The sequence below is a fragment of the Ursus arctos genome, unplaced genomic scaffold (genome assembly GCF_023065955.2).
Source record: "Ursus arctos isolate Adak ecotype North America unplaced genomic scaffold, UrsArc2.0 scaffold_14, whole genome shotgun sequence".
In the NCBI taxonomy this organism is placed as follows: Eukaryota; Metazoa; Chordata; class Mammalia; order Carnivora; family Ursidae; genus Ursus; species Ursus arctos.
In genome coordinates, this window is record NW_026622808.1 from 22001485 (window position 1) to 22073573 (window position 72089).

Consider the following 72089-nt stretch of genomic DNA (forward strand, 5'->3'; position numbering starts at 1 on the left):
CTGGCACAAAAACAGACACATAAATCAATGGAATGGAATAGAGAGCCCAGAAATGGACCCTCAACTCTGTGGTCAACTAATCTTCGACAAAGCAAGAAAGAATATCCAATAGAAAATAGTCTCTTCAATAAATGGTGCTGGGAAAATTGGACAGCCACATGCAGAAGAATGAAACTGGACCATTCTCTTATACCATGCACAATGATAAACTCAAAATGGGTAATTTCTATCCTGAATTCCATCTCTGACATCTTACTTATATCCATATCGATTAGCTCTGTGGCAGAGAGCATTGCCTCTGGTTCTTTCTTTTGTTGTGAATTCTTCCTTCTAGTCATTTTGCCCAGAGAAGGATGGGTGAGCGAATGAACAGAGTCTAAAATATCAACCATGACCCAAGCAAAATGCACCCTAGAAAAAATCCAAAGTAGTCTGCAGCTGCCACAGAAAAGCAAACAAAGCCAAAATGAACAAAACAATAAAAATGGTGGGGGTGGGGGGAAGAGAGTATAATCTCACAGGGTGGACAAAGGAAGGTGATCTGCTGGTTCCTTACTGAATATATCTATATATCTATATATCTATATCTATATCTATATCTATCTATCTATCTATCATCTATCTATCTATCTATCTATCTATCTATCTTGTTTTCTTTGCATTTTTAGACAAAATTGAGTACAGTGATAAAAGGACTAGAATGAGGTATAAACATGAATTGGTAAAATAAGCATCTAGTTGCAATGAGAAAAAAGTTTAAAAAAAAGAAATGCAAAATTTTAGACTGCAGGAAAAACGAATCGTGAGGAATCACCTGGAGCTCAATATTATTATTTTCCCCTGGAGCTGGAGCTGGAGTTTTACGGTCCTGTGGGATCTATAAGGTTCTCATTCACCTGTTCTTCCAGTCTGTCTTCTGGGGGAGGGGCCTGCTGTTCTGCTTCTCAGGTTCTTTGCTTGGGTGGAGTTGCAACACCCCTTGTTAGGGGAATGGGCTCAGGATGACCTGGTCCTCTGTGTGGCTTTTGTTTCCTGGTGGCTTTCCGTGCCTCTTCAGAGGGTCAGAGCTGGTTTGCCCCCACTGCAATTCTCCTGGGGGAGAGGAGGGGTCCCCGGGACCTGTGAGTGACACTTCACCTTGTGTCTTTTTCACTGGAAGTGGTTGTGGTCTCCCGCATGCACCCGGCTCTGCTACTACTCCCAGATCATGGCTGTGTGCTATCCCACTGTCCTTTCTGAGGCCATTGTCACTCTGAGAGCTGTTGCCCAGTCATGGGGGCAGCCGTTTTGTCTCTCCCAGGGTATGTTAAATGGCCCACATGTTCCAGTCCTCTTTAGGGTGCTCAAACAAAGACCAGTCTCCCTACTGGCCCAGCTGGCGGTTTATGGTGACTGGAGCTGAGAGTCCCTTCTGGGCTCACTGACCATAACCAGTCTCCCCACTCCACCGCTTGGGCCCTCTATCAGTTCAGGAGCCCCCGTTCTTTCTGTGTGTCCTGGGATCCTGAGACCACAATGACCCACTTAGAATTCTACTCTATTCCTACCCTGTGCCCCTTTCAGAAAGGCATGTCTCTCACTGGAGCACATTTCTTTTTTTTTTCTTTTTCTTTTTTTATTATGTAATGTTAGTCACCATACACTATATCATTAGTTTTAAGTTAAGCAGAGAAAGACAATTATCATATGGTTGCACTTACTTGTGGAACATAAGGAATAGCAGGGAGGACGTTTGGAGCAGGTTTCTAGGGGCTCTGATTTTGCACTGCGATGTTATATCATGTTCTGGGAGCCACCTTACGGAGACTCCCTCCTCTCTCAATTTACCTTCTGATATTTCCCCACAGTTTTATGATTCAGCACCTCCTACCTTGCAAAAAGCATTGTTTTTCTGCATGTAGAGTTCCAGATATATTTTCTTACATGTAGGGCTGAATTCGTGTGTGTTCAGAATGGTTTCACAGATATTCAGCTAAATTCAAGGGACCGGATAAAACAAGGTCTCCTATTCTGCTGCCATCTTGCCTCCCACTTGCCGTTAAAATGCTTTATTATGGAATTGTTGAATCACTCTATTGTACACCTGAAACTAATATTACTTTGTACCTTAACTAACTGGAATTTAAATAAAAGCATTGTGTTTTAAAAATTGAGTTGTTTTGTTTTTTTGCTGTTGAATTTTTGTGCATTTTTAAGATATTAATCTATTATTGGGTATGTGGTTTGCCAATCTTTTCTCCACTTGTGAGTTGTCTTTCACTTGAGTAATTTTGCCCTTCAATGCACAAATATTTTTAATTTCGCTGAAGTAATTTTTTTCTCTAGTTGCCTGTGTCTTTGGCATCATATCCAGAAAATCTTGGTCAAATCCATTGTTAAGGCAATGTACCTCTGTGTTTTCCTCTAAGTGCTTACTGTTTTATTTTTATTTATTTATTTATTTATTTATTTATTTATTTATTTATTTAAAATCCTTTGAGACTTTATTGAACTGCTACAGTACATCGTTAGTTTTCGATGTAGTGCTCCATGATTCACTGTTTGCATATAACACCCAGTGCTCCATGCAATACGTGCCCTCAATACCCATCCCCGGGCTAATCCATTCCACCACAACCCTCCTCTCTAAAACCCTCATTTTGTCTTCAGATCATATAAATCTTTCCCCTTTTACAGTTTTATTTCTTGTGGTTAGATCTGTGATCCATTTGGAATCATGTTTGTAGACAGTGGATGGAAGGCTTGCCTTCATGTTTTTGCAGATGGATATCTGGTTTCCCCATCACCACTTCTTGAAAAGACTGTCCGTTTACCTTTGAACTGTCCTGCACTGTTGTCAAATATAATTCAATTTATAAAGTGAGTTTATTTCTGGGCTTCCTCCTATTCCAACGATTTATCTTTCTGCTTATGTTGTTGTTGAAAACAGATCATTTAACAATGATAATGCGGTAACTCTGAAAATCATATTTCTCCCCTCCCTAGGAATTTTTTTATTGAATATAATTTACATATAATTTTATTTTAGCTGCAGGTGAACAATGTAATGACTCACCGATTCTATATGTTGTACAGCGCTCATCAAGGTAAGTGTAGTCCTAATCCCTTTTATCTATTTCACCCATCACCCATTCAACTGTGAGCTCCTCAAGAGAAGGAACCATGTCTTATACTTCTCTTCATTCCTGGATGTTGCTTAGTGCCTACCGTATCATAACTGCTGTGTAAGTGTTTGTAAGATACCCAAAGAAGCAAATGGTTGGGTGACATTAAACCATGAAGGAAAAAGGAGAAGCAAGAGAACAGGAGAAGCATTGTGGTGGCTGGGGGATCCATGATCATGAGCCACCAGAAGAGGGCCCAGATGGGAGAAAGAAAATGTTGAAGGCACAAAGAATGTCTCCTTCAAATCAGAATTACGGGGTACTCTGCCTTATTAGTGAGACCCTCTATAGAGAGGGGACCTCCTTGTGGGATCAAAGAGTTTAATGAGGTGAGAGACAATCCTGGAATGCCCAGGCTGTGTCCCAGTGCCAACACTGGCACTAGTTTGCATTCTGTGTTTCTCTCCTAGCTCCAGAGCACCAAGTCTCTCAAGGGGAAGTGAGACAAAGGAATATTTCCTTAATGAGACTCATGGGAATTCACCCCTCCAGCCAGAGAATTGAAAATGTCTCTGCTGCACCCACTGCCTTCATCTCTTCTAATCTCAGGTGATAGGAACTCATAACTGTGTCTTCCAGAGCCTTCATGAATGGGGTCATGTCTTTTCCTTTCCTGGGGGCATAACTTCCAACCTCATCAATCATTCATGGGAGAAACTGGGTCAGTGATCTCACACTGTTCTGTGATAACATCTGGGTGAGCCTCATGTTTTATATTGGGAGGGACTCCTTCAATCCGTAGTTATGTTTTGGTCATTAACAGGGACAATAACTAAAGGAGGGTTTAATGATGCTAGATGTTGCCTATTAAGACTTTAATTCTAGAGGGAAACTCTGGATATACTAAACCATCTGACTCCTCCAGTGTAGTGCTTAATGACAGGGATATATTCCACAATAGTCTTTCCTCTTTTTTCATTGCTTGTTCTTTCATTGTTGAGAGTGTCTGTTTATTGTTATTTCACCATATGTATTGCAGTCATTCAAGAAACATTTTTTTTCAGCAATTAATGTATGGTAGACACTACTGTTTACTCTGGGAATAAATAAATGACTAAGACATTGTCTCTTCTCTCAAGGTACTCACTGTGTAAATGCCAGGAGAGATGTAAAAATAAGTAAATGTGATATCATGAGGTTGCATTGAAATTTGTGGAAGTTTGCAAAAAAGTTGACTCTTTAATTCATTTTTAACTGTTTTCAAAAAGTTGAGTCTTTCACAGAAATTCGTGAAGGCTTCACAGACAAGCTTATAATGGAACCGAGCCTGGAAGGAGGTGTTGCCGTTCTTCCAGGGGGACAATGGGTGTGATCAGTCCAGGAAGAAACAGCAGAGGAGGAAATTTAGAGATTAATTAAACTAGAGGTTGTGCTTCAGAGATTAGAAACACTTCTTACTGATGTGACCAACCATCAGTAGCAGGGTATGCAAAATGGGTGGATAGGAGACAGGTCTGGTAGGAAATAGTATGTTAAGAATGAATCAAGCATAGATAAATCATGGAAGGAACCGAGATGCCCTTCAACAGATGACTGAATTAAGACGCTATGGTCCATATATACAATGGAATATTACTCAGCTATCAGAAAGAATGAGTTCTCAACATTTGCTGCAACATGGACGGCACTGGAGGAGATAATGCTAAGTGAAATAAGTCAAGCAGAGAAAGACAAATATCATATGATTTCTCGCATCTATGGAAGATAAGAACTAGGAAGATCGGTAGGAGAAGAAAGGGATAAAGAAAGGGGGTAATCAGAAGGGGGAGTAAATCATGGGAGACTATGGACTCTGAGAAACAAACTGAGGGCTTCAGAGGGGAGGGGTGTGGGGGAATGGGATAGATTGGTGATGGGTAGTAAGGAGGGCATGTATTGCATGGTGCACTGGGTATTATACGCAACTAATGAATCATGGAACTTTACATCAAAAACCAGGGATGTACTGTATGGTGACTAACATAATATAATAAAAAAAATATTGAAATAAAAAAGGAATGAATCAAGCATTTTGGCTACAGGTTTGAAATTTAATTCTGAAATTAGTGAAGCATAAATGTAGGTTTTAATGGTCAGGGGATAGCTGTGCACAGGTCTGCTCTATGGAAAAGTGTCCCAGGTTAATGTGAGGAACAAACTATTGTTGTGTTCAGAGTGTGAGAGAGACAGTGAGGAATAGAAGTAGTGCCATGAGCGTGAGATGGGAGGCAAGTGATGGGTCTCTGAGGGGTGGACATCGTGGACACAAAAATTCAGATGATTGCTTTCATTCATTATTCCATTTTTTCTAGCAACTTTGGCAGACATCTTCTCTTCATCATTTTTATGAGTTAATACTACACACAATGCCAGACATATTGTAGTCATCATTTTATTGAAATCTTTCAAAAACTATGAATTTTGTATCACTCTTTTATTTTGTGGATGGCAAGTGTCACTGACAGCAGTGATACCGCTTACACAGAGCATATAATGGAGGTTAAGATTTGCTCAGAGTTCAGCGTTTCCAAAAGTTTTACATTTCATTAATAATTTTAAGGTTTATTTTTTTAATTTTTTATGGCTATAATTTATTTTTTTCTTATAATAATATTTTTTTATTATATTATGTTAGTCACCATACAGTACATCCCTGGTTTTTGATGTAAAGTTCCATGATTCATTAGTTGCGTATAACACCCAGTGCACCATGCAATACGTGCCCTCCTTACTACCCATCACCAGCCTATCCCATTCCCCCACCCCTCTCCCCTCTGAAGTCCTCAGTTTGTTTCCCAGAGTCCATAGTCTCTCATGGCTCATTCCCCCTTCTGTTTACCCCCCCCCTTTCTTCTTCCCCTTCTTCTCCTACCAGTCTTCCTACTTCTTATGTTCCATAAATGAGTGAAACCATATGATAATTGTCTTTCTCTGCTTGACTTATTTTGCTTAGCATTATCTCCTCCAGTCCTGTCCATGTTGCAGCAAATGTTGAGGAAACAACAGATGTTGGAGAGGATGTGGAGAAAGGGGATCCCTCATACATTGTTGGTGGGAATGCAAGTTGGTACAGCCACTCTGGAAAACAGTGTGGAGGTCCCTTAAAAAGTTAAAAATTGAGCTACCTTATGATCCAGCCATTGCTCTACTGGGTATTTACCCCAAAGATACAGACGTAGTGAAGAGAAGGGCCATATGCACCCCAATGTTCATAGGAGCATTGTCCACAATAGCTAAATCGTGGAAGGAGCCGAGATGCCCTTCAACAGATGACTGGATTAAGAAGATGTGGTCCGCATAGAGACTTTTCTAAGTGTAGCCCCATTCCTAAGTAGTGGGAGTTATCCTCCACTCCTTGAGTGTAGAATATCTATGTACATCATCGGTACTCTTCTGCTTCTAGTGTGTGTCTTCTCTATTTTTTTCACTTATTTACATTGGTGTACTCTCCTTGATATTGATTATATAGTCTGTGTCATAACCCAATACTACTTCATGTTGTTACTCAAATTGTCCCATATTTGGCAATCAGTGATTCCTGCAAGGAGTCCTGTTTCATTTTATTGGATCATGGGATCAGCACCAAGATCTCGGTGCCAGGTGCACTTGCTGCTACCAGGGTCTCTAGATCCCCTCAACTGACCTGACAAGGAAACATATGAGTGTATGCTATGTGTATATGCAGACACTTACACATCTATCTATATGTAACTCTCTGTATCTGTGTTAGGCTAAAGCAAGTTCATACTGATGGCTCCAGCTCTCATTTACTGCCAAATGGATCATTCTAGCCTCTCCACCTTGCTTACATGTAAACTCCCACACCAAATGACCCACCATTTACTCTCCATTTCCTTATATGGTCAATTTCAGTTCACACGTGTAGAGCATCAGCATTGTTAACAGTGCTCTCTGGGGTACACCTGTATCAACGACAGTAGAGTCCTGTGCACTTTCATCTCCACTTTTACAGACTCCACTCAGTTCCCAGATCACATGTTTCTGCCTTTTTTGCCCACCTGCTTCATTGATATTTTTTCACACAACTGTAATATAGTTAGCTATTTTTTTCCCCCCACAGGGAGCATTCCGTTCTGGGATTCCCTCAGTCCTCTGAGTGTTTTGTGTGTGTTGATTGGTATTTGTAACGTTGTTGAATCCGTTTATTAGTCTAACAGTTTTTCGTGTTTTTAATGGTGTGTTAGTTTTTAAATAAGATCGCCTTTTTTGTGAAGAGAAATCATATTACCTTTTCCTTTCTACTTTGGATGGCTTTCCTTTCCTTTCCTTTCCTTTCCTTTCCTTTCCTTTCCTTTCCTTTCCTTTCCTTTCCTCTCCCTCCTCCCTCCTCCCTCCTCCCTCCTCCTCCTCCTCCTCCTCCTCCTCCTCCTCCTCCTCCTCCTCCTCATCCTTCTTCTCCTTCTCCTTCTTTCCCTTCACCGGCTAATTGCTCTATCTGGAACTTGAATGCTGTGTGTAAAGAAGTTATAAAAGCAGGCATTCTTGTCTTGTTCTTATCTTAGGGTTGCTTTCAGCCTTTCCCTATTAAGAATAATGTTAAAGGTTTTCATATATCACCTATATCATGTTGAGGAAGTTTCCTTCTGTTCTTAGTTTTTTTTGATGCCGCTATTATGAAAGAATGCAGAATTTTGTCAATTTTTTTTTCTGCATCAGTTGAGATAATCCTGCCTTTTATCCTTCATTCTGTTAATGTGGTGTATTACAGGGAGGGGTTTTCATAAGTTAAACAAACCATCCTTGCCTTCCAGGAATGAATCCCACTGTCATGATGCATAATTCTTTTATACTGCATAAACAAAAGGCTGCTATATTCAGTTGTAATATTTAGTGAAAGATGCCCATGGAATGTTGATCTGTACTTTTCTTTTCTTGCGATGTCTTTATTTGGCTTTGGTGTAAGTGCAAAGCTGCCGTCTTGGAATAAAGTAGGAAGTGTTTGCCTTTGAAATTTTTGGGAAGTTTGAGAAGGATTGATGTTCATTCTTCTAATTCTGTGTGGATCTTATGATCTTTAGTCATGATTACTTCAGTGGAATGCCTACATTAGAAAATGCAATTCTCCTAGTAGAAAGAACTCTGTGACTCACAGTATCACCTGTGCTCTTCTTTTCTTTTCTTTTCTTTTCTTTTCTTTTCTTTTCTTTTCTTTTCTTTTCCTCCATTTTCTAATACGGTTGTACTTGAGCTACAAGAGTACACAGTGCTACAATAATGGACACTACCTTTCTCCCTCTCTGCATTCTGTGTGTGTGTGTGTGTGTGTGTGTGTGTGTGTGTGTGTGTAGGGAATAGAGAAGTTATCATTACAGTGCACTCAAGTTAAGCCTTATAGCAAGATGAAGCTGTTTTAGGCAATACAAAATGCAGAATGTAGACCAGCTAGAGACTGAGAGTAAAGAAAGAGAAAAAGAGAAAGAATTATAGAGGAATGAATTTTGTTCCATTTGTATATATTACATAATATTTGTGCCATTGTAGACATCATATATAATATATACATATAAAAATGACAATGAATGACAGTGTCCGTTGCCTTAGAATGTTTCCAAAGAAGCAGGAGGCTTTGATCTCCTCTCTTCTTCTCCTACATCCAACACCTGTTCCTGTTGTGTTACCCACTCTGCTCACAGCTTTCTCTTTGATGTTGCCCTGTGGTTTCGGGTGAGCTTTTGTCTAAGGCTGTTTGCACAGGCTCTTTCTCTGCCTTAACTTTTTCCCTCAAAATTAACTGCGTGGTTCATGAATGCACTGCCCTCAGCTTTCCTGCTCAAAATCCCCTTATCAGAGAGGATACAATGGAAGTTTTCTCTTCACTTTAGGACTATCTTGTCTTGCATTATTTTACTTATTAGTGATAATCACCATTTGTTACATAATTCGCTCATCTGTTAATACTAGATTCCTCCCTCTAACACACATATCTTAGACTCAATCTTGTTAAGGACAAATGCATATCACTACTTTACAGTCCTTTCAACAATGCTTTCCACAAGATAATTGATTAAAATATTTGTTAAGTGAACAAAAATCATCTCAGGAAATTTATAGAGGACAACATTGCTTTGGGTAAATGTTGTGATTCAGGACTAGTACTGCAATTATTTTCAGCATCATGGAAAACATGGAGCTTTTGAGATTCTTGAAATTCTCAGGTAGTTATTCTAGATTGATAGGTAATGTGTGAGAATTAATGAATGAAGAAATTTGAAAACACAAATTTCACCACATAAATCTCAGCATTTCTTTTTATCTCTTCCTCTCTCTCTCATCTATTTATTTGAGAGAGAGAGAGAGAGAGAGAGAGAGAGAGAGAAAGAGAGAGTGCACAAGCAGGGGGAGGAGCAGAGGGGGAGGAAGAGATTATGAAGTAGACTCTGCCCCAAGCGTAGAGTCCAATGTGGGGCTTGAACTCACCTCCAGGAGATCATGACCTGAGCTGAAACCAAGAGTTGGTTGTTCAACTAACTGAGCCACCCAGGCACCCCAATCACAGCGTTTCTTTTAATTCTGGGCTCACTGCTTGTGACTTTCCTATGCTCTTGTCTCTGTTCCAGCTGTTTTCAGCAGTTACATGGAACAAAGAAATCAAACTCCTGTTTCAGAATTTATCCTCCGGGGACTTTTGGAGGAGGGAGAACTGCAGCCACTGCTCCTTTGGCTGTTCCTGTCCATGTACCTGGTCGCCTTCAGTGGGAACCTGCTCATCGTCCTAGCCATTGTCACGGACTCCCGCCTCCACATGCCCATGTACTTCTTCCTTGCCAACCTGTCCTTCTCTGACATCTGTTTCACCTCCACCACCGTCCCCAAGATGCTGTGGAACATCCAGACTCAGAGCAAAGTGATCACCTATGCAGGCTGCCTCAGCCAGATGTATTTTTTCATGCTTTTGGCAGGATTAGACAACTTTCTCTTGACAGTGATGGCCTATGACCGGTTTGTGGCCATCTGTCACCCCCTGCACTACACGGACATCATGAACCCCAAGTTCTGCTGCATCCTGCTTCTGGTGTGCTGGGTTTTGAGTGTTCTGGACTCTCTATTACATGACTTAATGGTTTTGCAATTGTCTTTTTGCACACAGATAGAAATCCCTCACTTTTTCTGTGAACTTAATCAGGTGATCCAACTTGCTTGTTCTGACACCTTCTCCAATATCCTGGCGATTTATCTTGCGAGTGGATTTCTGGAGGTTCTTCCACTCATTGGCATCCTTTTCTCTTATTCTAGAATTGTAACCTCCATTTTGAAAATTTCATCTTCTGGGGGCAAGTATAAAGCATTTTCCACGTGTGGGTCTCACCTCTTGGTTGTCTCCTTATTCTATGGTACAGGCTTTGGTGTGTATCTTAGTTCTGCTGCTTCACAAAACTCCAGGACAACTGCCATAGCTTCAGTGATTTACACAGTGGTCACCCCCATGCTGAACCCCTTCATCTATGGTCTAAGGAATAGAGACATAAAATTGGCCCTAAGAAAGCTCTTTGGCCGAGAGGCATTCTCTGCATATAAGGATCCTTTGTTTCAAGATGAAGACATGTGTAGTAGGGCTCAAAACCCTGGAAGACCTAGATCATGATTTTTGTATCAATTCACAGAAATACAATCTGCAGTTATCTTCCTAAAGTATTCAGTGTTTTTAACTTTTTCATACATAACAATCAACTATGTCTTTTTTTTTAGTTTGAAGTTTTTATTTAAATTCCAGTTAGTTAACAGATGGTGTAATATTAGGTTCAGGAATAGAATTCAGTGATTCATCACTTACATACGACACCAAGTGCTCTTCACAGCAAGAGCCCTCCTTAATCAGAATCACCCATTTAGCCCATCCACCCCCCAGCTCCTCATTCCCCATCATCCATTTAGCCCATCCATCCACCTACCTCCCCTCCAGCAACCCTGTTTGTTCTCCATTTTTAAGAGTCTGTTTTCTATGTGTATGGTGTGAGAGAGTGGTCAAGTTTTATTCTTTTGCATGTGGCTGTCCAGTTTTCCCAACACCATTTATTGAAAAGACTGTCTTTTTTCCACTGGATGTTTTTTCCTGCTTTATCAAAGATTAGTTGCCCAAAGAGCCGAGGGTCCATTTCTGGGTTCTCTATTCTGTTCCGTTGGTCTATGTGTCTGTTTTTGTGCCAGTACCATGCTGTCTTTGCCATCACAGCTTTGTAGTACAGCTCGAAATCTGGCATTGTGATGCCCCCAGCTTTGTTTTTCCTTTTCAACAGTTCCTTGGCCATTCGGGGCCTTTTCTGGTTCCATACAAATTTAAGAACTATTTGTTTCAGTTCCTTGAAAAATGTCATCGGTATTTTGATCCATGAGCATGGAAAATTTTTCCATCTTTTTGTGTCTTCTTCAATGTCTTTCAAGAGTGATTTATAGTTTATAGAATATAGGTCCTTTATGTCTCTGGTTAAGTTCATTCCAAGGTAACATATGGTTTTTGGTGCTATTGTAAATGGGATGGATTCCCTAATTTCTCTTTCTTTAGTGTCATTATTTGTGTATAGAAATGCAACTGATTTCTGAGCATTAATTATGTATCCCGCCACATTACCGAATTGCTCTATAACTTCTAATAGTTTGGGAGTGGCTTCTTTTGGGTTTTCCATATAGAGTATCATATAATCTGCGAAGAGAGACAGTTTGACTTCTTATTTGCCGATTTGGATACATTTTATTCCTTTTTGTTGTCTGACTGCTGTTGCAAGGACTTCTAGTCCTATGTTGAATAATAGTGGCGAGAGTGGGCATCCTTGTCGTGTTCCTGATCTTAAGGGAAAGGCTTCTAGCTTTTCCCCATTGAGAATGATATTTGCTGTAGGCTTTTCATAGATGGTTTTTATGAGATTGAGGAATGTACCCTCTATCCCTACACTCTGAAGTGCTTTGATCAGGAAAGGATGCTGTATTTTGTCAAATGCTTTTTCTGCATCTATTGAGAGAATCATATGATTTCTGAATTTTTCTTTCTGGATAAACTCTAAGACACTGATAGATTTGCGAATGTTGACCCACCTTTGCATCCCAGGGATGAATCCAACTTGGTCATGATGGATAATCCTTTTAATGTACTGTTGGATTCTATCAGCCAGGATCTTGAAAGACCTCAATGTGAGACAGGAATCCATCAAAATCCTAGAGGAGAACATAGGCAGCAACCTCTACGACATCAGCCAAAGCAACCTTTTTCATGATACATCTCCAAAGGCAAGAGAAACAAAAGACAAAATGAACTTGTGGGACTTCATCAAGATAAAAAGCTTCTGCACAGCCAAGGAAACAGTAAAAAAAAAAAATAAGAGGCAGCCCACGGAATGGGAGAAGATATTTCAAATGATGCTACAGATAAAAGACTGGTATCCAAGATCTACAAAGAACTTCTCAAACTCAGTACGTGAGAAACAAATAAACAAATCATAAAATGGGCAGAAGATATGAACAGACACTTTTCCAATGAGGACATACAAATGGCTAACAGACACATGAAAAAATGTTCAAAATCATTAGCCATCAGGGAAATTAAAATCAAAACCACGCTAAGATACCACCTTACGTAAGTTAGAATGGCAAAAATCAACAAGGTAAGAAACAACAATTGCTGGAGAGGATGTGGAGAAAGGGGATCCCTCCTATATTGTTGGTGGGAATGCAGGTTGGTGCAGCCACTCTGGAAAACAGTGTGGAGGTCCCTTAAAAAGTTAAAAATTAAGCTACCCTATGACCCAGCCATTGCACCATGGGTATCTACCCCAAAGATACAGACGTAGTGAAGAGAAGGGCCATATGCACCCCAATGTTCATAACAGCATTGTCCACAATAGCTAAATTGTGGAAGGAACAGAGATGCCCTTCAACAGATGACTGGATTAAGAAGCTGAGGTCCATATATACAATGGATAATTACTCAGCTATCAGAAAGAACGAATTCTCAACATTAGCTGCAACATGGACGGCACTGGAGGAGATAATGCTAAGTGAAATAAGTCAAGCAGAGAAAGACAAATATCATATGATTTCTCTCATCTATGGAACATAAGAACTAGGAAGATTGGTAGGGGAAGAAACGGATAAAGAAAGGGGGGTAATCAGAAGGGGCAATGAAGCATGAGAGACTATGGACTCTGAGAACCAAACTGAGGGCTTCAGAGGGGAGGGGGTGGGGGAATGGGATAGACTTGTAATGGGTAGTAAAGAGGGCACGTATTGCATGGTGCACTGGGTGTTATATGGAACTAATGAATCATTGAACTTTACATCAAAAACCAGTGATGTACTCTGTGGTGACTAACATAATAAAAAAACATTAAAATAAAAAAAAGAGTCTGTTTTCTAGTCTATTTCTTAAAAAATTTTAAAAATATTTATTTATTTATATCAGAAAGAGATAGAGATAGCATGAACTAGTATGGCAGAGGGAGAGGAAGAGAGAATCTCAAGCAAACTCTGGGCTGAGCACGGAGCCCAATGCAAGGCTCAATATCATTACCCTGAGATCACAACCTGAGCTGTAACCAAGAACTGGACACTTAACTGACTGTGCCATCCAGGAAGCTGCCTTTTTAAAAAAAATTTTTGATATTGTATAAATTTCCAGTGGTAGATAAGTAATACAGGAAGTTGGATACTTATAATGTTTGGAACAGCCAGAGGAATATGTGGGATGCTTCCTCCATCAGATGAAAGTAGCTATCCCTTAGAGTATCTGCTTTGGGAGAAAATCCATTTAACATAGCAGAGGTTACATAGCAATTTCTAGGGGTGTCTGTCAATCTACCGCAGAAAGAGATCAGATGTGCAACAGCAGAGGCAACTGGAACCCTGTGTGATGAAGTTTATGATAATCCACATTCATTATGAAATACCTAGTTTTCAATTGCACAGTTCAAAAAATAAATTAAGTGTGTAGGTAATAGAAATTACAACTCCTGATTTTTCAGGCACTGATGGCATCCTTCTCAGTGATTACTCCAGGGAAGCTTTATTACTTTTTTTTCTTCCCTTTTTTTTCATAATAATATGTTTATTATATTATGTTAGTCACCATACAGTACATCCCTGGTTTCTGATGCAACGTTCGAAGATTCATTAGTTGCGTATAACACCCAGTGCACCATGCAATACGTGCCCTCCTTACTACCCATCACTAACCTATCCCATTTCCCCGCCCCCCCCCGAAGCCCTCAGTTTGTTTTACAGAGTCCATATTACTTTTCTTTTAGTGTTTAGGTAGGCAGCAGCACTGCCTGGGGATTTTTCTCAGCATTTCTTTTCATAACAGTCCTTTCATGGTCACAAAAGCAATATGGACATTGTACCCGTTTCCTGCTAAGTCTTTGTAATGATGCATCTCACAAATTAGGCAGTAATAGAAGAATAAGTGTATGGACCTCACCTGTGCTTTATGAGACAGAGTAAGTTGAATGTCTCCTCATCAACCTGACCCCAGAAGACTCCACTTGGATTTGCAGGCCATAATGGTAACTTCCCATTACCAGGTTCACACTTTTCTGGGTAAAAGTCCACAGATCATTTGAACACTAGTGTTCAGATAACTGTTTTTAGGATTGCTCTCAAAAGGAAACACAAAGAAGGAAAGGAAAGCAAGAATGTAGGAAGAAAATAAAGGGAATAAAGCAGAGCACATGCAGCATTTGCAGGTTTCTATAGTATAGTTACTTTCATCTTGCCCAGTTTCTTTTTTTAAAGTTTTATTTATGAGAGAAAGAGAGAGAAATGGGGGGAGGGTCAGAGGTAGAGGGAGAAAGAATCTTAAGCAGGCTCCGTTCTGATCTCACAATCCTGAGATCATGATGGGAGCTGAAATCAAGAGTTGGCTGCTTAACCGACTGCCCCACCCAGGTGCCCCTTATCTTGCCCAATTTCAAGCAACCAATTTCAGTTCAGATCTCAGTCCTCACACATCATCATAAGCTGCCTAGCACCATCACCTCAGAGTCTTTGCGTTGGGTTTGGAGGAAAATGTAATGCATTTGCCACTTTTTTAGAGTCTTCACTCAAGAGTAGCTGGTTCCATCAATCTAAGATTTGGGGCTGTGAGATTATGAGCCTTCATTGTGGTGACTCAGGTCAGGCTTTTCTTCATGAGAATTACAAGGCTTTTAATTTTTTTTATTGTTTTGGTTACTGAGATTGAATGGGTCCTTAGTCAGCTGCCCACCATTTTTGTTTCATGGAGACACCATGAGGAATTTGCCATTTTGAGAAATCCCTGAGGCTCTCACAATTTAGATGAGAATGATGAACTCTTACATGAACTATGAACACCATATCTCAGATGGTTGTGGACTGCTGACATGGCCTCTGACAGTTCAGGATGGGTGACCTCAGGACAAATCGATTTCAATTTGAGCATGTCCATGGAAACCATGTCCTTACAGGGTTGTATGACTCTGTAGAGCTTGTCGAGGAAGACACTACAGGCTCACCAGGTTATTTCTCAAAGACCATACGTTAAATTTTATGTCCTCTGAACCCTTATTTTGGGTATACTTTGGGGTTGAGGTATTGAATCACACAAGATAAACCATTACAATGCCCTTGTCTCCTGAACTGTGGATTTCTTCTTCTGTATCATATGAGGCAATTTATGGCACTGAAATTCTCTTAGCATATGTCAACCTTTTTTCATCCTTTTTTTTTCATGGTAAGATATATATTCAATATATTATTTTATGTCTTCATTGGAAAAGTGTCTATTTATATCTTCTGCCCGTTTTATGATTTATTTGTTTCTTGTGTATTGAGTTTGAAAAGTTCTTTGTAGATCTTGGATACCAGTCTTTTATCTGCAGTGTCATTTACAAATATCTTTTCCCATTCCGTGGGCTGCCTCTTAGTTTTTTTGACTGTTTCCTTGGCTGTGCAGAAGCTTTTTATCTTGATGAAGCCCCACAAGTTCATTTTATCTTTTGTTTCTCTTCCCTTTGGAGATGTGTCATGAAAACATTTGCTGTGGCCGATGTCGTAGAGGTTGCTGCCTATGCTCTCCTATAGAATTTTGATGGATTCCGGTCTCACATCGAGGTCTTTCATCCGTTTGGAGTTTATCTTTGCGTATGGTGTGAGAGTGGTCAAGTTTCATTCTTTTGCATGTAGCTGTCCAATTTTCCCAGCACCATTTATTGAAGAGATTGTCTTTTTTCCACCAGATGTTTTGTTCCTGCTTTGTCAAAGATTAGTTGCCCAGAGAGCCGAGGGTCCATTTCTGGGCTCTCTATTCTGTCCCCTTGGTCAATGTGTCTGTTTTTGTGCCAGTACCATGCTGTCTTTGTGATCACAGCTTTGTACTACAATTGAAATCTGGCATTGTGATGCCCCCAGCTTTGTTTTTCCTTTTTAACAGTTCCTTGGAGATTCGGGGCCTTTTCTGGTTCCACACAACTCTAAGGGCTGTTTGTTCCAATTCTTTGAAAAATGTCATTGGTATTTTGATTGAGATAGCATTGAAAGTGTAGATTGCTCTGGGTAGCATGGACATTTTAACTATGTTAATTCTTCTGATCCATGAGCATGGAATATTTTTCTATCTTTTTGTGTCTTCTTCAATGTCTTTCAAGAGTGATTTGTAGTTTCTAAAGTATAGATCCGTTATGTCTCTGGTTAAGTTAATTTCAAGATAACGTATGATTTTTGGTGCTATTGTAAATGGGATGGATTCCCTAATTTCTCTTTCTTCAGTCTCATTGTTTGTGTATAGAAATGCAACTTATTTCTGAGCATTGATTTTGTATCCCGCCACGTTACTGAATTGCTCTATAACTTCTAGTAGTTTGGGGGTGGCTTCTTTTGGGTTTTCCATATAGAGTATCATGTCATCTGTGAAGAGAGACAGTTTGACTTCTTATTTGCCGATTTGGATACATTTTATCCCTTTTTGTTGTCTGATTGCTATTGCAAGGACTTCTAGTCCTATGTTGAATAATAGTGGCGAGAGTGGGCATCCTTGTCGTGTTCCTGATCTTAAGGGAAAGGCTTCCAGCTTTTCCCCATTGAGAATGATATTTGCTGTAGGCTTTTCTTAGATGGTTTTTATGAGATTGAGGAATGTACCCTCTATCCCTACACTCTGAAGTGCTTTGATCAGGAAAGAATGCTGTATTTTGTCAAATGCTTTTTCTGCATCTATTGAGGATCATATGATTCTTTACTTTTTTTGTTGATATAATCTATGACACTGATAGATTTGCGAATGTTGACCCACCTTTGCATCCCAGGGATGAATCCCACTTGGTCATGATGGATAATCCTTTTAATGTACTGTTGGATCCTATTAGCTAGGATCTTGTTGAGAATTTTGGCATCCATATTCATCAGGGATATCAGTCTGTAATTCTCCTTTTTGATGGGGTCTTTGCCTAGTTTGGGGATCAAGGTAATATGGGCCTCATAGAATGAGTTTGGTAGTTTTCCTTCTGTTTCTATTTTTTGAAACAGCTTCAGGAGAAAGGTATTATTTCTTCTTTGAATGTTTTGTAGAATTCCCCAGGAAATCCATTAGGCCCTGGCGTTTTGTTTTTTGGAAGGTTTTTAATCACTGCTTCAATCTCTTCATAATTAATTGGTCTGTTTAAAAAATCAATTTCTTCCTGTTTCAGTCTTGGTAGTTTATAGGTTTCCAGGAAGGCCTCCATCTCTTCCAGATTGATTAATTTATTGTGATAAAGCTGTTGATAAAAGTTTCTAATGATCCTTCCTATTTCATTGGTGTTGGTTGTGACCTCTCCCTTTTCATTCGTAATTTTATTAATTTAGGTCCTTTCTCTATTCTTTTGGATAAGTCTGGCCAGTGGCTTTTTTATTTTATTTATTCTTTCAATGAACCAGCTTCTAGTTCTGTTGATGTGTTCTCCTGTGATCCTGGCTTCTAATTCATTGATCTCTGCTCTAATCTTCATCAACTGGTTTCTCGTGTGTGGATTAGGCCTGTTCTTCTGTTGCTGTTCCAGCTTCTTGAGGTGAGAATATAAAAGCTGTATTTTAGATTTTTCTATTCTTTTGAGTGAGGCTTGGATGGCTATGTATTTTCCCCTTAGGACTGCCTTTGCAGTGCCCCATAGTCTTTGGACCATTGTGTTTTCATTCTCATTGGTCTCCATAAATTGTTTAAATTGATTTTTGATTTCCTGGTTTATTGAATCATTCTTGAGCAGGATGGTTCTTAGTTTCCAAGTGTTTGAGTTTCATCCAAATTTTTCCTTGTGATTGAGTTCCAGTTTTAAAGCATTGTGGTCTGAGAATACGCAGGGAATAATTTCAGTCTTTTGGTATCAGTTGAGACCTGTTTTGTGACCCAGAACATGATCTATTCTAGAGAATGTTCCATGTGCAGAATAGAATGAGTATTCTCTTGTTCTGGGGTGTTGTGTTCTATAAATATCTATGAGGTCCACCTGGTCTAGTATGGCATTCAAAGCTCTTTGTTTCTTTGTTTATTTTCTGCTTAGGTGATCTATCTATTGCTGATAGTGGAGTGTTGAGGTCCCCTGCTATTAATGTATTTTTATCTGTATGTCTCTTTATTCTGGTTAAGAGTTGGCTTGTGTATCTTGCTGCTCCCCTGTTGGGGGCATATATATTTATAATTGTCACATCCACTTGATGGTTACATCCTTTAAGAATAATATAGTGCTCTTCTGTATCTCTAACTATAGTCTCTAGTTTAAAATCCAATATGTCTGATATGAGAATTGCTACCCTAGCTCTCGTTTGAGGTCCATTGGCATGAAAGATGGTATTCCATCCCTTTACTTTCAGTCTGAATGTATCTTTAGGTTCAAAATGAGTCTCTTGTAGACAGCAAATGGATGGGTCATGTCTTTTTATCCAATCTGCAACCCTGTGGCATTTCATGGGAGCATTTAGGCCATTCACATTGAGACTGATTATTGAGAGATATGATTTTAATGATGTCATGTTACCTATAAAGTCTTTGTTTCTATAGATTGTAACTTTCTGTTCTGTGTCACTCTTGGGTCTTTTTAGTTTTATAGAACCCCCCCCTTAATATCTCCTGTAAGGCTGGTTTCGTGGTTACCAAATTGGTCAGTGACTGGTGGTTCTGGAAGGTCTTTATTTCTCCATCAATTCTGAATGACAGCCTTGCTGGATAAAGGATCCTTGGCTGCATGTTTTTCTCTGAAAGAGTTTTAAATATGCTCCCCCAACCCTTTCTCTCATTCCAGGTCTGTGTAGACAGGTCTGATGTAATTCTGATGCCTTTGCCTTGGTACGTGAGAAATTTCTTTGCCCTGGCCGCTTTCAATACTGTATCCTTGGTCTAATAATTGCGAAATGCACTATGATGTGACGTGGCATAGGTTTGTGGTTGTGTTTTAAAAATTGAGTTGTTTTGGGTTTTTGCTGTTGAATTTTCATACATTTTTTAGATATTAATCTATTATCATGTATGTGGTTTGCCAATCTTTTCTCTACTCATGGATTGCCTTTCACTTGAGTAATTTTGCCCTTCAATGCACAAATATTTTTAATTTCACTGAAGTAATTTATTTCTCTAGTTGCCTGTGTCTTTGGCATTATATCCAGGAAATCTTGGTCAAATCTAGTGTCAAGGAAATGTACCTCTGTGTTTTCCTCTAAGCGCTTACAGTTTTATTTTATTTATTTATTCATTTATTTACTAATTTATTTATTTTAAATCCTTTGAGACTTTATTGAGCTGCTACAATACCTCATTAGTTTTCAATGTAGTTTCCATGATTCATTGTTTGCATATAATACCCAGTGTTCCATGTAATACGTGCCCTCCTTAATACCCATCCCTGGGCTAGCCTGTCTCCCCACAACCTTCCACTCTAAAACCCTCAGTTTGTCTTCAGATCGTATAAATCTTTCGCCTTTTACAGTTTTATTTCTTGTGGTTAGATCTGTGATCCATTTGGAATCATGTTTGGAGATGGTGGATGGAAGGGTTGCCTTCATTTTTTTTGCAGATGGATATACTGGTTTCCTGTCACCATTTCTTTTTTTTAATAATAATTTTTATTATATTATGTTAGTCACCATACAGTACATCCTTGGTTTTTGATGAAAAGTTCGGTGATTCATTACTTGCATATAACACCCAGTGCACCATGCAATACGTGCTCTCCTTACTACCCATCACCAGCCTATCCCACTCATCAACCCCCTCGCCTCTGAAGCCCTCAGTTTGTTTCTCAGAGTCTATAATCTCTCATTCTTCATTCCCCCTTCTGATTACCCCCCCTTTCTTTATCCCTGTCACCATTTCTTGGAAAGACTGTCCATTTACCTTTGAACTGTGCTGGCACTATTGTCAAATATCATTCAATTTATAAACTGAGTTTATTTCTGGGCTTCCTCCTATTCCAATGATTTATATTTCTGCTTATGTTGTTGTTGAAAATGGATCATTTAACAACGATAATGCGGTAACTCTGAAAATCATCTTTCTCCCCTCCTAGGAATTTCTTTACTGAATATAATTTACATATAGTTTTTTTTTAGCTGTAGGTGTACAATGTAATGATTCACCAATTCTATACGTTGTATAGTGCTCATTGAGGTAAGTGTACTCCTAATCACCTTTATCTATTTTACCCATCACTCATTCAACTGTGAGCTCCTCAAGAGAAAGAACCATGTTTTATACTTCTCTTCATTCCTGGATGTTGCTTAGTGCCTACTGTATCATAACTGCTGTGTAAGTGTTTGTAAGATACCCAAAGAAGCAAATGGTTGGGTGACATTAAACCATGAAGGAAAAAGGAGAAGCAAGAGAACAGGAGAAGCATTGTGGTGGCTGGGGGATCCATGATCATGAGCCACCAGAAGAGGGCCCAGATGGGAGAAAGAAAATGTTGAAGGCACAAAGAATGTCTCCTTCAAATCAGAATTACGGGGTACTCTGCCTTATTAGTGAGACCCTCTATAGAGAGGGGACCTCCTTGTGGGATCAAAGAGTTTAATGAGGTGAGAGACAATCCTGGAATGCCCAGGCTGTGTCCCAGTGCCAACACTGGCACTAGTTTGCATTCTGTGTTTCTCTCCTAGCTCCAGAGCACCAAGTCTCTCAAGGGGAAGTGAGACAAAGGAATATTTCCTTAATGAGACTCATGGGAATTCACCCCTCCAGCCAGAGAATTGAAAATGTCTCTTCTGCACCCACTGACTTCATCTCTTTTAATCTCAGGTGATAGGAACTCATAACTGTGTCTTCCAGAGCCTTCATGAATGGCGCCATGTCTTTTCCTTTCCTGGGGGCATAACTTCCAACCTCATCAATCATTCATGGGAGAAACTGGGTCAGTGATCTCACACTGTTCTGTGATAACATCTGGGTGAGCCTCATGTTTTTTGATGGGAGGGACCCTTTCAATCTGTAGTTATGCTTTGGGCATCAACAGTGACAATAACTAAAGGAGGGTTTAATGATGCTAGATGTTGCCTATTAAGACTTTAATTCTAGAGGGAAACTCTGGATATACTAAACCATCTGACTCCTCCAGTGTAGTGCTTAATGACAGGGATATCATTCCGCAATAGTCTTTCCTCTTTTTTCATTGCTTTTTCTTTCATTGTTGAGAGTGTCTGTTTATTGTTATTTCACTATATGTATTGCAGTCATTCAAGAAACATTTTTTTTCAGCAATTAATGTATGGTAGACACTACTGTTTACTCTGGGAATAAATAAATGACTAAGACATTGTCTCTTCTCTCAAGGTACTCACTGTGTAAATGTCAGGAGAGATGTAAAAATAAGTAAATGTGATATCATGAGGTTGCATTGAAATTTGTGGAAGTTTGCAAAAAAGTTGACTCTTTAATTCATTTTTAACTGTTTTCAAAAAGTTGAGTCTTTCATGGAAATTCGTGAAGACTTCACAGACAAGCTTATAATGGAACCGAGCCTGAAAGGAGGTGTTGCCGTTCTTCCAGGGGGACAATGGGTGTGATCAGTCCAGGAAGAAACAGCAGAGGAGGAAATTTAGAGATTAATTAAACTAGAGGTTGTGCTTCAGAGATTAGAAACACTTCTTACTGATGTGACCAACCATCAGTAGCAGGGTATGCAAAATGGGTGGATAGGAGACGGGTCTGGTAGGAAATAGTATGTTAAGAATGAATCAAGCATTTTGGTTACAGGATTGAAATTTAATTCTGAAATTAGTGAAGTATAAGTGCATGTTTTAAAGGTCTGGGGATAGCTGTGCACAGGTCTGCTCTATGGAAAAGTGATCCAGGTTAATGTGAGGAACAAACTATTGTTGTGTTCAGAGTGTGAGAGTGACAGTGAGGAATAGTAATAGTGCCATGAGCCTGAGATGGGAGGCAAGTGATGGTACTCTGAGGGGGTAGACATCATGGATACCAAAACTCACTTGAATAATATTTGATTTTGTGTATGTATGTGTGTGTGTATATATATCTATATATCTATATCTATATCATATTGTCATTATCCATTCAGTGTAGATGGACATTTGGGCTCTAGTTTGGCCATTGTTGCCATGTGTCATGATGTGAATAGAGCTAGAGTGTATTATGCTAAGTGAAATAAGTCAGTCAGAGAACGAAAAATAGTGTATGATATCCTCATGTGCGGAATTTAAGAAAGAAAATCATTGAACAATGGGAAGGGAGAACAGAAAAAAAAAGGAGAGAACAAATGAGCCATAAAAGAGTCTTAACGATGGAGGACAAACTGAGGGTTAATGACACTGAGATACCACCGTACGCCAGTTAGAATGGTAAAAATAGACAAGGCAAGAAACAACAATTGTTGGAGAGGATGTGGAGAAAGGGGATCCCTCCTACATTGTTGGTGGGAATGCAAGTTGTTACAGCCACTCTGGAAAACAGTGTGGAGGTCCCTCAAAAAGTTAAAAATTGAGCTACCTTATGATCCAGCCATTGCACTACTGGGTATTTACCCCAAAGATACAGACGTAGTGAAGAGAAGGGCCATATGCACCCCAATGTTCATAGCAGCATTGTCCACAATAGCTAAATTGTGGAAGGAACCGAGATGCCCTTCAACAGATGACTGGATTAAGAAGCTGTGGTCCATATATACAATGGAATATTACTCAGCTATCAGAAAGAACGAGTTCTCAACATTTGCTGCAACATGGATGGCACTGGAGGAGATAATGCTAAGTGAAATAAGTCAAGCAGAGAAAGACAAATATCATATGATTTCTCTCATCTATGGAACATAAGAAATAGGATGATTGGTAGGGGAAGAAAGGGATAAAGAAAGGGGGGGTAATCAGAAGGGGGAATGAAACATGAGAGACTATGGACTATGAGAAACAAACTGAGGACTTCAGAGGGGAGGGGGGTGGGGGAATGGGATGGACTGGTGATGGGTAGTAAGGAGGGCACATATTGCATGGTGCACTGGGTGTTATACACAACTAATGAATCATCGAGCCTTACATCGGAAACCGGGGATGTACTGTATGGTGACTAACATAATATAATAAAAAATCTTAAAAAAAAAGAAGGGGAAATGAAACATGAGAGACTATGGACTATGAGAAACAAACTGAGGGCCTCAGAGGGGAGGCGGTTGGGGGAATGGAATAGACTGGTGATGGGTATTAAGGAGGGCACATATTGCATGGTGCACTGGGTGTTATACGCAACTAATGAATCATCGAACTTTATACTGAAACCGGGGATGTACTATATGGTGACTAACATAATATAATAAAAAATCATTTAAAAAAAAAACCCTGAGGGTTAATGGATGAAGGTGTGGGGGTGTGCTAGATCGGTGATGGGGAGTAAGGAGGGCACTTGTTGGGATCAACACTGGATGCCTTATGTAAGTGATGAATCACTGAAATCTACTCCAGAAACCAATATTGCACTGTATGTTAACTGACAATTTAAATTAAAAAAAATTTCAGATGATTATTTTCATTCATTAGTAAGTGTTTGCTGGAAACTGTGTCAGTCATCTTCTTTTCATCATTTGTATGTGATAATACGATAAACAATATCAGACCTATTATAGCCATTATTTTATTGAAATCTCAAAAACTCTGAATTTGGTATCACTCTTATTGTAGGGTTGGAAACTCTCCCTTGAAACGCCATTTGCTCATTAATTAATATTTTATTGCTCCCTCTGACACACACATATCTCAGACACACTCTTGTTAAGGTCAAACACACATCACTACTTACAGTGCTTTCAAAAATGTTTGCCACAAGATAATTGGTTAAAATATTTATTAAGTGAACCAAAAATGTCTCAGGAAATTTACAGAGGACAACATTATTTTAGGTAATTGTTTTATTCAGGACTGGGTGTGCAATTATTTTCAGAATTATGGAAAACATGGAGCTTTTGAGATCCCTGAAATTTTTAGCTCATTCTTCTAGTTTGGTAGGTAATGTGTAAGAATTAATGAATTACACATGTTGAAAAAAACAAATTTTGCTACACAAATTGCAGCATTTCTTTTTATCTATCACCTATCTATCTATCTATCTATCTATCATCTATCATTTATTTATCTCTCCATTTACTTATTTACTTGAGAGAGAACAAGTGAGAAAGCACAAGCAGGGGCGGGGCAGACTGGAAGTCAGAGAATCTGAAGTAGACTCTGGCCCCAGCATAGAGTCCAATGCGGGGCTTAAACCCACCACCAGGAGATCATGAACTGATCTGAAGCCAAGAGTTGGTTGTTTAACCGACCGATCCATCCAAGCACCCTAATCACAGCATTTCTTTCAACTTTGGGCTCACTGCTTGTAATTTTCCTATGCTCTTGTCTCTGTTCCAGCTGTTTTCAGCAGTTACATGGAACAAAGAAATCAAACTCCTGTTTCAGAATTTATCCTGCTGGGACTTTCGGAGGAGGGAGAACTGCAGCCACTGCTCCTTTGGCTGTTCCTGTCCATGTACCTGGTTGCCTTCAGTGGGAACCTGCTCATCATCCTAGCCATTGTCACGGACTCCTGCCTCCACATGCCCATGTACTTCTTCCTTGCCAACCTGTCCTTCTCTGACATCTGTTTCACCTCCACCACCGTCCCCAAGATACTGTGGAACATCCAGACTCAGAGCAAAGTGATCACCTATGCAGGCTGCCTCAGCCAGATGTATTTTTTCATGCTTTTGGCAGGATTAGACAACTTTCTCTTGACAGTGATGGCCTATGACCGGTTTGTGGCCATCTGTCACCCCCTGCACTACACGGTCATCATGAACCCCAAGTTCTGCTGCATCCTGCTTCTGGTGTGCTGGGTTTTGAGTGTTCTGGACTCTCTATTACATGACTTAATGGTTTTGCAATTGTCTTTTTGCACACAGATAGAAATCCCTCACTTTTTCTGTGAACTTAATCAGGTGATCCAACTTGCTTGTTCTGACACCTTCTCCAATATCCTGGCGATTTATCTTGCGAGTGGATTTCTGGAGGTTCTTCCACTCATTGGCATCCTTTTCTCTTATTCTAGAATTGTAACCTCCATTTTGAAAATTTCATCTTCTGGGGGCAAGTATAAAGCATTTTCCACGTGTGGGTCTCACCTCTTGGTTGTCTCCTTATTCTATGGTACAGGCTTTGGTGTGTATCTTAGTTCTGCTGCTTCACAAAACTCCAGGAAAACTGCCATAGCTTCTGTGATGTACACGGTGGTCACCCCCATGCTGAACCCCTTCATCTATGGTCTAAGGAACAGAGACATAAAGCTGGCCCTAAGAAACCTTTTAGCTGAGAGGCATTCTCTGTATATAAGGATCCTTTGTTCCAAGATGAAGACCTGTGTGTGTAATAGGGCTCAAAACCCACAACAACGTAGGTCATGATTTTCGTATCAGTTCACATAAATACAATCTGCATTTATCTTTGTAAAATATTCAGTCTCTTTAATTTTTTCTTACATAATATCAACTGTTTCTTTTTTTACAGTTTTTTTTGAATAGTAAGTTTTTATTTAAATTCCAGTTAGTGAATAGATAAGTTAATATTAGGTTCAGGAATAGAATTTGGTAATTCATCACTGACTTAGAACACCCAGTGCGCATCACAAGTGCCCTCCTCGCACGGAATCAGCCTGAGACGCAGGAAGATACATCTGGATCTCTACAAATGAACATCTCCAGTGCTGAGTATTGAGGTACGAAGTGGGGAGCCATGAAACCGCACACAGATATCGGAAGATAAACGGAAGGCGGAGGGAGCCACCACGTTCGGGCGCTGGGAAGCGGTAGCCACCTGCACGGGGCACCGGGCAGACTCGTGGACCGGCCCCGCGAGAGAGCTGACTGAGACCGTGAGCCGGGGAGCACACGCCACCAGACTGAAATGGAGCTCCAGTGTGCTCACTGGAACCAGACTGAAACGGAGCTCCAGTGTGTTCACTGGATCCAGACTGAGACTGGGAGCCGGGGAGCACGCGCCACAAGCCTTCTCACGGAGCTCCAGTGTGCTCACTGGAACTGGATGGAGACCAGGAGCTGCGGGAGCGTGTGCGGGTGGCTGGCGGCTGGCGGTGCTAGAAACACAAAGGACAGAGACACGCCGGCCCTGGAAGTGAGGGCTGGGACGCCAGGTGTGGGGCACACATCCCGGGATGCTACAGGGTTGAGCAGTACCAACAGTAACAGAGTTAAAGTGGCCAGAACATCAATGGAGAATGGTCCACGATCCCTCTGTTCTGAGACAGAGGCTGAGATTCAGCCAGTGCTGCTCTGACTCTCAGAAGAGGCCCAGCAAACCGCCAGGGAAAGCTTCCAGAAAACAAAAGCCTGAAAAGACCAGCTCACAGTGTGCCCATCCCCATCCCCCCTTGCAGGGGACAAGGAGACTCTACCCAAACATGGTTGCCTGAGTATCGGCGTGGCAGGTCCCTCCCCCAGAAGGCAGGCTGAAAAATAAGAAACCCACATCCCTAAGATCCCTATAAAACAAGGACACATGGCCTGGGTCCTGGTCATTAATTTGGGCTCTGGACAACCCCACAACCTCTCCTCATCAGAATGATGAGAAGGAGAAATCCCCCCCAGCAAAGAAAAGACAATGAGTCTGTGGCCTCTGCCACAGAACTAATGGATATGGATATAACCAAATTATCAGAGATGGAATTCAGAGTAACAATGGTCAAGATGATGTGTAGACTTGAAAAAAGTATTAACGAAAATGTTAATGAGAATATAGAATCCCTAAGGGCAGAAATGAGAGCAAATCTGGCAAATTAAAAATTCTATGAGCCAAATGCAGTCAAAGCTAGAGGCTCTGACAGCCAGGGTGAATGAGGCAGAAGTTTGTATCAGCAAATTGGAAGATTGGTTAGTAGAAGAGAAAACTAAAATAGAATCTGGACTGAAAAAAAATCCATGCTCATGAATGTAGGTCACGGGAGATTACTGACTCAATGAAACGTTCCAATGTCAGAATCATCAGCATCCCTGAGGGGGTGGAGAAAAACAGAGGTCTAGAAGAGATATTTGAACAAATTGTAGCTGAAAACTTCCCTAATCTAGTGAGGGAAACAAACATCTGTGTCCAAGAGGCAGAGAGGACACCACCCAAGCTCAACCATGACAAACCTACACCACGTCACGTCATAGTGCAATTCACATATATTAGATCCAAGGATACAGTATTGAAAGCAGCAAAGGCAAAGAAATTTCTCACGTACCAAGGCAAAGGTATCAGAATTATGTCAGACCTGTCTACACAGACCTGGAATGAGAGAAAGGGTTGGGGGGACATTTTTGAAGCTCTTTCAGAGAAAAACATGCAGCCAAGGATCCTTTATCCAGCAAGGCTTCATTCAGAATTGATGGAGAAATAAAGACCTTCCAGAATCACCAGTCATTGACCAATTTGGTAACCACGAAACCAGCCCTACAGGAGATATTAAGGGGGGTTCTATAAATGTAAAAAGGCCCCAAGAGTGATACAGAACAGAAAGTCACAACCGATACAAACAAAGACTTTACTGGCAACATGGCATCATTAAAATCATATCTCTCAATATTCAGTCTCAATGTAAATGGCCAAAAAGCTCCCATAAAGTGCCACAGGATTGCAGATTGGATAAAAAGACATGACCCATCCAGCTGTCTACAAGTGACTCATTTTGAACCTAAAGATACATTCAGACTGAAAGTAAAGGGATGGAATACCATCTTTCACACCAATGGACCTCAAAAGAGAGCTCGGGTAGCAATTCTCATATCAGAAAGATTGGATTTTAAACTAGAGACTATAGTTAGAGACACAGAAGGGCACTATATTATTCTTTAAGGATGTATCCAATAAGTGGATATGACAATTAGAAATATCTATGCCCCCAACACGGGAGCAGCAAGATACACAAGACAACTCTTAACCACAATAGAGAGACATATAGATAAAAATACGTTAATAGTAGGGGACCTCAACACTCCACTATCAGAAATAGACAGAACACCCATGGAAAAAATCGACAAAGAAACAAGTGCTTTGAATGCCATACTCGACGATTTGGACCACATAGATATATTATATATATCTATACACTACACCCCAGAACTAAAGAATACTCATTCTATTCCAATGCCCATGGAACATTCTCAAGAATAGACCATGTTCTGGGACACAAAGCAGGTCTCAACCGATACCAAAAGACTGAAATTATCCCCTGCATATTCTCAGACCACAAAGCTCTGAAATTGGAACTCAACCACAAGGAAAAATTTGGAAGAAACTCAAACACTTGGAGACTAAGAACCATCCTGCTCAGGAATGATTCGATAAACCAGGAAATCAAAAATCAATTTAAACAATTTATGGAGGCCAATGAGAATGAAAACACAATGGCCCAATACCTATGGGATACTGCAAAGACAGTCCTAAGGGGGAAATACATAGCCATCCAAGCCACACTGAAAAGAATAGAATAATCTAAAATACAGCTTTTATATTCTCACCTCAAGAAGCTGGAACAGCAACAGAGGGACTGGCCTAATCCACGCACAGGAAGCAGTTGACCAAAATTAGAGCAGAAATCAATGAATTAGAAACCAGGAGTACAGTAGATCAGATCAACAGAAATAGAAGCTGGTTCTTTGAGAGAATCAATAAAATTGACAGACCACTGGCAAGACTTATCCAAAAGAATAGAGAAAGGACCCAAATTAATAAAATTATGAATGAAAAATGAGAGGTCACAACCAACACCAATGAAATTGGAAGGATTATTAGAAATATTATCAACAGCTTTATACCAATAAATTAAGCACTCTGGAAGAGATGGAGGTCTTCCTGGAAACCTATAAACTACCAAGACTGACACAGGAAGAAATTGATTTTTTAAACAGGCCAATTAATTATGAAGAGATCGAGTCAGTGATAAACAACCTTCCAAAAAACAAAACTCCAGGTGTGGATGGTTTTCCTGTGGAATTCTACCAAACATTCAAAGAAGAAAAAATACCTATTCTCTTAAAGCTATTTCAAAAAATAGAAACAGAAGGAAAGCTACCAAACTCATTCTATGAGGCCAATATTACCTAGATCCCCAAGCCAGGCAAAGATCCCATCAAAAAGGAGAATTACAGACCGATTTCCCTAATGAACATGGACGCCAAAATCCTCAACAAGATCCTTGCTAATAGAATCCAACAGTACATTAAAAGGATTATCCTTCATGACCAAGTAGGATTTAACCCTGGGATGTAAGGGTGGTTAAACATTCGCAAATCGATCAATCGGTGTCTTAGATTTTATCCAGAAAGAAAAATTCAAAATCATATGATTCTCTCAATCGATTCAGAAAAAGTATTTGACAAAATACAGCATCCTTTCCTGATTAAAACCCTTCACAGTGTAAGGATAGAGGGTACATTCCTCAATCTCATAAAAACCATCTATGAAAAGCCTACAGCAAATATCATTCTCAATGGGGAAAAGCTGGAAGCCTTTCCCTTAAGATCAGGAACACGACAAGGATGCCGACTCTCGCCACTATTATTCAACATAGTACTAGAAGTCCTTGCAACAGCAATCAGACAACAAAAAGGGATCAAAGGTATCTAAATCAGCAGAGAAGAAGTCAAACTGTCTCTCTTTGCAGATGACATGATGCTCTATATGGACAACCCAAAAGAATCCACCCCCAAGCTACTAGAAGTTATAGAGCAATTCAGTAATGTGGAGGGATACAAAAATCAATGCTCAGAAATCAGTTGCATTTCTATACACGAATAATGAGACTGAAGAAAGAGAAATTAGGGAATCCATCCCATTTATAATAGCACCAAAAACCATACGTTACCTTGGAATGAACTTAACCAGAGACATAAAGGACCTATATTCTAGAAACTATAAATCACTCTTGAGAGACATTTAGGAAGACACAAAAGGATGGAAAAATATTCCATGCTCATGGATCAGAAGAATTAACATAGTTAAAATGTCCATGCTACCCATAGAAAGAGCAATCTACACTTTCATTGCCATTCCGTTCAAAATTCCGATGAGAGTTTTCAAGGAACTGGAACAAATAGTCCTTAAATTTGTATGGAACCAGAAAAGGCCCCGAATGGCCAAGGAAGTGTTGAAAAGGAAAAACAAAGCTGCGGGCATCACAATTCCAGATTTCAAGCTGTACTACAAAGCTGTGATCACAAAGACAGCATGGTACTGGCACAAAAACAGACGCATAGACTAATGGAACAGAATAGAGAACCCAGAAATGGACCCTTGGCTCTTTGGGCAACTAATCTTTGATAAAGCAGGAACAAAACATCTGGTGGAAAAAAGACAATCTCTTCAATAAATGGTGCTGGGAAAATTGGACAGCTACATGCAAAAGAATGAAACTTGACCACTGTCTCACACCATACACAAAGATAAACTCCAAAAGGATGAAAGACCTCGATATGAGACAGGAATCCATCAAAATTCTAGAGGAGAACATAGGCAGCATCCTCTACGACATCAGCCAAAGCATCCTTTTTCATGACACATCTCCAAAGGCAAGAGAAACAAAAGATAAAATGAACTTGTGGAACTTCATCAAGATAAAAGGCTCCTGCACAGCCAAGGAAACAGTGAAAAAACTAAGAGGCAGCCCATGGAGTGGGAGAAGATATTTGCAAATGATGCTACAGATAAAAGACTGGTATCCAAGATCTACAAAGAACTTCTTAAACTCAATACGCGAGAAACAAATAAACAAATCATAAAATGGGCAGAAGATATGAACAGACACTTTTCCAATGAGGAAATACAAATGGTTAACAGACACAGGAAAAAATGTTCAAAATCATTAGCCATGAGGGAAATTCAAATCAAAACCACACGAAGATACCACCTTATGCCAGTTAGAATGGCAAAAATTGACAAGACAAGAAACAATTGCTGGAGAAGATGTGGAGAACGGGGATCCCTCCTACATTGTTGGTGGGAATGCAAGTTGGTACAGCCACTCTGGAAAACAGTGTGGAGGTCCCTTAAAAAGTTAAAAATTGAGCTACCCTATGATCCAGCCATTGCACCATGGGTATCTACCCCAAAGATACAGACGTAGTGAAGAGAAGGGCCATGTGCACCCCAATGTTCAACACCTCAACATTTGCTGCAACATGGATGGCACTGGAGGAGATAATGCTAAGTGAAATAAGTAAAGCAGAGAAAGACAATTATCATATGATTTCTCTCATCTATGGAACATAAGAACTAGGAAGATCGGTAGGGGAAGAAAGGGATAAAGAAAGTGGGGTAATCAGAAGGGGGAATGAAGCATGAGAGACTATGGACTCTGAGAACCAAACTGTGGGCTTTAGAGGGGAGGAGGATGGGGGAATGGGATAGGCTGGTGATGGGTAGTAAGGAGGGCATGTATTGCATGGTGCTGTGGGTGTTATAGGCAACTAATGAATCATCGAACTTTACATCAAAACCGGGGATGTACTGTATGGTGACTAACATAATATAATAATAAAAAAAAACATTAAAAAAAAACACAAGTGCCCTCCTCAATCCAAATCACCCGTTTAGCCCATCCACCCACCCAGCTCCCCTTCAACAACCTTTAGTTTGTTCTCCATTTTTAAGAGTCTGATTGTAGTCTATCATTTTTAAGTTAAAAAAAGATTTATTTATTTATTCCAGAGAGGGATGGAGATAGTATGAGTGGGTTGGGCAGAGGGAGAGGGAGAGAATCTCAACCAGACTCCATGCTGAATGCAGAGTCCTTCACGTTGTTCGAGCTCATCAGCCTGTAATGACGACCTAGGCAAAATCAAGTGTCAGTTGCTTAATGGACTGTACCACTCAAGCACCCCTTATCTTGCCCAATTTCAAGCTACCATTTTAATTCAGACCGTAGTCCTCATGGGCCATAGTAACCTGGTGAGCAACATCACCTTAGAGTCTTTGGGTTGGATTTGGAGGAAAATGTAATGCATTTGTTGCTATTTTACAATCTTCATTCAGGGGAAACTAGTTCCATCAATTGAAGATCTGGGTCAGTGATTGATCTCGGGTCTGAGAGTCAAGTAGAGATTAGGAACTGGCATTGTGGTGACACAGTCACTCTTTTCTTCATGATTATTAGAGGTGGGATTTTTGTTTTGTTTTGTTTTCCTTTGTTACAACAAATTGGGTGGACCCTTAGTATGCTGCCCATTATTTTTGTTTCATAGAGACACTATGAAGAATTTGTGATTTTGAGAAATTCCTGTAGCTCTCACAATTTAGATGAGAATGATGAACTCTTAGATGAACTATGAATACCAAACATCAGATGGTTTGGTACTGCTGACATTGACTGCCAGTTCAAGATGGGCTGACCTCAGGACCAATCCATTTCAATCAGAGCATGTCCATGGTAAGTGTATCCTACAGGGGAGAGCTCTGTAGAGCTTGTCATGGAGGCCATTACAGTCTCACCAAGTTATTTCTCAATGACCTTATTAATTTTATGTTCTCTGAACCCTTATTTTGGCTATACTTTGGGGTTGAGGTACTGAATCACACAACAGAAATCCATCACAATGCCCTTGTCTCCTTGTACTTCAGATTCCTTCCTCTATGCCATATGAAGCTATTGATGGATTGACCTTCTTTTAGAGTAAGCCCATCTTTTTTCATCCTTTCTTTTGTCTTGGTAAAATATGTATATAATTTATTACATTAAACATTTAGTAGTCATTTATGTGGCATAAGGACTTTCTCCCTATTGCACAGCCACCACCTCTATTCACCTACAGAACTTTCTCATCGTCTCAAACTGAACCCTTGTCCCCTTGAAACACTAACTCCCCATTGCCCCTCTGCCCGGCCCCTGACTCCCACCATCTTACCTTCTGTCTCTAAAACTGAGTCTTGTAGGTGCCTCATATTTGTCCTTTTGTGTCTGGTTGCTTTCACTTAGCATAATGTTGGCAAGGTTCATCCATGTTGTAGCCTGGGCCAGAATTCTATTCTTTTTACAGAATAGAATGAATGATAAATGATGTTCCACTGCATGTGTTCACCACTCTTTGTTCATCTGTGATTTTGTTGATGGACATTGGGGTTGTGTCCACATTTGGGCTACTGTAAATAAAGCTTTATTATAATTGGTGTACAAATATCTGTTCTAGTCATGGCTTTAAATTTCTTTGGGACCCTATATAGGTAGACATATAACCAGAAGTGGAACTACTGGATCATATGACAATTCTATGTTTCAGTTGTTTTTGAGGAACTGGCACAGGGTTTCCCAAAGCAGCTGTGCCAGTTTTTACTCTTATCAGCAAAGGACCACAGGGTTCCAATTTCCCCATGTCCTTGCCAACTCTTATATTCTGTTTTAGTTTGTAAAATCGCCATCCGTGTATGTGAGGGGTGTCATATTATGGTTTCGGTTTGCATTTCCCTAATAATTAATGATGTTGCACATCGTTCATGTGCTAAGTGTTGATTCTTATATCTTCTTTGGAGAAATGTCTATTGCAATCCATTGCCAGCTTTTTTTTTAACCATTAATTTCATTTTTTAAAATTATTTTAAATTTTGATTCTGCTGTAGTTAACATACAGTGTGATATTATTTTCAGGTGTACAATATAGTGCCATAGATCGCCCAGTGTTGGTCAGGATAAGTGCACTCCTTAACACCCATCACCTACTTCACCCATACCCCCACCTCCCCTCTGGTAACCATCAGTTTGTTCTTTAGATTAAAGAATCTGTTTCTGGTTTGTTTCTCTCTCTTTTTTCCCTTTGCTCATTTTTTTTCTTAAATTCCTCATATGAATGAATTCATATGGTATTTGTCTTTCTCTGACTGACTTATTTCACTTAGCATTACATTCTGTAGCTCCATCCATGTCATTGCATATGGGAAGATTTCATTCTTTTTTATGGCTGAGTAGAATTCCATAGTACGTATGATTACACTACACCTTCTTTAACCATTCATCTATTAACGGATTCTCGGGCTCCTTTCATAGTTTAGCTACTGTAAATAATGCTGCTGTAAACACAGAGGAGCATGCAATCCTTTGAATTAGTGTTTTTGTATTTTTGGGGTGATTATCCAGTAGTGTGATTACTGGATCATAGGGTAGTAGTTTTTTTAACTTTTAGGAACCTCCACACTGTTTTCCACAGTGGTTGCACTACTTTGCTTTCCCACCAAGAGTGCAAGAGAGTTTCTTTTTCACCAAATCATCACCAACAGTTGTTGTTTCTTTTTTTTTCAGTATCTTTTTAAAAAAGTTTTTATTATGGAAATGTTGAATCACTCTATTGTAACTAATATTACCTGTTTGCTAACTAACTGGAATTTAAATGAAAGCATTGTGCTTTTAAAATTGAGTTGTTTGGGTCTTTTGCTATTGAATTTTTATACAGCTACATATTTTGGATGTTAATCTGTCATCAAATATGTGGTTTGCTAATTTTTCTTTGTGGGTTGCCTTTCCACTTAGGAATAGTGCCCTTCAATGCACAAATAGTTTGATTTTGCTGGAGTAATTTTTTCTCTGGTTGTCTGTGTCCTTGGTATCATATCCAGGAAATCTTGGTCAAATCCAGTATCATAAAGATGTACCTCTGTGTTTTCTTCTGTGTGCTTACAGTGTTAATTCTTGTGGTTAGATCTGTGATCGATTCGGAGTCATGTTTGTAGATGGTGGACAGAAAGGTCACCTTCACGTTTTTGCATATGGATATCTTGGTTTCCCATTACTATTTCTTGGAATGGCTGTCCAGTTACCATTGAACTGTCCTGGCACTATCAGAAATCATTCAATTCTGTATATGAAAGTTTATTTCTGGGCTTCCTCCTATTCCATGATTTATATTTCTGTTTGTGGTGTTGTTGAAAACCGATCATTTTAATATCATGATGTGGTAACTCTGAAAATCATATTCCCCACCCCCAGGATTTTTTAAATGAAAATATAATAGCATACGTTCTTATATTAGCTTCAGGTGTACAACATAACGATCCAACAATTGTGTACATTGTTCCATGCTCATGGAGGTAAGTATACTCTTAATCCCCTTTAGCTACCTCACCCATCCCCTCACGTACCTCTGCTTTGACAAACACCAAATTGTTCTCTGTATTTGAGTCTGATTTTTATTTTTTGGTCTTTTCCCCTTGTTTGTTCATTTGTTTTGTTTCTTAAATTCCATACATTATTAAAATAATAAATGGTATTTGCCTTTTTCAGACTGACTTATTGCACTCAACACTACACCCTCTAGCTCCAACCATGTTGCAAACTTATAAAATATTTTACATTATTCTTTTGAGCTTTAAAAATGTCCATTTATCCTCTACTCTTCCAGCTACACCGTTTTGGTTCTCTTTAACTATTATAGTAGCAAGAGTCTATGTCCAACATTGTCCCAGGATGACTTTTCCACAGGGAGAGTTTGATCCTGGACATCCAGTCATGAAGTCTGCACTGACACTCCACAATTTTCATAAACACGTGTCAGTGGGTACCCAAAATATAAGCATCTCTACTACCTGAATGCTGTCTTACTGCTCAGGGTCATGTTTCAGTTGTCATACTTGGCCCCTGATTATTGGTCAGCAAGTATGAAGTATAGGAAATATCTTGACTGTGTCTTACAGTCTAACTGCCACACTGATACCCCCTCTTGGAGTGCTCTCATCCTATTCCCTGACATTAAGACTCAGGATAATTATGAGGTTATTTGTGACGCCTTCACTCATCTCCCCTGGAAGAGTTGATTACGGTGGTGTTCTCTTCATCAGGTGTCAGTGTCACTTCAGGTTGGTTCATTCATTTATTGTTCTATCTCTTGCCCTGTTTTAACTGTGAGTCATGTCTTATACTTTTCTTTATCCCCAGGATGTATCTTAGTGCCTACTGTATCACCCCTGTTGCATAAGTGTTTGCAAGATGCCCAAAGAAGCAAATGGTTGAGTTAAACAGACATTGTGTACAATGAAGGAGAAAGAGGGGCAGAACAGAAGAACCACTGTGGGGGCTGAGGGATCCATGATCATGAGCCAACAGAAGAGGGTCCAGATGGGAAAAAGAAGAGATTTAGGGCACACAGAAGCTCTCTTCCAAATCAAGAATTGCATAATTATTGCAGGGGTACTCTGGCTTATTAGTGAGACCCTCTACAGAAAGAGGACCTGCTTGTGAGATCAAAGAGTTTAATGGGATGAGACAATCATGGAATGTCCAGGCTGTGTCCTAATACTAACACTGGGACTAGTTTGCATTCTGTGTTTTTGTCCAGCTCCAGAGCACCAAGTCGCTCAAGGGGAAGTGAGACAAAAGAATATTTCATTAATGAGTCTCATGGGAATTCAACCTCTATAGCCACAGAAATTGAAAATGTCTCTGCTGCAGCCACTGACTTCATCTCTTCTAATCTCAGGTGATACAAACGCATAACTCTGTCTTCCAGAGCCTTCGTGAGTGTGGTCATGCCTCTTACTTTCCTGGGGGCATAACATTCAACCTCATCAATCATCCATGGGAGCAACTGGGTCAGTGATCTCACACTGTTCTGTGATAACATCTGGGTGAGTCACAAGTGCTGGGGACATGTGTTATGGTGGGAGGGACCCCCTTTCTTGGTGATTATTGTTGGGTATTGACAAGAACAATAAGTTAAGGAGAGTTTAATAAAACCAAGTCTTGCCCATTAAGGCTTTGATTCTGGAGGGAAACTCTGGATAAACTAAACCATCTTTTCCTGATCTGTCTCCTCCAGTGTAATGCTTAATCATGGAGACTTCATTCCTCGACAGTCTTTCCTCTGTTTCATTGCTTGTTCTTTCATTCTCGAGAGTAATTGTTTATCATTATTCAGCCATTTGTTATTGTAGTCCTTCAACAAACATTTTTCAGTATTTTTATTTATTTATTTATTTATTTATTTATTTATTTATTTTTTATAATTTTTTTTATGTTATGTTAGTCACCATACAGTACATCCCTAGTTTTTGATGTAAAGTTCCATGATTCATTACTTGCATATAACACCCAGTGCTCCATGCAATATGTGCCCTCCTTAATACCCATCACTGGCCTATCCCAATCCCCCACCCCCCTCCCCTCTGAAGCCCTCAGTTTGTTTCCCAGAGTCCATAGTATCTCATGGTTTAAAAAAAAAGTTTTTTTTTTTTCAAAATGTTGACTCTTACATGGGAGTTAGTGAAAGCTCCACAGACAAGCTTATAATGGAACTGAGCCTTGAAGGAGGTGTTGGAGTCCTTCCAGGGGCACAATGGGTGTGATCAGTCCAGGAAGAAATAGCAGAGGAGGAAATTTAGAGGTTAATTAAACTAGAGGTTGTGCTGCAGAGATTAGAAACACTTCTTACTGATGTGACCAACCATCAGTAGCAGGACATGCAAAATGGGCAGATAGGAGACAGGTCTGGTAGGAAATAGTATGTTAAGAACGAATCAAGCATTTTGGCTGCAGGATTGAAATTTAATTCTGAAATTAGTGAAGCATAAGTGTAGTTTTTAAAGGTCAGGGGATAGCTGTGCACAGGTCTGCTCTACTGAAAAGTGACCCAGGTTAATGTGAGGAACAAACTATTGTTGTGTTCAGAGTGTGAGAGAGGCATTGAGGGATAGAAATATTGCCATGAGTGTGAGATGGGAGGCAAGTGATGGGTCTCTGAGGGGTGGACATCGTGGACACAAAAATTCAGATGATTGTTTTTCATTCATTATTCCATTTTTTCTAGCAACTATAGCAGACATCTTCTCTTCATCATTTGTATGAGTTAATTAATACTACACACAATGCCAGACATATCATAGTCATCATTTTCTTGAAATCTTTCAAAAACTATGAATTCACTATCACTGTTTTATTTTGTGGATGGCAAGTGTCACTGACAGCAGTGATACCGCTTACACAGAGCATATAATGGAGACTAAGATATGCTCAGAGTTCAGTGTTTCCAAATATTTTGCATTTCATTAATGATTTTAAGTTTTAGTTAACTTTCGTGTTTGAAGAGTTGTACATTTATCACAAAAAATTTGCTGCGATAGTTCAGAGAGTTCTCACAAGGTCCCTTCCCAGTTTCTGCTCTTATGACTAGATTGTATCTCTTATACATGTTACGTGTAAGCCTCATATCTGCTGAGCTTCCACACGCAGTGACTTTTCTCAGGCTTCCTCTGTTCTTGAAGTAATTGCTAGTTTTGAGGAGTACTGGTTGTGTGTTTTCTAAAATTATCTTCTTTTGGACTTGCCTTCTTGTTCTTTTCTTCCTGAGTAGACTAGGACTATGGGTGTTGGACAAGAAGACCAGAGAGATAAACAGCCATGTTCATCTCATGAGACCAAGGGTACACACTATGAACATGACTGACCCTCAGTGTTGATATTGATGTCCTCACTGGCATGGGGTTTGTCAGATTTCTTCATTGTGGATACTTTTCCCCCTTCTTTCCAAATTGTACTCTTGTAAGGACTTTCTTCCTTTCTTTCTTTCTTTCTTTCTTTCTTTCTTTCTTTCTTTCTTTCTTTCTTTCTTTCTTTTTCTTTCTTTCTTCTTTCTTTCTTTCTTTTTCTTTCTTTCTTCTTTCTTGTTGGTTTGTTTTTTTGTTTGTTTGCTTGTTTATTTATGTTAGTCACTATACAGTACATCATTTGTTTTGATGTAGTGTTCCATGATTCATTGTTTGCATAGGGACTTTTCTAAGTGTAACCCCATTCCTAAGTAGTGGGAGTTGTCCCCCACTCCTTGAGAGTAGAATATCTATGTATATAGTTGGTACTGTTCTGCCCTCTAGTGTGTGTCTTCTCTTTTTTTTTCACTTATTTACATCGGTGTACTCTCCTTGATATTGATTATATAGTCTGTGTCGTAACCCAATACTACTTCATGTTGTTACTCAAATTGTTCCATATTTGGCAATCAGTGATTCCTGCAAGGAGTCCTGTTTCATTTTATTGGATCATGGGATCAGCACCAAGATCTCGGTGCCAGGTGCACTTGCTGCTACCAGGGTCTCTAGATCCCCTCAACTGACCTGGCAAGGAAACATATGAGTGTATGCTCTGTGTATATGCAGACACCTACACATCTATCTATATGTACCTCTCTGTATCTGTGTTAGGCTAAAGCAAGTTCATACTGATGGCTCCAGCTCTCATTTACTGCCAAATGGATCATTCTAGCCTCTCCACCTTGCTTACGTGTAAACTCCCACACCAAATGACCCACCATTTACTCTCCGTTTCCTTATATGTTCAATTTCAGTTCACACGTGTAGAGCATCAGCATTGTTAACAGTACTCTCCTGGGTACACCTGTATCAACGACAGTGGAGTCCTGTGCACTTTCATCTCCACTTTTACAGACTCCACTCAGTTCCCAGATCACATGTTTCTGCCTTTTTTGCCCACCTGCTTTATTGAGTTTTTTTTCACACAATTGTAATATAGTTAGCCAATTTTTTTTTTTTCACATGGAGCATTCCATTCTGGGATACCCTCCGTCCTCTGAGTGTTTTGTGTGTATTGACTGGTATTTGTAACGTTGTTGAATCTGTTTATTAGTCTAACAGTTTTTCATGTTTTTAGTGATGTGTTAGTTTTAAAATAAGATCACCTTTTTTTTGTGAAGAGAAATATATTACCTCTTCCTTTCTACTTTTGATGGCTCTCCTTTCCTTTCTTTTCCTTTCACTCCTCCTCCTCTTCCTCCTCCTCCTCCTTCTCCTCCTCCTCTTTTTCCTCCTCCTCCGTCTCCTCCTCTTCCTCTTCCTTCTTCTTTCTCTTCACCGGTTAATTGCTCTGTCTGGAATTTGGATGCTGTGTGTAAAGAAAGCAGGCATTCTTGTCTTGTTCTTATCTTAGGGTTGCTTTCAGCCTTTCCCTATTAAGAATAATGTTAGAGGTGGGTTTTCATATATGACCTATCATGTTGAGGAAGTTTCCTTCTGTTCTTAGTTTTTTTTTGATGTTGCTATTATGAAAGAATGCAGAATTTTGTCAATTTTTTTTTCTGCATCAGTTGAGATAATCCTGCCTTTTATCCTTCATTCTGTTAATGTGGTGTATTACAGGGAGGGGTTTTCATAAGTTAAACCATCCTTGCCTTCCAGGAATGAATCCCACTGTCATGATGCATAATTCTTTTGTACTGCATGAACAAAAGGCTGCTATATTCAGTTGTAATATTTAGTCAGAGATGCCCATGGCATGTTGATCTGTACTTTTCTTTTCTTGCAATGTCTTTATTTGGCTTTGGTGTAAGTGCAATTCTGCCCTTTTGGAAGAAAGCAGGAAGTGTTTGCCTTTGAAAGTTTTTGGAAGAGTTTGAGAAAGATTTATGTTCATCCTTCTAATTCTGTGTGGATCATGTGATCTTTAGTCATGATTCCTCCAGTGGGATGCCTACGGTAGAAAATGCAATTCTCCTAGTAGAAAGAACTCTGTGACTCACAGTATCTCCTGTGCTCTGCTTACCTTCTTTTCTTTTCTTTTTCTTTCTTTCTTTTCTTTCTTTTTTTTGTCTTCTGCTTTCTAATACAGTTGTGCTTGAGCTACAAGAGTACACAGTGCTACAATAATGGACAACTCTCTGTCTTTCTCCCTCTCTGCACTGTGTGTGTGTGTGTGTGTGTGTGTGTGTGTGTGTGTGTAGGGAATAGAGAAGTTATCATTACAGTGCACACAGGTTGAACATTTATAGCAAGCTGCAGCTGTTTTGGGGAACAAAAAATGCAGAATGTAGACCAGCTAGAGACTGAGAGTAAAGAGAGAGAGAGAGAAAGAGAAAGAATTATAGAGGAATGAATTTTGTTCATTTGTATATATTACATAAAATTTGTGCCATTGTAGAAATCATATATAATGTATACATATAAAAATGACAATGAATGACAGTGTCCGTTGCCTCAGAATGTTTCCAAAGAAGCAGGAGGCTTTGATCTCCTCTCTTCTTCTCCTACATCCAACACCTGTTCCTGTTGTGTTACCCACTCTGCTCACAGCTTTCTCTTTGATGTTGCCCTGTGGTTTCGGGTGAGCTTCTGTCTAAGGCTGTTTGCACAGGCTATTTCTCTGCCTTATTTTTTTTTCTCAAAATTATCTGCATGGTTCATGAATCCACCGCCCTCAGCTTTCTTGCTCAAAATCCCCTTATCAGAGAGGATAAAATGGAAAGTTTTCTCTTCACTTTAGGACTAACTTGTCTTGCATTATTTTACTTATTAGTGATAATCACCATTTGTTACATAATTCGCTCATCCGTTAATACTTGATTCCTCCCTCTAACACACATATCTTAGTCTCAATCTTATTAAGGTCAAACACACATCACTACTTTACAATGGTTTCAACAATGCTTGCCACAAAATAATTGGTTAAAATATTTGTTAAGTGAACAAAAAACGTCTCAGGAAATTTATAGAGGGCAACATTGTTTTGGGTAATCTTTCAATTCAGGAGTAGTACTGCAATTATTTTCAGCATCATGGAAAACATGGAGCTTTTGAGATCCTTGAAATTTTCAGCTAATTATTCTAGATTGATAGGTAATGTGTGAGAATTAATGAATGAAGAAATTTGAAAGCACAAATTTCACCACACAAATCTCAGCATTTCTTTTTATCTCTCTCTCTCATCTATTGATTTGAGAGAGAGAGAAAGAGAGAGAGAGAGAACTCACAAGCAGGGGAAGGAGCAGAGGGGGAGGAAGAGATTATGAAGTAGACTCTGCTCCCAGCATAGAGTCCAATGTGGGGCTTGAACTCACCTCCAGGAGATCATGACCTGAGCTGAAACCAAGAGTTGGTTGTTCAACTAACTGAGCCACCCAGGCACCCCAATCACAGCATTTCTTTTAACTTTGGGCTCACTGCTTGTGACTTTCCTATGCTCTTGTCTCTGTTCCAGCTGTTTTCAGCAGTTACATGGAACAAAGAAATCAAACTCCTGTTTCAGAATTTATCCTCCTGGGACTTTCAGAGGAGGGAGAACTGCAGCCACTGCTCCTTTGGCTGTTCCTGTCCATGTACCTGGTTGCCTTCAGTGGGAACCTGCTCATCGTCCTAGCCATTGTTATGGACTCCTGCCTCCACACCCCCATGTACTTCTTCCTGGCCAACCTGTCCTTTGTAGACATCTGTTTCACCTCCACCACCATCCCCAAGATGCTGTGGAACATCCAGACTCAGAGCAAAGTGATCACCTATACAGGCTGCCTCAGTCAGATGTATTTTTTCATGCTCTTTGCAGGATTAGACAACTTTCTCTTGACAGTGATGGCCTATGACCGGTTTGTGGCCATCTGTCACCCCCTGCACTACACAGTCATCATGAACCCCAAGTTCTGCTGCATCCTGCTTCTGGTGTGCTGGGTTTTGAGTGTTCTGGACTCTCTATTACAAGACTTAATGGTTTTGCAATTGTCTTTCTGTACACAGATAGAAATCCCTCACTTTTTCTGTGAACTTAATCAGGTGATCCAACTTGCTTGTTCTGACACCTTCTTCAATAACCTGGCAATTTATCTTGCGAGTGGATTTCTGGGGGTTCTTCCACTCACTAGCATCCTTTTCTCTTATTCTAGAATTGTAACCTCCGTTTTGAAAATTTCATCTTCTGGGGGCAAGTATAAAGCATTTTCCACATGTGGGTCTCACCTCTTGGTTGTCTCCTTATTCTATGGTACAGGCTTTGGTGTGTATCTTAGTTCTGCTCCTTCACAAAATTCCAGGACAACTGCCATGGCTTCAGTGACATACACAGTGGTCACACCCATGCTGAACCCCTTCATCTATGGTCTGAGGAACAGAGACATAAAATTGGCCTTAAGAAAGCTCTTTAGCTGAGAAGCATTCTCCACATATAAGGATCCTTTGCTTCAAGATGAAGAAGTGTGTAATAGGGCTCAAAACCCTGGAAGACCTAGATCATGATTTTTGTATCAGTTCATAGAAATAAAATCTGCAGTTTATCTTCCTACAGTGTTCAGTCTTTTTAATTTTTTCATACATAACAAGCAGCTATGTCTTTTTTTTTTTTAGTTTGAAGTTTTTATTTAAATTCCAGTTAGTTAACAGATGGTGTAATATTAGGGTCAGGAATAGAATTCAGTGATTCATCACTTACATACAACACCCAGTGCTCATCACAGCAAGTTCCCTCCTCCTTCCCCATCATCCATTTAGCCCATCCATCCACCTACCTCCCCTCCAGTTCTCCATTTTTAAGAGTCTGTTTTATATAGGTAGACTGGTGATGGGTAGTAAGGAGGGCACGTATTGCATGGTGCCCTGGGTGTTATACGCAACTAATGAATCATCAAACTTTACATCAGAAACCAGGGATGTACTGTATGGTGACTAACATAATATAATAAAAAACATTAAAATATAGTCTATTTCTTAAAATTTTTTAAAAATATTTATTTATTTCAGAAAGAGATAGAGTTAGCATGAATGAGTGTGGCAGAGGGAGAGGAAGAGAGAATCTCATGCAAACTCTGGGCTGAGCATGGAGCCCAATGCAAGGCTCAATATCATTACCCTGAGATCACAACCTGAGCTGACACCAAGAATTGGACACTTAACTGACTGTGCCACCCAGGCACTTGCATTTTTTTAAAAAAAATTTTTGATATTGCATAAATTTCCAGTGGTATATAAGTAATTCAGGAAATTGGATACTTATAATGTTTGGAAGAGCCAGAGGAATATATGGGATGCTTCCTCCATCAGATGAAAGTAGCTATCCCTTAGAGTACCTGCTTTGGGAGAAAATCCATTTAACATAGCAGAGGTTATATATCAGTTTCTAGGGGTGCCTGTCAATCTACTCCAGAAAGAGATCATTGCTTAACTGGAACCCTGTGTGATGAAGTTTACAATAATCCACATTCACTATGAAATACCTAATTTTCAATTGCACAGTTCAAAACATAAATTAAGTGTGTAGGTAATAGAAATTACAACTCCTGATTTTTCAGGCACTGATGGTGTCCTTTTCAGTGCTTTTTCCAGGGATGCTTTATACTTTTCTTTTAGTGTTTAGGTAGGCAGCAACACTGCCTGGTGATTTCCCTCAGCACCTCTTGTCATAATAGTCCTTTCATGGTCACAAAAGCGATATGGATATTGTACCTATTTCCAGCTAAGTTTTTGTAATGATGCATCTCAGAAATTAGGCAGTAATAGAAGAGTAAATGTATGGACCTCACCTGTGCTTTATGAGACAGAGTAAGATGAATGTCTCCTCATCGCCTGACCCCAGAAGCTTCCACTTGGATTTGTAGGCTATAATGGTAACTTCCTATTACCAGGTTCACACTTTTCTGGGTAAAAGTCCACAGATCATTTGAACACTAGTGTTCAGATAAATGTTTAAGGATCACTCTCAAAAGGAAACACAAAGGAAGAAAGGAAAGAAAGAAGATAGGAAGAAAATAAGATAAAGGGAATAAAGCAGAGCACTTGTAGCATAGTATAGTTACTCTCATCTTCCCCAATTTCTTTTTTTTAAAGTTTTATTTATTTATGAGACACACACAGAGAGAGAGAGAGAGAGAGAGAGAGAAATGGGGGGAAGAGGGGCAGAGGTACAGGGAGAGAAAATCTTAAGCAGGCTCTGTGCCAATCTCACAATCCTGAGATCATGACCTGACCAAAATCAAGAGTTCATTGCTTAACTGACTGCCCCACCTAGGGACCCCTCATCTTGACCAATTTCAAGCTACCAATTTCAGTTCAGACCTCAGTCCTCACGCGTCATCATAAGCTCCCTAGCACCATCACCTCAGAGTCTTTGCGTTGTTTTTGGAGGAAAACTTAATGCAATTGCTACCATTTTAGAGTCTTCACTCAAGAGAGGCTGGTTCTATCAATCTAAGATTTGGGGCTGTGAAATTCATTGTGGTGACTCAGGTCAGGCTTTTCTTCATGAGAATTAGAAGGCTTTTAATTTTTTTTTATTGTTTTGGTTACTCAGATTGAATGGGTCTTTCGTCAGCTGCCCACCATTTTTGTTTCATGGAGACACCACGAGGAATTTGCTATTTGAGAAATCCCTGTGGCTCTCACAATTTAGATGAGAATGATGAACTCTTACATGAACTATGAACACCATATCTCAGATGGTGTGGACTGCTGACATAGCCTCTGACAGTTCAGGATGGGTGACCTCAGGACAAATCCATTTCAATTTGAGCATGTCCATGGAAACCATGTCCTTACAGGGTTGTATGACTCTGTAGAGCTTGTCGAGGAAGACACTACAGGCTCACCAGGTTATTTCTCAAAGACCTTACGTTAAATTTTATGTCCTCTGAACCCTTATTTTGGGTATACTTTGGGGATGAGGTATTGAATCACACAAGATAAACCATTACAATGCCCTTGTCTCCTGAACTGTGGATTTCTTCTTCTATATCATATGAGGCAATTTATGGCACTGAAATTCTCTTAGCATATGGTAACCTTTTTCATTCCTTTTTTGTCATGTTAAGATATATATTAAATATATTATTTTAAAATTTTGAAATATTCAGTTATGTGGCATTAAGGACTTCTCCCTATTGCACAACCACCACCTCTATTCATCTACAGAACTTTCTCATTATCTCAAACTGAGCCTTTGTTCCCATGAAATACAAACTCCCCATTGCCCCTCTGCCCAGCCCCTGGTTCCCGCCATCCTACTTTCTCTCTCTAAAACAGAGTACTCTAGGTACCTCATAGAGATGTAATAGTAAAATATTTGTCTTTTTGTGTCTGGCTTCTTTCACTTAGTTTAATGTTGGCGAGGTTCAGAGTTCCATTCGTTTTACAGGCCAAATGATGTTCCACTGTAGGTGTTCACCACACTTTGTTCATCTGTGATTTTGTTGATGGACGTTGGGGTTGTCTCCACATTTTGGCTACTGTAAATAAAACCTTATGAAAATCAGTGTACAATTATCTGTTCTAGTCACTACTACAAATTCGTTGGGGCATATAAGTAGACGTATACCGACAAGTGAAACTACTGGATCATATGATAATTATCTGTTTCAGTTTTTGAGGAACTGGCACACTGTTTCCTGCAGCTGCTGTGTCACTTATTCTCATCAGTGAAGTGCCACAGGGTTCCAGTTTCCCCACATCCTTTCCAAATCTTATTTTCTGTCTTGGCTTTGAAAATAGCCATTGTAGTGTGTGTGAAGTGGTGTCACATTATGGTTTGGTTTGCATTTCCTTAATGATCAGTGATGTTGGGTATCTTTCATGTGTTAACTAGCCATTTCTATGTCTTCTTCGGAGAGTGGCCATCAGTGTGTTCTCTGTAGTTAAGAGACTGTTTCTAGTTTGTCTCTGTCTCTTTTTTTCCTTTGCACATGTTTATTTTCTTATTCCACATATGAGTGAAATCATATGGTATTTGTCTTTGTCTGACTGACTTACTTTGCTTAACATAATACCTTCCAGTTCCATCCATGTGTTTGCAAATGGCAAGATTTCATTCTTTTTGATGGCTGAGTAATATTCCATTATATATGTATACCACATCTTCTTAATCATTCATCTGTCAATGGACGTCCAGGCCCTTTCCATAGTTTGGCTATTGTGGACATTGTTGCTATAAATATTGGGATGCATGTGACCTTTTGTATCACTATATTTGTATCCTTTAGATAAATACCTAGTAGTGCAATTTCTGTGTTGTAGGGTACTTCTATTTTTAACTTTTCGAAGAAACTCCATACTGATACTGTTTTCCAGAGTGGCTGCACCAGTTTGCATTCCCACTAACAGTGCAAGAGGGTTCCCCTTTCTCCTCATGCTTACCAACATCTGTTGTTTCCTGAGTTGTTAATTTTAGCTATTCTTACTGGTATGAGGAGTATCTCATTGTGGTTTTGATTTGTATTTATGAGTGATGATTAGGAGTGATGTGAGCATTTTTTCATGTGTCTGTTAGTCATTTGTGTATCTTCTTTCCAAGAAATACCTATTCATGTCTTCTGCCCATTTCTTGACTGAATTCATTATTTTGGATGTTGAATTTGAATAGTTCTTATAGATTTTGGGATACTAGCCTTAATTGATAAATCATTTGCAAATATCTTCTCCCATTCTGTAGGTTGCCTTTTAGTTTTGTTGACTGTTTCTTTTGCTGTGAAAAAGCTTTTTATCCTGATGAAATTCCAATAGTTCATTTTGCTGCTTTTGTTTACCTTGCTTCGGAGATGTGTCTATCAAGAAGTTTCTGTGGCCGAGGTAAACAGGTTGCTGCCTGTGTTCTCCTCTAGGATTCTTTTTTTTTTTTTTAACTGACGAGTGCTTGCTTTTCCTCTTTTCTTTTCTTTCTTTCTTTCTTTCTTTATTTATTTAATTTATTTTATTTTTTAAAATATTTTTTATTAAATTATGTTAGTCACCATACAGTACATCCCTGGTTTTTGATGTAAAGTTCGATGATTCGTTAGTTGCGTATAACACCCAGTGCACCATGCAATATGTGCCCTCCTTACTACCCATCGCCAGTCTATTCCATTCCCCGACCCCCTCCCCTCTGAAGCCCTCAGTTTGTTTCTCAGAGTCCATAGTCTCTCATGCTTCATTCCCCCTTCTGATTACCCCCCTTTCTTTATCCCTTTCTTCTCCTACCGATCTTCCTAGTTCTTATGTTCCATAGATGAGAGAAACCATATGATAATTGTCTTTCTCTGCTTGACTTATTTCACTTAGCATTATCTCCTCCAGTGCCATCCATGTTGCAGCAAATGTTGAGAAATCGTTCTTTTTGGTAACCGAATAATATTCCATTGTATATATGGACCACAATTTCATCCATCTTGAGTTTATTTTTGTGTATGGTGTAAAACGTGGTCCAGTTTCATTCTTCTGCCAGTGGCTGTCCTGTTTTCCCAACACCATTTGTTGAAGAAACTGTCTTTTTCCCATTGGGTATTCTTTCCTGCTTTGTTGAAAATTAGTTGACCATAGAGTTGAGGGTCCATTTCTGGGTTTATTCCTAGGTATCTTATGGTTTTTGCTTTTTGCAGGATTAGACAACTTTCTCTTAACAGTGATGGACTATGACTGGTTTGCAGCCATCTGTCACCCACTGCACCACATGGGTATCATGAATCTCAATTTCTGGGGCATCCTGCTTCTGGCATGTGGTTATTGAGCATTATGGAGGCTTTATTACAGGGCCCAATGATTTTGAAACTGTCTTTTTGCACAGAGTTGGAAATCCCTAGCTTTTTCTGTGAACTTAATCAGGTGGTCCCCCTTGCCTGTTCTGGCACCTTCCTCAGTGACCTTGTGACCTTTTGCAACTGGTCTTCTGGGTTTTACTTCTCTCACTGGTATCCTTTTCTTTTACTCTGGAATTATAACCTACATTTTGAGAATTTCATCATCTGGAGGGAATCATAGAGCATTTTCCACGTGTGGGTCTCACCTCTCTGTTGTCTCCTTGTTCTATGGTACAGGCCTTGGAGTGTATCTTAGTTCTACTGTTACTCAAAACTCCAGGGCAAGTATCATAGTCTCAGTGATATACATGGTGGTCATGCCCATGCCGAACCCTTCTACCTACAGTCTAAAAAACAAGGACATAAAGTATGCCCTTAAAAACTCTTTAGCTGAGAAGCATTCTATACACGTATCCTATTTCAGGATAAGAGAGTTGATCACTAGAAGCAGGGCTCAAAAGTTTTGAAGAACTAAATCACAATACTTTTATCGGTTTGTGGAAAGATATTTGCATTTATCTTATTAACATGGTCCATTCTCTTGGTTTTCCATACATTGTAAACAGCTGTTTCTTCCCTATTTCCTTAGAATTGCTTTGGTTTCCCTGATTGTATCCTGTAGGGTCAGCGTAGAAGCAAAACTCAATGTATGAAATTTTGCAGTAAAATATTTAATATAAGAAATTGGGAGCTTATCAAATTACAGGAAAAGGCAAAGGAATGATGGTATGTCTTTGCTTCTGCCAGAAGAAAGCACCTGCTCCGGAGATGATCTGCTTTTGGAAAAAAAGTAATTTGTTACACCAACGTCTGTGTAGCAAGTGTGAAGGTTTACATTAACTACTCTAGGGAAAGGTCATATGTGGACCTGGAACCAACATGCAATTAACTCTGTAATAATTCACATTTATTCTTCAAGATCTGATTTTCTTCAACACAGTTGAAAACAGAAGTTAAGTGAAGATAAAATTAGAAAGTACAATCCCTGACCCTTCAATTACTTGGTCACTGATCTATGGGATTCCCCTAGACAGGCACTATTGTTTTCTTCCAATGTCTTTGTAGGCAGGACCACTCTCACAGCACAGTCCTTGTCAGTTCATGTCATAATGGCCCTCACTGGCAGATCACAAAAGCAAAGTGGGTGTTCTCTCTGGCCAACTTTGTCATTTCTAAATATGCATCTCAAAAATTGGCTATGAAAAACAGAATAAACCTGTGGGCTTGCCATAGTCTTTGTGGGGCAGAAAAAGTGAGCTCCTTTATTCATCACCCAACCTCTACGCACCACTTTGGTAAGCCACAGTGGCATTTTGTATTAGTGTTAGCTTGGAGCCAGAGTCCAATTAAAAAAAAACCAAACTGATCCCGGTATTTCCTTTTTCACTCAGTTCATTCTTCTCCATGTAAAAGGCCTCAGGTCATTTGAGTGCTAGCATTTTGGTAAGTGTTGAGCTCTTGCTAAACAAACAAACAAACAAACAAACAAAAGCACAACAATGCACGGAAGGGAGAAAGAAACAAAGGAATGATGGAAATACGGAATAAAGACATCGAATTAATGAAAGAAGAAGAAACAAATGAAAAAAGTGCTTATTTCCAGCATTTGCCAATTTCTATAAAATAAATACTTCCTTCATGGCCATTAAGCAAACAACGTGATGTCCCTAAGCCAGGAGTGGAAGGGCACTGTGTATAGCTGGCTCTCATGAGACATTAGGAGCCAGTGGCTCCACACCATTGTCTTTGGATAAGGTTATGGGGGAAATGGAGAGCATAAATCTATGGTGGTTTTGTAGTCCACCCTCAACAGTAGCGGCGATCCGGGTCACTGCAAAGTCTCAGGTCTGAGAATCAAGTGAGACATTGTTACTCTTCATTTTGGTGACTCAGGTCAAACTTCCTCACCTCAGAACTAGAGTTTTTATATTGATATAAGTTGTTAGGTCCTTGAAAGCTTCCCTTCTATTTTACTCATCAAAATACTATGATCGATGCCTTTTCCAAAGATCCCAGTGGTTTAACATACTGGGAAAAAAAAGCCGGCCCTGCTGCCTATCACATTAACTGTGACTGCCATCCTTCTGATGGTCGAGTGATTCCCACATGGCATCCCACGGACGACATTCTCTCTCCTAGAGTCAGGAAGAACTCATTTAAACTTCAGCAGCTCTATCATATGTGGAAAACCACTACAGAGCTCTTCAAGGAAGCTGTTGCACACCTCACAAATTCTTTCTCAATCTCTTGGTGAATGTAACTGCTTTTAGAATAGGCCACTATTGAATCCAAACTTCAGTCAACTAAGTGATAAACAATATTTATTTATTTATTTATTTATTTATTTATTTATTTATTTATTTTTATTTTTTACTGTCATTAATTTTATTTTATTTTTTTAATTTTTTCATAATAATATTTTTATTATATTATGTTATTCACCACAGAGTACTTCCCTGGTTTTTGATGTAAAGTTCGATGATTCATTACTTGCGTATAACACCCAGTGCACCATGCAATACGTGCCCTCCTTACTACCCATCACCAGCCTATCCCAATCCCCCATCCCCTCCCCTCTGAAGCCCTCAGTTTGTTTTTCAGAGATAAACAATATTTAAATATGCTCATTTGCTCAAGCTGCCATATGGACCCAGGTTTCTGATAATGCATTCCAACAATATATTTGGTTTGCTTAAAAACTCCTTTCCATATTCAATCAAGTATGATCAGAATTCATTTTCATGCACACTCACTAAATTTTGATAAAAAAGCTAGAAAAACTAATATCCATTGATACACAAAAGTTTTTAACACAACCCCATTATTTATTTTTTTTTCTTTTGTTGTTTGTGATTTGGGTGTATTATATTTAAGAAGTCATTGTCAAAGTTCCTCATGGTCATGGTGTAGAATCCTTTTAACATGTACTGGATTCTGTTCTCTAGTAGTTTGTTGAAGATTTTTGCATCTGTACTCATAAGACTGGTTTGTAATTTACATTTCTTGTTGTCTTTGGTTTGGTATCAGGGTAATAATGGCATCATCAGGTGTGTTTTGGAAGAGTTTGAGAAAGTTTGGTGTAAATTAGTATTTGCTAGAATTAACCAGTGAAGCCATCAAATCCTGGGCTTTCCTTTCATGAGAATTTTTTTTTCTTTTAATTGCTCTAATCATTTTATCTGTTATAGATCTACTTAGATTTTTCATTTCTACTTGAGCCACTTTTTTAGTGTATTCCTAGGAATTCACCCATCTAACTAGATTATCTAATTTGTTGGTGTAAAATGTTTCATAATGTTCTCTTATGTTTGTTTTTATATGGTCCATACTAATGTCCATGCTTTTTCAAAATTTAAATTCAATTAATTAACATATAGTGTATTATTAGTTTCAGAGGTAAAGTTTAGTGATTCATCAGTTGCATGTAACACCCAGTGCTCATTACATCAACGTGCCCTCCTTAATGCCTTTCACCCAGTTACCCCATCCCCCCACCCACCTCCCCTCCAGCAACCTTCAGTTTGTTTCCTAGTGTTGTCTTTTAGGGCTTGTCACCTTCTCTGATTTTGTCTTATTTTCTTTTTACCTCTTATTTCAGTAACTTGAGTCTACTCCCTTTATTTAATTTCAGTTTAGCTTAACTTTTGTCAACTTTATTAATGTTCTTAATAAACCAGCTTTTTGTTTTCTTGATTTTCTTTCTTGTTTTACTAATCTACATTTTTATTATCACAAATCTTTATTATACCCTTAGATAGCTTTGAGTTTAGTTTTCTCTTATTATTATTTTAGTTCTTTAAGGTGTAAAACTAGGATATTGATTTGAAGTTTTTCTTTTTCTTTTCTTTTTTAAAAAATATTTTATTTATTTATTTGACAGAGAGAGAGACAGCGAGAGAGGGAACACAAGCAGGGGGAGTGGGAGAGGGAGAAGCAGGCTTCCTGCAGAGCAGGGAGCCCGATGCAGGGCTAGAGCCCAGGACCCTGGGATCATGACTTGAGCCAAAGGCAGACACTTAACGACTGAGCCACCCAGGTGCCCCTGAAGTTTTTCTTTTTTTTTTTAAATGTAGGCATTTACAGCTATAAACTTACCCCACGATCACTGCTTTTGCCAAATCCCATAAATTCTGGGATGTCGTATTCTCATTTTCATTCTTCTCAAAGGATTTTGTAATATTCCTTATTATTTATTCTTGAACTCATTGGTTGGTTAAGAGTATGTTTTAAAAACTTCATGTATTTGGCAATTTTCTAGTTTTCCTTCTGATACTGATTTCTGGTCTCACTTAATTTTGGTTGCAGAAGGTACTTTATATTATTTTAAACTTCTAAAAATTATTGAGACATATTCAATATTTTGATGTAGTAGCAATGCGAATCATCAGAGTCTCCACTCTCCCCAGGAATTGTCTTATCGTTTGCTATGGATTATAGTTTGTTGAATATTATTCTAAACGATTTTTGTAAAGACGGCATTCTTTTTCATGTGTGGTCTCTGATATCTCTGTTCTTTTAGCTTGGATTGTCAGCCTGGAGTTTGAAAGAGAATTTGTTTAATGCCATGATTGAGGACAACACTAGAGAAGACAGATAGGAGAAAGAAGATATTCTGATATACACACAATGTTCCTCCAGAATCAGGGATATAGCAGGTATTGTGGTTTTTATATCAGCCATACCTAGAAAGTGGTGACCACCTCCTGGCACGAAGGAGTCCAAAGAGACAGGAACTCCAAAGACATCTCCCAGGACTAAATCCAGCACATGTTTGCACTCTGTTTTTTCTTTTTTAGCTCCAGGGAACTAAATCTCTCAAGGAATAGAAAGACAAAAGAATACTTCACCAATGAGGCTCATGGGAATTCAGCTCCTAAAGCTACTGAAGCTCTTAAATGCTTCCTCCAAACCCTCTCAAGTCTATTCTACTAATTTCAGATGATGAGAAAACAGAATTGTACCTTCCAGAGGCCTCATGAGTGGTTTTATCTCCCTGTCATTTCTGGGGGCAAATTCATTAATTGCACAGGGAAGTAACTTCAGGAGTGAGCTCAGCCTTTCCTGTGATAATAACTGGGTGAACCACAGCATCTTCACAGGTACTGGGGAGTATGATAATAATGTATAAAACTCTTTTTATTGGCAGTAACTTTATGTTATGCAAAAGCATAACAAGTAACGACAAGTTTGGTAATACGAAATCCTGGCAAGTGAAAGTCCCAAATTTTGGAGGTCAATCGTGGATGCACTAAAATATCTCTTTGCTCTCATCTGTCTCCTCTGGGGTTGGCTGTCAGTCATGGGGTTCCCTGTCTCCACGGCTTGTTCTGTTGTTTCGCTGTATCTCCTTTCTCCCTGTCGTTGGTGGTATCTCTTTTTACTATCACTTAACCATTTGTTCTCTTCACAAACATTTATTGAGAAATCACTGTATGGTAGGCACTAATTTATATTCTGGGAATATGAAATTAATAAGATGTTGTTCCTTCTCTCAAGGTGCTTCTGGTCTGAAAAGGGAAAGAAACGTAGAAATAAGTAAATGCAGTATCTGATATGGTGCTCGAATCCTGGTGAAGTGGGTCCTAAAATAGGACACTTTTCCTGGAGAGATTCGTGAAGGCTTTACAACCCAGGTTATAAATGGACAGAGCTTTGAAGTAGACATGGAATTATTCCAGGTGGGGTAAGCGTGAGAGTTCCCCAGGAAGAATAGCAGTAAATACAGGGATTAGATAAAATGTATAAGATGAGCACTGGGGGTTATACGAAACTGATGAATCATTGAACATTATATCGAAAACCAATGATGTACTATATCTTGGCTAATTGAATTTAAATAAAAAAATAAACTGTATGCTGTGCTTAGGTAATGAAAAATAGTTCTTAATACCCGACCAACAATGTGAAGTTAGGGATGAAAAATGAAATTTGGGCCTGGCCAGGAAAGAGCCACCAAGTAGCAGAGAATCTTAGATTCTGACTACAGAATTGACACGTGCTGCTGAAAGCAGTGCAGCGTCAGTGCAGAGTTTACATCAGGTGACGTCCACGACTAAACTCACCCTGTGGAAAGGTCACTTGGGTCAATGGGAGGAACACATTATCGCTGCAGTAAAAGCTAAAGCCATAGATAGTGAGGGGTGGAAATAGGGACAGTGGACATAGGGGTGGGAGGAGAATCTCTGAGAGTTTGGAAAAACAGTCTTCACTGTTAATTCCCACACAGGTGGGAATTTTGTTTTGTTTATTTTGCTTAATTCTTTCAGTGACTATGTAATCAGATTTTGTGAATGAACAACGTGAGACACAATAGGCATGTAATGGAGTCTGGAGTCAGCTCAGAGATCACTGTTTCCAATGCTTTTGCATTTCACCAATAATTTTATTTCTTTTTTAAAAATTATTTTTATCTAAATTTTGTTAGTTAACATACAGTGTAATATTGGTTTCCAGAATAGAATTCGGTGATTCATCACTTACATACAACACCCAGGGCTCAACACAAGTATCCTCTTTAATACTGATCACCCATCTAGCCCATCCCCCACCCACCTAGCCTCCAGGAACCATCAGTTTGTTCTCCATCAGTAAGAGTCACTTTGACCTCAGCCATAGCAACTTCTTATTAGACATGTCACCAGAGGCAAGGGAAACAAAAGCAAAAATGAACTATTGGGACTTCATCAAGATAAAAATCTGCACAGGGAAGGAAACAATCAATGAAATGGGAAACAATATTTGCAAATGATACATCTGATAACGGGTTAGTGTCCAAAATCTATAAAGAATTTACCAAACTCAACACCAAAAAACAAATAATTTTATTTCTAATAAACTTTATTTTTAAAACAGTTTTAGGTTTACAAGGAAATTGAAAAAATATTACAGGTAGTTCCCATAAACCTGCACCAGCTTCCCCCTTATTAACATCTGTCATCCACAACGCATTGCATGTAGTCATCACTTCTCCTTGGGCATCTATTGGCTAGGAAAGTTTCTCAGCCTTTCATTGCTTTGAAGAACTTGACAGTTTAGAAAATTAATGGTCAGATATTTTGAAAAATCTTCTATCATTTGAAATTTGTCTGATGGTTATCTCATGATTAGACTAGGGTTATGAACTTTGGGGGATAAACAACGAAGGTTGCCATTTTTATCACTTTATATCAAGGATACAAACTATCACTGTGACTTTGTGCTGGCCTTGAACATAAGAATGAGTTACTGTTTACAGGTTTCTCCACTGTAAAGTTATTCTTTTTCCCTCCTTTCCACATTGTACTCTTTATGAGGGACATACTATGTGTTGCCCACAATTCACTACTGGTAAATTAGTTTCTAGTTTGTTGAGTAGAGAATATCTATATAACTGATTGAATTTTTTCCCACAGATTTTTTCATTCATTCATTCATTCATTCATTCATTCACTTGTTTATTTCTGCCAATGTGAGTTTTCTGAATTGGTTCTGGAGTTTCTGGAATTAGCTCTCAAATATAATTAGATTTAAAGATACTAACGACTTTATTTCCAGTATTAAAGAGAGGAATAGAGATTTGCAAAATATTACCATTGGATATTCCTAATAAAACAGTTATAAAAAGGGAGGATCTGGGTGGTTGTGTGTCTGATACTTTCAAACACTGTTGCAAACTAATGAATAACTGAGATTGATGGCTTGCTCCTAATGTCACTGAACAAAGTGGGGGAAAGAAAAAGATTAGCATAACTGAATTCTCAGTTCAAATGCTTCATAAATGATCTGAAAACTTTTATGTGTATCCTGATGGAGACCTGTATTTCCTGTACCTGCAAGGTTAGGATTGCTGAAAATCTTTCATCCTGTGACTGGCTGCATTATAATGCAAGTTGAATGAGTTGCCATGTAGGACGTCTACAGTTAAATTAGAGCACTGCTTGGGAAGAAATGGGGTCCTGTATGTTGGAATGAGGACAAGTGAGAAGGCCTTGATGAAGCTGGAGAATTGAACCCCTAAGTCTGATAAGTCTTCTTTGCCAGTGGAAGCTGCCTCCCCATCCCAGTGGGTTTGACCTCCCCATTCACAGTGATAGGGTCATCCATAGCCCCAGTGTCACCTTTCCACTTCAGTCTGAGGGGTTGACCCTGCCTTGCCTAAGGACACTAATGGTTCCCCACCAGGCAGTTGCCACCCAAGACAATGCTGTCTCCTCAGGTCCACCCTCACCGCTCCTTTTTGTTTCTAGATCCATAACTAGACCCAGGTACCAGCAGGCCCCTAATGGTAAGATGCAGCATGACCTGTGAGGAGGTATGCTACACTCCAAAAGAACTACTTGAGTTTTCTCATTTATACATACAAAAATCTGGATATTTTAAGAGTGTGGGATAACGAGAGAAAGAACATAAAGTTGGGACAGGCTGAATTTTTTGATATGGGCTCACTAAGCAGATACTCTGCATTTAATGTTGCAGCTTGGGAATTTACAGTTTGTTTGGTTGAAACATGGACCAAAGGTAGGCCACAGTGAGTGAGCTGGAAATGCTAGACCTGCTTCGGTTTAATGTAGAGGAATGGATTTAGAGGCTTAGGGATATTGGACTGTTAGAATGGATTTGACCTACTTACCCACACTGGAAGAGTCCAGAAGACATACCTTTCACCAAGACTGTGAGAAATAATTTGTGAGGAGAGTCCCAATATCTTTGAACAGCTCTGTGATCTTTTCTGCAGGCTAGATCTTACAGTGGAAACTGCAGCCATAAAATTGGGAAACCCAAATGCAATGGGAACAACTGGATATGGGGATGTCAGGGGCCAAGTGGTGGCATCAAACAACAAAAGCAAAGTGGCAGTGGTTGCTGTGGGGGACAGCAGAGTGAAAACCTCCACTGGGATAATCCGACTTGTTCTGGTGTTGGCTAGTTGATCATGGCGTTCATATAAGAAAATATAGGTAGAAAGGCAAATATTCTTACTTGATCTGTATAAGTGGGAAAGTTGTAGGTCAAGTGAACAAAACTAGCCTTACTCAAAAACCTTGCCTTTGGAGACATGTCATGAAAGAAATTGCTGTGGCCGATGTTGAAGAGGTTACTGCCTATGTTCTCCTGTAGGATTTTGATGGATTCCTGTGTCACATTGAGGTCTTTCATCCACTTAGAGTTTATCTTTGTGTATGGTGTGAGAGAATGGTTGAGTTTCATTCTGTATATAGCTGTCCAATTTTCTCAGCACCATTTATTGAAGAGACTGTTCTTTTTTCCATTGGATATTTTTTCTTGCTTTGTAGAAGATTAGTTGACCACAGAGCTGAGGGTCCATTTCTGGGTTCTCTATTATGTTCCATTGATCTATGTGTCTGTTTTTGTGCCAGTACCATGCTGTCTTGGCGATCCCAGCTTTGTAGTATAGCTTGAAATCAGGCAATGTGATGCCCCCAGCTTTGTTTTTCTTTTTCAATATTTCCTTGTCATTTCGGGGTCTTTTCTGATTCCACACAAATTTAAGGGCTGTTTGTTCCAGTTCTTTGAAAAATGGCATTGGTATTTTGATCAGGATGGCATTGGAGAAGGAAGGGAAAAATGAAGGGGAGAAAAACAGGGGGAGATGAACCATGAGAGACTATGGACTCTGGGAAACAAACTGAGGATTTTAGGGGGGAGGGAGGTGGGGAGATTGGCTAGCCCAGTGATGGGTATTAAGGAGGGTATGTATTGCATGGAGCACTGGGTGTTATATGCAAACAATGAATCATGGAACACTACATCAAAAGCTAATGATCTACTGTATGGTGAGTAACATATCATAATAATAAAAACAAAGAAAATAAAACAACAACAACAAAAAAACAAACCAGAGTCTCAACTCCTCAATCCATTCCTAGAACTAGTTTATAGACTGGTTATACTCCCCCAAACTTATTCTATTAACCTTTCTCCTTGCCTTCCCTATCGGGACCTTCAGCATTTTACCAGGGTAACTGTGGCTACATTTGCATTACTTTGTCTCTTTTCCCTTAGTTTCATCAGCTACATGGAACCAGAAAATCAAACATGTGTTTCAGAATTTATCCTCCTGGGGCTCTCAGAACAGGTATTACTACAGCCCCTTGTCTTTGGACTGTTCCTGTCCATGTACCTGGTCACTTTCGTTGGGAACCTGCTCATCATCCTGGCCATTATCACTGACCCTCACCTCCACACCCCCATGTACTTCTTCCTCTCTAACCTGTCCTTTGCTGACATCTGTTTCACCTCCACCACCGTCCCCAAGATGCTGCTGAACATCCAGACACAGAATAAAGTCATTACCTATGCAGGATGCATCACCCAAGTATACTTCTTCATGCTTTTTGGAGATCTGGATAACTTCCTCCTGACTGTGATGGCATATGACCGGTTTGTAGCCATCTGTCATCCCCTCCACTACATGGTCATCATGAACCCCTGGCTCTGTGGGCTCCTGCTTATGGCATCCTGGATCATGACTGCCCTGCAGTCCTTGTCACAGAGCTTAATGGTTTTGAGACTCTCTTTTTGTAATGATTTGGAAATCCCTCACTTTTTCTGTGAACTTAATCAGCTGGTACAACTTGCTTCTTCTGACACCTTTCTCAACGATGTAGTGATGTATCTTGGTACTGGATTTGTAGGTGTTCTTCCACTCACTGTAATCCTCTTCTCTTACTCTAAGATTGTATCTTCTATTTTGAGAATTTCATCAGTTGAAGGCAAGTGTAAAGCATTTTCCACGTGTGGGTCTCACCTCTCAGTTGTCTCCTTGTTCTACTGCACAGCCCTTGGGGTGTATCTTAGTTCTGCTGCTACACAAAACTTCAGGGCAAGTGCAGTGGCCTCAGTGATGTACACGGTGGTCACCCCCATGCTGAACCCTTTTATCTACAGTCTTAAAAACAAGGACATAAAGCAAGCCCTTAAAAAACTCTTCAGCCAAGAAACATTCTCTACATAGGGGTATTACTTGTATGAAGATAGAGACCTGAACATGAGTAACAATGCTCAAAACTCTAGAAGACCTAAATCATGGTAATGTTATCATCTCACAGAATGATAATCTGCAATTTATGTTATCTCAAGGATTCAGTCTCTTTAATTTTTCACACATTGTAAGTAACGGTTTCTTCTGTATTTTATTTAAAATTTTGACCTCTCACTGTATTTTGGGGGATCAGTGTGGGAAATAGAATCCAGTGCATAATTTTCAAAAGTAAATATGTGTAATACAGGAGATTTGTTGCTTACAATAGCATAGGAAAAGCTAGAGGAAAATGTGTGATGCTTCCTGTGCCAGATGAAAGCAGCTGCCTCTCATATTATCTGCTCTCAAAGAAAATTCATTTGACATATCAAAAGCTACACCAATTGCATTCATCCACTCTAGAAACTGAGCACATTGCAATAGTAGAAGGAATTGGGGCCACCATTGAATAAAGTTTGTAATAATCCACATTCACTCTCTAAGATTTAATTTTCTTCCACACCATTCAAAACATAAGTGTGGCACAATAGAAATGACAACCCCTGACATTCAACCATTGATAGTGTCGTTAATCTTTGTAATTTCCCCAGGGATGCATTGTTATTCTTAATATCTTGGTAGGTAAGAACACTATCAGGAGATTTATCTGGTACCTCCTGCCATAATGTCCCTTGCTCAGATTTTAAAAGCATTGTGTGTATTCTGCCAATTGCCATCTAAGACTTTTCCATCTCTGCATGCCAGAAATTAGATTATAATAACAGGATATAGTTATGGACCTAAATTATGCTTGTGAAACAGAACAAATAAGGTTAAGAAAGGCTTTATCATCATCTGACCCAGAAGTGGCTTCACTAGTTTGTATGCCATAGTGGTAATTTCCTATTTAAGAATTCCTACTTCACAATTTTCTTTTTTTTTTTTTTTCAGAGACTTTCCTGTGTCTGCTGTTTCTTTTTTTTTTTTTTAATGATTTTTTATTATATTATGTTAGTCACCATACAGTACATCCCCGGTTTTCGATGTAAGGCTCGATGATTCATTAGTTGTGTATAACACCCAGTGCACCATGCAATACGTGCCCTCCTTACTACCCATCACCGGTCTATCCCATTCCCCCACCCCCCTCCCCTCTGAAGTCCTCAGTTTGTTTCTCATAGTCCATAGTCTCTCATGTTTCATTCCCCCTTCTGATTACCCCCCCCCTTTCTTTATCCCTTTCTTCCCCTACTGATCATCCTAGTTCTTATGTTCCATAGATGAGAGAAATCATATGATAGTTGTCTTTCTCTGCTTGACTTATTTCACTTAGCATTATCTCCTCCAGTGCTGTCCATGTTGTAGCAAATGTTGAGAACTCGTTCTTTCTGATAGCTGAGTAATATTCCATTGTATATATGGACCACAACTTCTTAATCCAGTCATCTGTTGAAGGGCATCTCGGCTCCTTCCACGATTTAGCTATTGTGGACATTGTTGCTATGAACATTGGGGTGCATATGGCCCTTCTCTTCACTACGTCTGTATCTTTGGGGTAAACACCCAGTAGCGCAATGGCTGGATCATAGGGTAGCTCAATTTTTAACTTTTTAAGGGACCTCCACACTGTTTTCCAGAGTGGCTGTACCAACTTGCATTCCCACCAACAATGTAGGAGGGATCCCCTTTCTCCACATCCTCTCCAACAATTGTTGTCTCTTGCCTTGTCTATTTTTGCCATTCTAACTGGCGTAAGGTGGTATCTCAGTGTGGTTTTGATTTGAATTTCCTTGATGGCTAATGATTTTGAACATTTTTTCATGTGTCTGTTAGCCATTTGTATGTCTTCATTGGAAAAGTGTCTGTTCATATCTTCTGCCCATTTTTTGATTTGTTTATTTGTTTCTCGTGTATTGAGTTTGAGAAGTTCTTTGTAGATCTTGGATACCAGTCCTTTATCTGTAGTGTCATTTGCAAATATCTTCTCCCATTCCGTGGGCTGCCTCTGAGTTTTTCTGACTGTTTCCTTGGCTGTGCAGAAACTTTTAATCTTGATGAAGTCCCATAAATTCATTTTATCTTTTGTTTCTCTTGCCTTTGGGGATGTGTCATGAAAAAGGTTGCTTTGGCCGATGTTGTAGAGGTTGTTGCCTATGTTCTCCTCTAGAATTTTAATGGATTCCCGTCTCACATCGAGATCTTTCATCCATTTGGAGTTTATTTTTGTGTATGGTGTGAGATAGTGGTCAAGTTTCATTCTTTTGCATGTAGCTGTCCAATTTTCCCAGCACCATTTATTGAAGAGACTGTCTTTTTCCCACCGGATGTTTTTTCCTGCTTTATCAAATATTAGTTGCCCAAAGAGCCGAGGGTCCATTTCTGGGCTCTCTATTCTGTTCCATTGGTCTATGTGTCTGTTTTTGTGCCAGTACCATGCTGTCTTTGTGATCACAGCTTTGTAGTACAGCTCGAAATCCGGCATTGTGATGCCCCCAGCTTTGTTTTTCCTTTTCAACAGTTCCTTGGAGATTCGGGGCCTTTTCTGTTTCCATACAAATTTAAGGACTGTTTGTTCCAGTTCTTTGAAAAATGTCCTTGGTATTTTGATCGGGATAGCATTGAAAGTGTAGATTGCTCTGGGTAGCATGGACATTTTAACTATGTTAATTCTTCCGATCCATGAGCATGGAATATCTTTCCATCTTTTTATGTCTTCCTCAATGTCTTTCAAGAGTGATTTATAGTTTCTAGAATATAGGTCCTTTACGTCTCTGGTTAAGTTAATTCCAAGGTAACGTATGGTTTTTGGTGCTATTGTAAATGGGATGGATTCCCTAATTTCTCTTTCTTCGGTCTCGTTATTCGTGTATAGAAATGCAACTGATTTCTGAGCATTTATTTTGTATCCTGCCACGTTACTGAATTGCTCTATAACTTCTAATAGTTTGGGAGTGGCTTCTTTTGGGTTTTCCATATAGAGTATCATGTCATCTGCAAAGAGAGACATTTTGACTTCTTCTTTGCCAATTTGAATACCTTTGATCCCTTTTTGTCGTCTGATTGCTGTTGCAAGGACTTCTAGTACTATGTTGAATAATAGTGGCGAGAGTGGGCATCCTTGTCGAGTTCCTGATCTTAAGGGAAAGGCTTCCAGCTTTTCTCCATTGAGAATAATATTTGCAGTAGGCTTTTCATAGATGGCTTTTATGAGATTGAGAAATGTACCTTCTATTCCTACACTCTGAAGGGTTTTAATCAGGAAAGGATGCTGTATTTTGTCAAATGCTTTTTCAGCATCGATTGAGAGGATCATATGGTTCCTGAGTCTTTTCTTGTTGATATGATGTATCACACTGATTGATTTGCGAATATTGAACCACGCTTGCATCCCAGGTATGAATCCCACTTGATCGTGATGGATAATCCTTTTAATGTACTGTTGGATTCTATTAGCAAGTATCTTGTTGAGGATTTTGGCGTCCATATTCATTAGGGAAATCGGTCTGTAATTCTCCTTTTTGAGGGGGTCTTTGCCTGGTTTGGGGATCAAGGTAATATTGGCCTCATAGAATGAGTTTGGTAGCTTTCCTTCTGTTTCTATTTTTTGAAATAGCTTTAGGAGAATAGGTATTATTTCTTCCTTGAATGTTTGGTAGAATTCCCCAGGAAAACCATCCGGGCCTGGAGTTTTGTTATTTGGAAGGTTGTTTATCACTGACTCAATCTTCATAATTAATTGGCCTGTTTAAGGAATCAATTTCTTCCTGTTTCAATCTTGGTAGTTTATAGGTTTCCAGGAAGGATTCCATCTCTTCCAGATTGCTTAGTTTATTGGCATATAGCTGTTGATAAAAATTTCTAATAATCCTTCCAATTTCAATGGTGCTCGTCGTGACCTCTCCTTTTTCATTCATAATTTTAATAATCTGGGTCTTTTCTCTTCTCTTTTGGATAAGTCTTGCCAGTGGTCTGTCAATTTTATTGATTCTCTCAAAGAACCAGCTTCTAGTCCTGTTGATCTGCTCTACTGTACTTCTGGTTTCTGCTTGATTGATTTCAGCTCTAATTTTGGTCAACTGCTTCCTCGTGCATGGATTAGGCCTGTCCCTCTGTTGCTGTTCCAGCTTCTTGAGGTGAGAATATAAAAACTGCATTTTAGATTTTTCTATTCTTTTGAGTGAGGCTTGGATGGCTATGTATTTCCCCCTTAGGACTGCCTTTGCAGTATCCCATAGGTTTTGGACTGTTGTATTTTCATTCTCATTGGTCTCCATAAATTGTTTAATTTGATTTTTGATTTCCTGGTTTATCGAGTCATTCCTGAGCAGTATGGCTCTTAGTCTCCAAGTGTTTGAGTTTCTTCCAAATTTTTCATTGTGGTTGAGTTCCAATTTCAGAGCGTTGTGGTCTGAGAATATGCAGGGGATAATTTCAATCTTTTGGTATCGGTTGAGACCTGTTTTGTGTCCCAGAACATGGTCTATTCTTGAGAATGTTCCATGGGCATTAGAATAGAATGAGTATTCTTTGGTTCTGGGGTGTAGTGTTCTATATATATCTATGAGGTCCAACTCGTTGAGTATGGCATTCAAAGCCTTTGATTCTTTGCTTAGTTTTTGCCAGGGTGTTCTGTCTATTTCTGAGAGTGGAGTGTTGAGGTCCCCTACTATTAGTGTATTTTCATTTATATGTCTCTTTATTCTGGATAAGAGTTGGCTTGTGTATCTTGCTGCTCCCCTGTTGGGGGCATATATATTTATAATTGTCATATCCATTTGTTGAATACTTCCCTTAAGAATAATATAGTGCCCTTCTGCGTCTCTAACTATAGTCTGTAGTTTAAAATCCAATTTATCTGATATGAGAATTGCTACCCCAGCTTTCTTTTGAGGACCATTTGCGTGAAAGATGGTACTCCATCCCCTTACTCTCAGTCTGAATGCATCTTTGGGTTTGAAATGAGTCTCTTGTAGACAGCAAATGGATGGGTCATTTCTTTTTATCCAATCTGCAACCCTGTGGCGTTTTATCGGATGGTTCAAACCATTTACATTAAGACTGATTACTGAGAGATATGATTTTAATGTTGCCATGTTGCCAGTAAAGTCTTTGTTTGTATTGGCTGTGACGTTCTGTTCTGTATCACTCTTGGGGCCTTTTTACTTTTATAGAACCCCCCATAATATCTCCTGTAGGGCTGGTTTCGTGGTTACAAAATTGGTTAGTGACTGGCGATTCTGAAATGTCTTTATTTCTCCATCAATTCTGAATGACAGCCTTGCTGGATAAAGGATCCTTGGCTGCATGTTTTTCTCTGAAAGAGCTTTAAATATGCTCCCCCAACCCTTTCTCTCATTCCAGGTCTGTGTAGACAGGTCTGACGTAATTCTGATGCTTTTGCCTTGGTACGTGAGAAATTTCTTTGCCCTGGCCGCTTTCAATACTGTATCCTTGCATCTAATATTTGAGAATTGCACTATGACGTGACGTGGCATAGGTTTGTCGTGGTTGAGCTTGGGAGGGGTCCTCTCTGCTTCTTGGACACGAATGTTTGTTTCCCTTGCTAGATTAGGGAAGTTTTCAGCTACAATTTGTTCAAATATCTCTTCTAGACCTCTGTTTTTCTCCACCCCCTCGGGGATGCCAATGATTCTAACATTGGATCGTTTCATTGAGTCAGTAATCTCCCGTAACCTACATTCGTGGGCGTGGATTTTTTTAAGACCATCTTCTATTTTCATTTTTTCCTCTATTAACCCATCCTCCAATTCACTAACCCTTTCCTCTGCTTCTGCGACCCTGGCTGTCAGAGCCTCTAGTTTTGCCTGCATTTGGCCCATAGAATTTTTAATTTCTGTCAGATTCGCTCTCATTTCTGTCCTTAGGGATTCTATGTTCTCAGTAACCTTTTCGTTTATACTTTTTTCAATTCTACTCATCATTTTGACCATCGTTACTCTGAATTCCATTTCTGGTAATTTCGTTACATCCATATCCATTATTTCTGTGGCAGAGGCCACAGTCTCATTGTCTTTTCTTTGCTGGGGGGGGGGCTTCTCCTTCTTGTCATTCTGATGAAGAGAGGTTGTGGGGTTTCCAGAGCCCAAATTATTGACTGGGTCCCAGGCCGTGCCCCTTGTTTTATAGGGATCTTAGGGATGTGGGCTTCTTCTTTAAAGATTTTATTTATTTATTTATGTGGCAGCCAACCAGCGAGAGAGGGAACAGAAGCAGGGGAGTGGGAGAGGAAGAAGCAGGCTCCCAGCGGAGGAGCCCGATGAGGGACTCCTTTCCGGAACGCTGGGATCACGCCCTAAGCCGAAGGCAGGCGCTCAATGACTGCGCCACCCAGGCGCCCGGGTTATGGGCTTCTTGATTTTTCAGCCTGCCTTCTGTGTTCTGGGGGAGGGGCCTGCCGCGCCGATACTCAGGCAGCCCTGTTTGGGTAGGGTCTCCGCGTCCCCTGTGAGGGGGGATGGGGATGGGCACTCTCTGAGCCGGTATTTCCAGGCTTTTGTTCTCTGGCGGCTTTCCCTGGCGGTTTGCTGTGCGTCTTCTGAGAGTCAGAGCAGCAGCGGCCAAATTTCAGCCTCTGTCACAGAACAGAGGGATTGCGGCCCGTTCTCTACTAATGTTCTGGCCACTTTAACTCTGTCTCTGTTGGTGCTGCTCAACCCTGCAGCGTCCCGGGATGTGCGCCCCACACCCGGCGTCCCAGCCCTCACTTCCAGGGCCGGCGCGTCTCTGTCCTTTGTGTTTCTAATGCCGCCAGCCGCCAGCCGCCCCGCGCGCGCTCCGGAAGTTCCCGGTCTCAGTCTGGATCCAGTGAGCGCACCAGGATTCTGGGGTTCCGCGAGATGCCTGGTGGCGCGCGCACCCGGCTCACGGTCTCAGTCTGCTGTTTTGCGGGTGCCGTCCGCGAGCCCCGCCCGCTTCCCCGTGCAAGTGGCTACCGCTTCCCGGCGCCCGAACGCGGCGGCTCCCTCCCCCTTCCGTTTATCTTCCGATATCTGTGCACAGTTTCATGGCTCCCCGCTTCGTACCTCAATACTCAGCGCTGGAGATGTTCATTTGTAGAGATCCAGATGCGTCTTCCTGCGTCTCAGGCTGGTTCCGTGGTTGTTTAGGCTGGTCTGGTACCTATCCAGCTCGACTCGGAGGACCGGCTGAAAACGGTGTCTCCTACTCCTCCGCCATCTTAACTCCTTGTCCCTACTTCACAATTTTCTGATAAATTTCCACAGGTAGATGGACTGACAGGTGGAATGAAAGAAAGAAAGAAAAAAAGAAAGACAGAAAGAAAGATGAAGGAAAGAAAAAAAAGAAAAAGTTTTAAAATGAAAGATAGAAAAATGCCTTATTATAATATTTGCCAATTTCCATAGCATAAATCTCTTATCTACCCATACTTTGGATCTACCAACATAGAGTGGGATGAGTTGTGCACAGTTGGACCTCATAACCCATTAGGAGCCAGCTCCAACACAGAAGCGTCTTTGCTTAAGGTCAGGAGAAAAATAAAGAGCATCCATCTGTTGCAGTTTTAGTGTTTTTTCAAGGTGAGCTGGTCCCATCATTTGAGGGTCAAGGTCAGTGACGTCTCAGGTCAGAGAATCAAGTGAGTGATTGTCTCTTCATTCTGGTAACTTAGGCGAAGTTTCTTTTTATAAGAACTAGAATTTTTCTTAATTATTCAAATGGATGGGATCTAAATAAGATGCTTATCACTTTTATTCACGGAGCAACATGATCAATTTTGCCTGTTGCAAAAATCCTTGTGGTTCAATCAATTTTGATTAAAATGTTGATCCTTCTACATATTAATAAATTCCTTGCCTCTGATGTTGAGTGACATCCACTTGGCCTCAGCCAATTCAGGATGCCACTCTATTGAACTAGGATGAACCTATTTCAATGTCAGCAACTCCCATGTCATATGAACTCTGTCATATCGAGGACACCCACTACAGAGCAATTCACCTCACCAATGTATTCCTCAACCTCTTGTGAATAAATACTATGGCCTCTGGCCTCTTTCTCAAGGCATTTTTGGGAATTCAGCTGTTGGATCACAGAAGATAAATCCACACAGCACTGCTTTGATGTGATTCCCATAAATTTATGTATGCTGTGACATTGTTTTCATTTATCTGTAGATAATTTCTAATTTCCCTTGTGATTTCTTCCGTTGTCAATTGGTTGTTTGCATGTGCTGTTTAATTTTCACATATTTTTGAATTTTCCAGTTTTCCTCCTTTTATTGATTTCTAGTTTCATTTCTTGTAGTTGGAGAAGATACTTAGAATAATTTCAACTTAAAAATGTATCAAGAGTTGTTTTTTCAAGCCTTATTTTGTGTTGATTTGATTTTTGCATAGTGACACATTTTGATTCCCTTCTCATTTCTTTTTGCCTGTACTTTATAGATATTTCGTTATGACAATGGGAATTACATGTAACATCCGCAACTCATAATAATCTAATTTGAGCTGATACAACTTGACCTGAATCATACACAAAACTCTACTCTTATACAGTTCCACCCATCACTTTATCCATATTGAAATTCGTGTGTTTATTTATTTAAATTCAATTAGCCAATTGAATTTATAGTACATTAGTTTTTGATAAAATGTTTAATGATTCATTAGTTGAATATAACTATATAAGAGTTGAATATAACACCCAGTGCTCATCATATCATGTGCCCTAATTATTTCCCATCACCTGTTACCCCATCCCCCTACCCACCTCCTTTCCGCAACCCTCAGTTTGTTTCCTGGAGTCAAGAGTTTCATATGGTTTATCTCTCTCAATGATTTCTTCCCATTCAGTTTTCCTTCCCTTCCCCTATTGTCCTCTGCATTACTCCTTATGTTCCACACATGAATGAAACCATATGATAATTGTGTTTCTCTGATTGACTTATTTCACTGAGCATAATACCCTCCAGTTCCATCTAGTTAAATGCAAAGGGGTATTCATCCTTTCTGATGGCTGAGTAATATTCCATTGATATATGGACCACATCTTCTTTATCCATTCATCTGTTGAAGGACATCTTGGCTTCTTCCATTATTGTTAAACTGTCGTGTTGTAAGTCCTTCTACATGTAAAATGTGGAGTTAAAATCCAAAATTACAAACTGAGGGCTTCAGAGGGGAGGGGCGTGGGGGAATGGGATAGACTGGTGATGGGTAGTAAGGAGGGCATGTATAGCATGGTGCACTGGGTGTTATATGCAACTAATGAGTCATCAAACTTTACATCAGAAACCAGGGATGTACTGTATGGTGACTAACATAATATAATGAAAAAACATTAAAATAAAAAAAATCCAAAATTACAAAATGCTGTGTTTTTTTGTATTTGCTCATGTATTTAACTTTAACAGAGATCTTTATAGCTTCATATGACTTCAAGATACTGTTTAGTGTCCTTTCATTTCTGTGAAGGACTCCCTTTGGCTTTTCTTGTAGGGTGAATCTAGCGGGAATCTAAGTGCGTCAGATTTTCTTTACCCACAAATGTCTGAAACTCTCCTTCATGTTTTATGGGAAACTTTTGTGAGGTGTAGAATTCTCAGGTGATAATTTTTTCATTCAGTAATTTATATACATTATCCCATGGACTCTGGCCTCCAAGGTATCTGTGGAAAAATCGGTTGATAATATTATTGAGGAGCTCATACATGATGAGTTCTCACTTACTGATTTTATGATTCTCTCTTCTATCTTTGGCTTTCAATGGCTTGATTATGTGTCTTGGTGTGAGTCTCTTTATGTTTATCCTACTTTGAGTTCACTGAATTTCTTACATATGTAGGTTAATTTATTTCATCATATTTGGGGAGTTTCAGCAAATTACTTCTTCAAATAATTACTTCTTTCTTTTAATTCTTTCTTCTCTTGGCCATTTCTTTCTTCTCTTTCGGGGCTCCCTTAATGTTTCTTTTTTTTTTTTTAATGATTTTTTATTATATTATGTTAGTCACCATACAGTACATCCCCGGTTTCCAATGTAAGGCTCGATGATTCATTAGTTGTGTATAACACCCAGTGCACCATGCAATACGTGCCCTCCTTACTACCCATCACCGGTCTATCCCATTCCCCTACCCTCCTCCCCTCTGAAGCCCTCAGTTTGTTTCTCATAGTCCATAGTCTCTCATGTTTCATTCCCCCTTCTGATTACCCCCCCTTTCTTTATCCCTTTCTTCCCCTACCGATCATCCTAGTTCTTATGTTCCATAGATGAGAGAAAGAGAAATTAGGGAATCCATCCCATTTACAATAGCACCAAAAACCATACGTTACCTTGGAATTAACTTAACCAGAGACGTAAAGGACCTATATTCTAGAAACTATAAATCACTCTTGAAAGACATTGAGGAAGACATAAAAAGATGGAAAGATATTCCATGCTCATGGATCGGAAGAATTAACATAGTTAAAATGTCCATGCTACCCAGAGCAATCTACACTTTCAATGCTATCCCGATCAAAATACCGAGGACATTTTTCAAAGAACTGGAATAGTCCTCAAATTTGTATGGAAACAGAAAAGGCCCCGAATCTCCCTTAAACCCACAGGTCTCTTAGGCTTTATTTAATTTTTAAAATTTCTTTTCTCTTTCAGCTCCTAACACTCAATATTTTCAATTTGCCTATTTTCAAGTTCACTGTTTATTTCTTTTGTCTGTACAAATCTGCTGTTTTTTTAAATAGGTGGTTATTTTCTTTATGTGGAAAAGATGTGTTTCTTTGTATCTACATGAACATTATACTAACAGGGAAATACACAAACATTCCAATACATCATAAACAAATCAAGGGCTTTTAGAATCACCTTCATTACAGTTCATGATGCAACATAATAAACAAGACAAATAAAATACACATAATCACGAATATCTTCAGATAGCTAATACTTATGTGAGACATCATATTTATAGAAGTTGTTCTAAGTGCTTTACAAAGAAATCATTTATTTCTCTCGAAAACTATGTTATGTGCTACTGAGATTTCTGTTTTACATATGAGGAAATGACGGCATAGAGAAATTAAGTAACTTCTATAGTCACACAGCTAACAAGTGCTGGAGCTTAGATTTTGGAATTCTTTCCAGAAATGATCTATTGTATTCAAAATTATCCCAGTAAAAATTCTGGCTGGCATTTTTGTGGAAAAAAAAAAAAAGAAGATTCTAAAATGAATATGTAAATTCAAAGGATCTAGAAAACAAAACAAAACAAAAAGTGGAAAAAAGAGAAAAATTTGGCATTTTTATACTATCTGATTTTCAAAGTGTTACAAACTTATAGTAATCGAGACACTGTGGTATTAACTTAGAACATACAAAGAGATCACTATAGGAAATACAGAGTCCAGAAATAAACCCACACATATACAGTCAAATTATGTTTTAAAAGGTAGCATGATAATTAAGTAGGAAAAGTATATTCTCCTCAACAAATGATACTGGAATAATTGGATATCTATATGGTAAAAAATAAACATTGACCCCACTTCATACTGTATGCAAAAATTAATTTTAAATGGATTATAGACCTAAACATAAAAGCTAAGACTATAATACTTCCAGAAAAATCATAAGACAAAAACTTTGTGACTTTGGAGTACCTACGATTGCTTAAAAATAAAACATTAACTATTAAAAAGTTGGTAAGTATTCTTTAGGAGATAGCATTAACAGATAGGAAGAAAATATCTAGCATAGTATATCTGATGAAAGGCTTAAATTGAGAATACATAAAGCACTCCCAAAACTCAACAGTAAGAGGACAAATAATAAAAATAGTCAAAAGACTTAAAGACATACTTCATTATTGGCCCTTTACATATATATATGAAGGGCCAATAAATGTATGAAAAAATGCTCATCATTAGTCATTTAGAGAAATACAAACCAAAGTACAATAAGGTGCCACTGCATAGCCATTGAAGTGGCGAAAATGGCATTTTCAACCTGATAACACCAAATGTTGGCCAGATAGTGATTGTGCTAGGCAGACTTCTAAGATGGCTTCCTGTAGTCTTCACCTCCTGGTATTCATGCCTTGAGTGTGGACTTGATGTAGCGAATTGCTTCTAATGAAATGGGTATAGCAAAAATGATAGATTATTTTTGATTAGGTTTTAAAGACTGTGACTTCCATCTTATTAACATATTCTATTGCCTTCTTAACTTGAACTTTTGATGAAGCACGCTGACATATTGAAAAGTCCCATGTGG

At 39.4% G+C, this 72089-nt stretch overlaps 4 protein-coding genes and 1 pseudogene across 4 annotated transcripts; all 5 read left to right on the top strand.

The window, feature by feature from the left end:
- The first annotated feature begins 9738 nt into the window (after positions 1-9738).
- On the top strand, positions 9739-10746 carry LOC125283749 (olfactory receptor 7A17-like). Its single transcript, XM_048226620.1, has one exon. The coding sequence runs from the start codon at positions 9739-9741 to the stop codon at positions 10744-10746; it is 1008 nt and encodes a 335-aa protein (XP_048082577.1).
- A 14248-nt stretch (positions 10747-24994) lies between these two features.
- Positions 24995-26005, top strand: LOC123000596 (putative olfactory receptor 7A2). Its single transcript, XM_044381078.2, has one exon. It carries the CDS (start codon positions 24995-24997, stop codon positions 26003-26005), a length of 1011 nt encoding a protein of 336 aa, XP_044237013.2.
- Positions 26006-42566: 16561 nt separating this feature from the next.
- On the top strand, positions 42567-43487 carry LOC113247143 (olfactory receptor-like protein OLF4). The gene has a single exon (XM_026488029.2). The coding sequence runs from the start codon at positions 42567-42569 to the stop codon at positions 43485-43487; it is 921 nt and encodes a 306-aa protein (XP_026343814.1).
- A 5173-nt stretch (positions 43488-48660) lies between these two features.
- LOC113247179 (olfactory receptor 7A10-like) lies at positions 48661-53471 on the top strand (annotated as a pseudogene).
- A 5418-nt stretch (positions 53472-58889) lies between these two features.
- Positions 58890-59828, top strand: LOC113247180 (olfactory receptor 7A17-like). The gene has a single exon (XM_026488097.2). It carries the CDS (start codon positions 58890-58892, stop codon positions 59826-59828), a length of 939 nt encoding a protein of 312 aa, XP_026343882.1.
- Positions 59829-72089: the final 12261 nt, after the last annotated feature.

Coding starts and splice junctions, on each gene's coding strand:
- LOC113247143 (XM_026488029.2), top strand. CDS start 42,567: ATGGAACAAAGAAATCAAACTCCTGTTTCAGAATTTATCCTCCTGGGA.
- LOC125283749 (XM_048226620.1), top strand. CDS start 9,739: ATGGAACAAAGAAATCAAACTCCTGTTTCAGAATTTATCCTCCGGGGA.
- LOC123000596 (XM_044381078.2), top strand. CDS start 24,995: ATGGAACAAAGAAATCAAACTCCTGTTTCAGAATTTATCCTGCTGGGA.
- LOC113247180 (XM_026488097.2), top strand. CDS start 58,890: ATGGAACCAGAAAATCAAACATGTGTTTCAGAATTTATCCTCCTGGGG.